This window comes from Helianthus annuus, chromosome 4 (genome assembly GCF_002127325.2).
Source record: "Helianthus annuus cultivar XRQ/B chromosome 4, HanXRQr2.0-SUNRISE, whole genome shotgun sequence".
NCBI lineage: Eukaryota > Viridiplantae > Streptophyta > Magnoliopsida > Asterales > Asteraceae > Helianthus > Helianthus annuus.
The window spans coordinates 151,161,448-151,233,536 of record NC_035436.2 but is presented as its reverse complement, the minus strand read 5'-3'; the positions used below and the strand labels follow the sequence as shown (position 1 = coordinate 151,233,536).

General features: G+C 39.2%; 1 protein-coding gene across 1 annotated transcript; it reads left to right on the top strand.

Annotated features, from left to right (window-relative positions):
* The first annotated feature begins 23,254 nt into the window (after positions 1-23,254).
* LOC110933649 lies at positions 23,255-63,535 on the top strand. The gene is made up of 2 exons (XM_022176861.1): positions 23,255-23,734; positions 63,452-63,535. Exons 1-2 carry the CDS (start codon positions 23,255-23,257, stop codon positions 63,533-63,535), a joined length of 564 nt encoding a protein of 187 aa, XP_022032553.1.
* The last annotated feature ends 8,554 nt before the right edge of the window (positions 63,536-72,089 follow it).

Below are 72,089 nucleotides of genomic sequence, written 5' to 3'. Positions count from 1 at the left end.
AGTATATGAACTCAGATTTCCAGTTTTGACATTTTTAGCCCTTGTGAAATTACTAAATTGCCCCTACGGTGCATAGTTTGGTTTTAAATGATAAATTTGATATATGGGTCATACCCTACTGATATAATATGTTATATTAGGTACATTTACTGTATGAACCAGACCCGAAACTCAGATTTCTAATTTTACCCTTTTATTATCTTTTAAATGACCAAAATGCCCTTCTAAGGCATAAATTGAGTTTAAAATTATCCCGGGCAATATAAAACATAACTTACTGATATAGTATCATATTCTAAGCATATTACTTCAGGAAACTTGCATTTGAATCTTTTGGCTACCCGTATCGCCCTTTTCGCGTTCGGTTCGGTTTACGTAACTAGTTTGCGTAAATTGACCGAGACGGGTCAAACGATATCATTTTTATTTCAAAATCCAGAATATATTTAGTATACCCATATTATACAAGTATTCAAACTTGTCGGGTCTAAATCACATTCTATCCGGTCTTTCGCTTAATCGTGCGTAAACCGTATCATTCCTAAAACTAACCGGTCAAAGCTTAGGCTTAAATAAAAGACCCGTTAGGAATCTAATAGGTTAATTATAAACCTTTGTTCCAGATTAGGAGGCCCGGTAAAAGCTACCAACACTTATCGTTTGTGACTTATACTTGCTCAGGTAAATACATTTTGGCTTATTTTCCCTATACGGGCTTGGGGTACGGTATTTAAAATACCGCTTGATCGGGCGCACAAGTCCTGCGCCCTATGGGTGTACAGTCTTGAATAGCTTGTGTGACTTCGTTTAAACAGTTTTGTCTTACTTAAAGGCTTTGGGGGGTTATTGACCGTGTCCCGGATATCCTTGGCATTATCTTACGAGATGGCCACGACCAGAGCACGGGGTGTAGGCGTACACCCGTCGTGTATAACTCTTTGATGTGGTGTGTCAATTAAATCTCTAGCCCGGACAGTAGATCCCGGGCCACTAGAGATATAAGTGCATGTAATTCGTTCACAAGTTTATATTATATAAATATCCCAAGTTAATAAAAATGTTTATGCCTTGTGCATTTAAATCAATTTTCAATCATTTTCAAAATGAGTCAGTCGATTTGTATTTACCAGTGTAAACTGACGTATTTTCCCAAAAGATTAAGTGCAGGTACTATACGGAAATAGGCTGGCTGTTTCCTAGAGAGCGTCCACAATAGTCTCGCAAACTCGGACGACAATTATCTGTTGAACTATTTATTTCTATTTTTATTTGATCCGCCTGTGGATCCATTTCAACTACTGTGATATTTATTATTACACTTTAATTAAAGTTGAAATGTTTCTATTCTGCTTCCGCTGTGCATTATTATATTGTGTTGATTGTCTATGACGATGCCAACTACGTCACTGTACCCCACACCGGGCCCACCGGTGACACGTGGAATTCGGGGTGTGACAGGTTGGTATCAGAGCCAATGCTGAGTGAATTAAACACTATCCTAATGTGTTTAATCTCAGTTACACAATTGCACATTCCTCGATTTTCGAGTCTAGACAAAGAACTTAGGAAATGTTCAACATTTCGTTTAATTTATTTATTATTGCATTGTCTTATATATATTGTTGTGCAACTTGTTTGATTTTTGACAGGATCACTATGCCGCCAAGAATGAGAGGTCGAGGAGGATTTGCTACTACCCACGACCATGAGGCAGGGCCCTCACATAGGCGAGCACCATCCGCCACACACAACACAGCCGCCAACGACCTTTGGAGGTCTTTCGCCGAGCCTGCTAGACACTCGGTATCCGCCAGCACTTCACCGTCTTTACCCCACTCGTTTGGGCCCCACTCGGAGAACGGGCCCCATGGTTCGCATGGATCGTACATACCATTGCACCAGTCACCGCAGCAGTATCCAGCGCCAGCCTACCAGGGTTTATATAACCCTAATGCTTATGTGGAGGAGCCAGTGGGCCACAACCCACTCGGGCCGGAGGACCATTTTCCGGGAGAGCACGAGATGGACGTAGACGAGGATACGGACCCGTCGCTACCACCATCAGGTACGCCTAACCATCCGATTGAGATATCGGATGGGTCGCCATTTAGGGGATCACCCTATAATGGTGGGGACAGCTTCCAGGAGAGGTTTAAGCAGCATGATTGGTACTTCACCCCTAGCCACAACTCTCCGATGCTTCAATCACTCCATGGTACTCCGATGCTCCAATCGCTCCATGGTTCGCCGGTGCACTCACAGCACCACTCGCAGCAGCAGCAGCTCCAGCAGCAGCCGCCTCTACCGCAGGACCTATCTGAGGCCCTGTGGCGTGACGTGATTACTCCGTCACCACCGCCGCCGCCAGTTTTACCTCCTCCACCTCAGAGGCCGAGGAGGAATGCGCGCATGTCTACGCGCGGAGGGATTCGCATAGGCACCCCTCCACGTGTTAGTAGCAGCCGCTACACGTCTCTACCCGGGGAGTCCGAGACAGGGGAGTCTCAGCATCCCGTATCGGAGGTTACTTCTGTTCCGATCCCGCCTCTGCCGCCGCAGAATTTTGGAGAGCCGATTCCGGCTTATGCTAGTGCCGCTCAGTTCAACCCGTTCGAGCATGTATTCCCTCAGGGTTATGATTACACGGGAGACCCTTATTGGCAAGCTGTGAACTACAGCTCACTCCCTCCTAGTGGTCCATTGGGAGACACTTGGACTGCTGGGCAGTCTACTTTTGGTTACCCTCCGGGTTACCAGCAGCCACCGCAGCCGCAGCCTTACCAGCCGCCGCAGCCGCAGCACTACCAGCCACCGCCACCGGCGCCTATGATGTCGCCGCCGCAGGTTCAGGAAATCCTGCATGGGATTGATAGCATGCGACGGGAGTTGCAAAGTGATCGCCGTCACAACCGCGGTATGTTCAAGAAGGTATTTGACCTGCTCAAGGGTAAGAGCAAGAGGGATCATTGAATCCTTCAATTATTGTCTCATGTACTCATGTCCCTGCGTGGACATTTATCCTTGTACTCTACCCCTGTGTGGGTATATCTATCTTATTCTACCCCTGCGTGGGTATGTTTTTCTGTTGACCCCTGCGTGGGTTTGCTTTATTTTATTTTGTTATTGTTGTTACTTGTTTAGCCCCTGCGCGGGCCTGTTATTCATGTTATCCATGTTATTTCAAGTCCCGTTTAGGGCAAATATGTACTGGTATGTTATTGGAAATTTAAATGGTTAATTTGAATTTATCATTTTATTTATATGCATGAATAATATTAAAATAATGGAAAATATCAATTTTTATTTGATTTGCCATTTTATAAGAATCTTAGTAAGGTATAACCTAGCCTGAATGCCTTATTAACAGGCCTGGCCCTGATGGTAAAACCTGGTTGAAAAGATTCAACTCTCTGTTAACATCTGAGAACATGTTAACATTCTGGCTAAGCGTGATCTGTAAAATCACACAAGCCACATTTTTTTTATTACCTACAGATTTTATCTGTATACAAGTCTATTAATGACTTGATACCTGCGGGTTATGACTATGTCATATAGTGGCAGTTGTGGTCTATGACTCCCTGCCTAGTGAAGAACTATCTACAGATTTTATCTGTACACAAGTCTGTTAATGACTTGATACCTACGGGTTATGACTATGTCATATAGTGGCAGTTGTGGTCTGTGACTCCCTGCCTAGTAAAGAAATATCTACAGATTTTATCTGTACACAAGTCTATTAATGGCTTGATACCTACGGGTTATAACTATGTTATATAATGACAGTTGTGGTTTATGACTCTCTGTCTAGTAAAGGATTATTTGTTTAATTATACAATTTATAATCCTATAAAAATCTAAATTTATAATTTAGTGATTGTCCTTGTGACTAGGCCTATGGTGCCAATATATATATTTTCATTCCTTGATTGCTAATAAGAGCCTGAATGAAATTTATTAAATTAACTGCTAAGGTTTTTGATACCATGGTTAATAAATCGTCTAGGACGATAATACTGTTAGGTTCTAAATTAGACCTTGTCCTTTATTGTAGCTTAAAGCTACGATGGCCAAATCGGAAGAAACCAACAGTCATTCTGGGGAACACTCAGATAATGCAAAGATTCACGTTACCGGTGCAGAATTGCAAGCACTAATAGATAATGCTGTCGCCAAGGCTATGGATCGGCAGTTCAAGGAATCTAGTGGTACTCGGAGTAGGACCCGGACAGAAACGCACGCAAAGCCCAAGACTCATTCTGAGGCTCATAGTAAGCCTCCATCTAAAAAGAGTGAGCCAAAGAAAGTTGAGGATGATAATCATTCCTCCAACCACAGCAGCGTCCCAAAGCAGGAGATTAAGCTGAAACATGACACGTACAGCAGGTCCTGTACATACAAGTATTTTGTATCCTGCAAGCCCAGAGACTTCACTGGGGAAAAGGGAGCCGTCGATTGTATGACGTGGATTGATGAAATGGATACTGTGGTGGATATCAGCGGGTGTGCTGATAGGGATGTTGTGAAGTACGCATCCCAGTCGTTCAAGGGAGACGCGTTAGCATGGTGGAAGTCACTACTTCAAGCTGCCGGTAAGGCCACCCTATATAGCATGAACTGGGATCAGTTTGTAGCACTGATCAAGGAGAACTTCTGTCCGCAGCACGAGGTCGAGCGAATTGAATCAGATTTTGTATCCTTAGTCATGAAGAACCTCGATTGTCAAGCGTATCTTACTACGTTCAACACGCTGTCTCGTTTAGTGCCTTACTTGGTGACCCCGGAGCCGCGTAGGATTGCTCGATTCATTGGGGGTCTGGCACCGGAGATTAAGGCGAGTGTTAAAGCTTCAAGACCTACTACATTTAGATCCGTAGCGGATCTATCCCTCTCCCTCACTCAAGACGTGGTTAGATTGAGAGCTATGAGGAGCTCTGAGGAGAACAAACGGAAACGTGAGGATGACACCTCACGAAGATCTGAAAAGCGACATAGAGGGAACAACGACCACAGGAAAGGGTCGGGGTCTAGGAAAAGTGATCATCAGTCGGGTGAGAAACCCAGATGCAAGATCTGCAGGAGACATCACTTTGGGAGATGTCGTTTGGAGACGAAATCCCAGTCTTCAGAGAAACGTTGTGGAATCTGCAAGTCCACAGATCATAAAGCTGTGGATTGCAAGAAAATGAAAGATGCAACTTGCTTTAGTTGCAACGAGAAGGGGCACATTCGGCCCAACTGTCCAAAGTTTGCAAAGAAGGCCGAGGAAGGGAAGAAGACTAATGCGAGAGTCTTCAAAATGGACGCAAAGGAAGCAGTCCTTGATGATAATGTCATTACCGGTACGTTTCTTGTAAACGATGTTTTTGCTAGAGTTTTGTTTGATTCGGGGGCTGATAAGTCGTTTGTAGATAATAAGTTTTGTAAACTATTGAACCTTCCTGTTAAAACCTTAAGCGTGAAATATGAGGTGGAATTAGCCGATGGAACCTTAGAAACCGCCTCAACTGTTCTAGATGGATGTGTTATATCCATTAGGAATCATTCTTTCCCGCTATCCTTGCTTCCCTTTAAGTTAGCTGGATTCGACATAGTAATAGGCATGGATTGGTTGTCGAGTAACCAAGCCCAGATTCTGTGCAATAGAAAGCAAGTAATAGTTAAGACTCCGTCTGGTGAGTCACTTACTATTCAAGGAGATACCCAGCATGGATTGCCGGAGCAAGTGTCCATGCTCAAAGCATCCAGATGCATGCAGAAGGGATGTGTCATTTATATGGCACAAGTTACCATTGATGAGCCGAAGCCGAAGATTGAAGATATTCCTGTTATTTCGGAATATCCTGAAGTTTTCCCTGAAGAGCTACCTGGTTTGCCACCGGATAGACAAGTAGAGTTTCGGATAGATATCATACCAGGTGCAGCACCTGTAGCAAGAGCACCATACAGATTGGCACCAACGGAGATGAAGGAGTTGAGGACGCAGTTGGATGAGCTTTTAGCTAAAGGCTTTATTAGACCTAGCTCGTCTCCTTGGGGAGCGCCAATCTTGTTCGTTAAAAAGAAGGATGGTTCGATGCGTCTGTGCATCGATTACCGTGAGCTTAATAAGGTCACTATCAAGAATCGGTATCCGTTACCCAGGATCGACGATCTGTTCGATCAGTTGCAAGGAGCAAGTTATTTCTCCAAGATTGACCTCAGGTCAGGTTATCATCAGTTGAAGGTCAAGGAGGAAGACGTACACAAGACCGCGTTTAGGACTCGTTATGGACATTACGAGTTCCTAGTGATGCCGTTTGGGCTCACTAACGCACCAGCCGCGTTCATGGATCTCATGAATCGCGTCTGCAAACCTTATTTAGACAAGTTCGTCATAGTCTTTATTGATGACATTCTTATCTACTCGAAGAGCCAAGCTGACCATGAGAAACACCTTCGTTGTATTCTCAAACTTCTGCATCAAGAGAAGCTTTATGCCAAATTCTCAAAGTGTGAATTTTGGCTTCGAGAAGTCCAGTTCCTTGGACATGTTGTAAGCGAGCGTGGTATCCAAGTAGATCCCGCTAAAGTAGAGGCAGTCATGAATTGGCAGGAGCCGAAGACTCCTACCGAGATTCGCAGTTTCCTCGGATTGGCAGGATATTATAGGAGATTCATCGAGAACTTCTCAAGGATTGCTGCGCCCCTAACTTCGTTGACCCGTAAGAAGATTAAGTTTGACTGGGGCCCTAAGCAGCAGGAATCCTTTGACATTCTGAAGCAGAAGCTGAGCAATGCGCCAGTATTGACGTTGCCCGATGGTATAGATGAATTTGTGGTGTACTGTGACGCATCACATACTGGCATGGGCTGTGTACTCATGCAGAAAGGCAAAGTCATTGCCTACGCTTCTCGACAGCTCAAGGTGCACGAGAAGAACTACACCACCCATGATTTGGAATTGGGTGCAGTTGTATTTGCTTTGAAGCTATGGAGACACTACTTGTATGGAACCAAGTGTATAATTTATTCGGATCACAAGAGTCTTCAGCATCTGTTCAATCAGAAGGAATTGAACATGCGTCAAAGGCGATGGATGGAAACCCTCAATGATTATGACTGTGAGATAAGATACCATCCAGGCAAGGCAAATGTGGTTGCCGACGCCTTAAGTAGAAAAGAAAGGGTTAAACCGATCAGAATCAATGCCAAGCGCATTGAAATAAGGAATAATTTGAATGAAAGGGTGTTAGCTGCACAGAAGGAAGCTGTGCTGGAAGCTAACTATCCTGCAGAAAAGTTGGGAGTAACTGAGGAGCAGTTATCCCACGACAAAGATGGGATGCTACGCCTAAACGGACGAATATGGGTTCCAGTTTATGGAGGGCTTCGGGATGTTATCCTCCAGGAAGCCCACAGCTCTAAATACTCAGTTCATCCTGGAGCTGATAAGATGTACCAGGATTTGAAATCAAACTACTGGTGGATTGGTTTGAAAAAGTCCGTGGCCGAGTATGTGGCCAAATGTTTGACTTGTGCGCAAGTCAAGGCTGAGCATCAGAAGCCGTCAGGTTTGCTTCAGCAACCTGAAATTCCCAAGTGGAAATGGGAAATGGTGACAATGGATTTTATCACCAAGTTGCCGAAGACGAAAAAGGGAAATGATACCATATGGGTCATAGTAGACAGACTGACTAAGTCAGCCCATTTTCTACCCATCAAAGAGACGTATAGCTCAGATATGTTAGCTCAATTATACGTCGATAAGATTGTAGCGCTGCATGGTATACCTGTATCTATTATCTCTGATAGAGATACTAGATATACGTCGCATTTTTGGAAGAGTTTCCAACAATCGTTGGGCACTCGTTTGAATTTTAGTACGGCTTATCATCCTCAGACTGATGGTCAGAGCGAGCGTACTATTCAAACCTTGGAAGACATGCTTCGTGCATGTGCGATCGACTTAGGTGGTAGTTGGGATAAGAACCTACCACTGATTGAATTCTCCTACAACAATAGCTACCATTCCAGCATAAAGGCTGCGCCTTTTGAGGCCCTATACGGTAGAAAGTGTAGATCGCCCATTTGTTGGGCAGAAGTTGGAGATGTCCAGTTGTCTGGACCAGATATCGTCTTTGAGACGACAGACAAGATCGTTCAGATCCGTGATCGTTTGAAAGCTGCCAGGGATAGGCAGAAAAGTTATGCGGATCCTAAACGCAAAGATTTTCACTTTGATGTGGGTGAAAAAGTGTTGCTTAAGGTATCACCTTGGAAAGGTGTAATGCGTTTTGGAAAGAAAGGCAAGCTGAGCCCGAGATACATAGGACCTTTCGAGATTATCGAACGTGTCGGGTCAGTCGCTTACAAGTTAAACTTGCCTGAAGAGCTTAGTGCTATTCATAATGTGTTCCATATCTGTAATTTGAAGAAGTGTTTCGCTGACGATTCACTGGTTATACCGCATACAGATATACACATAGACGAAAGTCTAAAGTTTGTTGAAAAACCTTTGTCGATTGAGGATCGACAGGTAAAGAAGCTTCGAAGGAAGCATGTGCCTATTGTAAAGGTCAAATGGGATGCCCGTAGAGGTCCCGAATACACGTGGGAAGTGGAATCCACGATGAAAGAAAAATATCCCCATTTGTTTGAATAAATCTCGGGGTCGAGATTTCTTTTAAGGGGGTGAGGATGTAACACCTCGAAAAATTTCGTCCAATAATGTCTTGACACGTGTCATAAGGTTCCGTTATGTGAAAACATACTTTAGAGGGACTAAAAGTGACAAACAGTGAAAACTATGGAACGTAAGGGTCCAAAGTGTCAACAATGGATAAATAGGCTCTATGATAACCCCACATAATGTTTATAACCTTTAACGGATGGTTCATGGATCATACGACGCGGAAATTGCACAAAAGTGAAGTATTGTAAACTATAGGGGCCAAAAGTGTCAACATGTTTAATTTATACCTCTGAGTGAACTTTTGGCAGACCCGAAGCTTTGTATAGCTAAAATATACTCACTAGAATATGTGGTAAAAATTTCATGAAGTTTCGTCAACGTATGAGAAAGTTATCGCCAAAACCGTACTTAAGGGACTAAAAGCGTCAACGTCGAATTTCAGGGCTTTTCGGTTGAGCGCAAAGTTATCCGAGGGCATTACCATGTTGGTAAAAGTCCTAAGGTTCTTAAAAACGAAGTTTGGGGGTTTACGGGTCGAGAAAAATAGCCGAAACATCACGTACAAGTTCAGGGGTCAAAGCTGTCAACAATTGAAAGTTGTTTGGCTGAACCAGGGGTCAGGCGACCCGCCTGGGAAGGCCCAAGCGGGCCGCGTGGGTTGCCCAGCGTGCAGAAATTCGAAAATGGGTTATTTGAGTCCGATTTTGGGTGCCTAACAGCTGGTTTCGCCTCCAAATGCACCAATGACATGTCTTGCATGGCTACTACTACAGTGGCCTCGAAATTTTGGCTTTAAATCAGGTCTTGATCACATTTCTTGATCAGTTTTCATAGTAACAAGTGCTCTCAACATTCAAGAACTTCAAGCAAGCTTTCTGGAGGAAATCTGAGCAACAAGGCCGACTTTTAGTGTTCAATAAACATCAATAGGACTCTTGTAAGCTTTCAATTCGTTCTTTAATCCGTTTTTGCTTTGATTATTAGTAAAAGTCAAACTGGGTGTTCATAACCTTTGACTTTCTGATTAAACGGATTTCTTTCAGTCATTTCTCGAATTGAAACTTGTTATAGATTGGTATTTATGTGGGAAACAAACCCTCTAAAGGGTACTAACTGATTCCCACTACATGCATGCTAAATGTCGAGTCAAACCTATTTCTAAAAAGTCAACAGAAGCGACTTTTGTGAAAAATGACATGATTAATGATATAGATGACATGCAACCTGATTGATCATTAAAAATAACTTGTAATACATATAAGAATGTGTTTTAATCATCATCAACTCGACGATCTATAGTATAGCCACGAATCGGAACCGAAAGTCTCGTAAAACGATTATTTCGTAGACTATCGATTCGGATTCGTACATGCATGTTCGAGATCTGTATTGGATAGTATTTTGACTATTTTTATTTTAGTTAAACTTTCTGGAATTTTCTTTGATTGAGTCTATGCTTAGCCTATTCGAATGCATGTTTCCGGTTTATGCATAAAGTTGACTATTTTGCCCTTTTTGATTTAAAACGGGATTTTTGGAAAAGAAAAAGAGTAGAGATCTTTATTTTAATTATATAAACTTGCACCGAAAGTTTCGGATCAGTTGGTGGTCCAGATTGTGAGTTATGGCCATTAGCGTAAAACTATATTATAAATTTACATAAACGGTCCTTTTCGCGTAGAACCCGTTTCTGGCCACGTTTTGGTACAAAACTTTTTACCAACTGATGTATTATAATATTCTGGGAATTTTGATGATTTTTAATTAATTTTTGGCTGAACGGATCCTAGATCGCCTAGTCATTTCGGCTTATGTCGGTTTTGACCGTTTTAGCCATAAAATGAGTTTTACACCTCCTTTTGACCCGAAACCTTTTTCTACTGATTTTATATGATGAATAAATTATTATAAGTATTCTGGAAATATAAAAATCTCAGATTTTATTTGAAAACCCGAAAACGCCCTTAAATCGCATATTTAGCGTTTTAAGCGCATAGTAAGCGTTATACTTGTTTTAAACATATAAAACCTATACCTACTGATGTGTTTAGCTTATTTTCATATAAAAACAGTAAGTATAAGTATATGAACTCAGATTTCCAGTTTTGACATTTTTAGCCCTTGTGAAATTACTAAATTGCCCCTACGGTGCATAGTTTGGTTTTAAATGATAAATTTGATATATGGGTCATACCCTACTGATATAATATGTTATATTAGGTACATTTACTGTATGAACCAGACCCGAAACTCAGATTTCTAATTTTACCCTTTTATTATCTTTTAAATGACCAAAATGCCCTTCTAAGGCATAAATTGAGTTTAAAATTATCCCGGGCAATATAAAACATAACTTACTGATATAGTATCATATTCTAAGCATATTACTTCAGGAAACTTGCATTTGAATCTTTTGGCTACCCGTATCGCCCTTTTCGCGTTCGGTTCGGTTTACGTAACTAGTTTGCGTAAATTGACCGAGACGGGTCAAACGATATCATTTTTATTTCAAAATCCAGAATATATTTAGTATACCCATATTATACAAGTATTCAAACTTGTCGGGTCTAAATCACATTCTATCCGGTCTTTCGCTTAATCGTGCGTAAACCGTATCATTCCTAAAACTAACCGGTCAAAGCTTAGGCTTAAATAAAAGACCCGTTAGGAATCTAATAGGTTAATTATAAACCTTTGTTCCAGATTAGGAGGCCCGGTAAAAGCTACCAACACTTATCGTTTGTGACTTATACTTGCTCAGGTAAATACATTTTGGCTTATTTTCCCTATACGGGCTTGGGGTACGGTATTTAAAATACCGCTTGATCGGGCGCACAAGTCCTGCGCCCTATGGGTGTACAGTCTTGAATAGCTTGTGTGACTTCGTTTAAACAGTTTTGTCTTACTTAAAGGCTTTGGGGGGTTATTGACCGTGTCCCGGATATCCTTGGCATTATCTTACGAGATGGCCACGACAAGAGCACGGGGTGTAGGCGTACACCCGTCGTGTATAACTCTTTGATGTGGTGTGTCAATTAAATCTCTAGCCCGGACAGTAGATCCCGGGCCACCAGAGATATAAGTGCATGTAATTCGTTCACAAGTTTATATTATATAAATATCCCAAGTTAATAAAAATGTTTATGCCTTGTGCATTTAAATCAATTTTCAATCATTTTCAAAATGAGTCAGTCGATTTGTATTTACCAGTGTAAACTGACGTATTTTCCCAAAAGATTAAGTGCAGGTACTATACGGAAATAGGCTGGCTGTTTCCTAGAGAGCGTCCACAATAGTCTCGCAAACTCGGACGACAATTATCTGTTGAACTATTTATTTCTATTTTTATTTGATCCGCCTGTGGATCCATTTCAACTACTGTGATATTTATTATTACACTTTAATTAAAGTTGAAATGTTTCTATTCTGCTTCCGCTGTGCATTATTATATTGTGTTGATTGTCTATGACGATGCCAACTACGTCACTGTACCCCACACCGGGCCCACCGGTGACACGTGGAATTCGGGGTGTGACATTTGTGTTCTAATTTGACCGATATTTCGAGATATTTGAAACTGTCGGCACCAGTTGATGAACAAAACGTAGTTTTAGGGTTTAAACTGATAAATCTAAGCAATAAATCATTTGGTTGTTGTCGTTTTAGTATGTAGATCATGTATTTGTGTGTTGATTGTAACAGATTTGTTGTTAGTTGTTGATTGTCGATACACAGGATGCATAATCTTAGATCTGGACTATTTAGAGGTCAAAACTGAAATAAGAACATAACCCTAGTGTCAGAATTTTCAGATTAACAAGTTAATGTGTTCAATTTCATCAGTTAACAAGTTTTGAGTGGTAGTACTTTATTTCGCCCCAAATTGAAGTGAAGGGTGATTTCGCTTCTATGTTCACGTTGATTTCGCTTCTATATCTCCAACAGTGATTTCGTTCCTAACATGTTTGAGTGATTTCGCTCCTGAGTACCGGAGTTAATTCCGCCCCAAAGTTGATGTGTGATTTCGCTCTTAAGTGTATTAATGAGATTTCGCTTGTAATGTTTAATGTATATCATCTGATTACGCTTCTGAGTGTATGGTTGATTTCGCTCCTAACATAATTAGAGTGATTTTGATGATAATCTCACTTGTGATTGTTATGGTGCTGAAATTTCTAAGTACTGATTATTGAATACTGTTTTGATGTGCAGGGATCTAGTGTGATTTTTGACCCTCTTCACAACAGCTGCTGTGACTTGGATATGGAGAAAAATACGGAATTGGCAAAGTTCAGCAGTATCTTGGAGTTCATGGGTCGTATTCCTATTTAAAAGGCCTTGACTGATCAACGTCCATTGTACAAGTCACATATTGAACGTTTCTGGAAACATGCTAAGTATGATAAGGCAAACAAAACAATTCAGTTAATTGTGAAGGTGCATGATGAAAATAAGGAAATTGTGATTACTGAAGCGCTCATTCGTGAAGTTGTGAATTTTCTGGATGAAGCAGATTCACCAACAAAGTTTCCAGAATGGATGGTAAAGGGTTGTATGCTCAGAATGGGTTACCAGGGTGCATTAAATGTTGGAAACTATTTGAAGTCAAAATTCCAGAAACCCTACAAGTTTCTTATTCATTGTATTTTGATGCCACTTAGCCATACTAAGGGAAGTTATGATACGATGCGCGATTATCAGATGAACATGGTTACTGCAATGGTGTTGAACAAGAAATATAATTTCTCGCACATTGTCTTTCATTATATGGCCGAGAATATTACTAAAAAGAGCAAGACTTGGATGTATCCAAGGTTTGTGCAGATGATGATCGATCATGCCTATCCAGAGATTGAACGTGACTTGAAGAAAGATTTGTTAGTTCAGTCACATATGAGCAATGATTCTCTAAAGTAGCTTGCCAGATACCACCCAGACCATCCTGAACCAAAGATAGGTGCTGCGTTCTTCGGATTTATCAAAGATGTGAATTATGTTGATCCTGATCCAGTTGATCATCAAAACTGGAGAAACGAAGAAGAAATGAAGGAAGCAGCCTATGCTGAAGAGCTGAAAACTCTCGTGGAGTTCAAAACCACCCGAAATGACTGGTTTGTCAAAGAACCAAGGAAAAGAAGCAGAAAGGTTACTCCTAAAGTTCAAGAGGGTGAGGGGTCATCATCACAACCAAAGCAGAAACAAAAGAAAGTGACAAAAACATTATTGGTTGATGAGCCTGAAGTTGAAGAACCGACTGTGAATGTTGAGGAAAATCCTTATGCTGGTATTGAAGAAGTGATGTTGGATCTTGGTGATTTAGCAGCTGAGTAAGCAGTTAATGTAGAAGCTCAGAAAGAGAAAGTGATTGATGATATTGAAGGTGATGATGTTGATAAAGACACTACAAGTTCTTCGAGTTCTTCAGATGATGAAATTGATGAAACTGAAAGGTTGAAAAGAATTCAAGCGGAGACAGAGAAAGAGAAGTTGTTGAGAAAGAGAAAGAGGCAAGAGAAGGAAGATACTCCATATGTGCCATCTCCGCAACATGTTTCTGATTCGCAATCACCTTCTAGTGATAGAAAGAAAGCAGGGGCAAGAGAGAAAGTTGTGTCTCCAAAGATCACTAGAAGATCTCAAAGCCGAAGATTGTGTTAATGAAGAAACCGGCAAAAGAACCAACACCATCATTTGAACCTACACCACCACAATCACCAATTTAATCACCTCCACGACAACCAACACCTCCACGACAACCAACACCTCCATGACAACCAACACCTCCACAACAACCTTCACCACCAAAACAACCAACACCACCCAGACAACCATCACCAATACATCTTTCACCACCACAACAACAAACCCTATTCACATCTCAAGAAATTTTTCAAACGCCACCAATCTCACAACCTATTGTTCAAACCACACCTGGTTCTGCGGGGTACAGAGGTTTTCCAGCCGTTCCTTCGAATCTGAATGTGAGTCTTGATGATGTAGGAGATTTTGATTTTGCAAACACCTCACAAGTAAAGAATGTTGAAAAGAAAGTTGATGAAGTGATTGCTGAAAACAAAAAGTTAGCTGCTGAGAACAAGAAAGTCTCTGATCGTGAGAAAATTCTTGAAATGCGTGTGAAGAGGCTGGAGACTGATAACAAAGAATTGTTGAAGAAGATTGACACTGATCAATCTGAGATTGATATCTTGAAAGTACGAGTTGCTGAACTTGAAGAAGAAAAAGCTCGAAGAGATGAACAGAATAAATATTTTGAGTTGAAAAACAAAGAGCTTGAAGCTGAAAAAGCATTTAAAGAGCATGAGTTCTATATGCTAAACAAAGTTGTTGAAAAGATGATTGGAAAATCAATTGAGCAACAGTTTGAAGAAATCCAAGTTGAAGAACTCAGGGCTAAACGTCAAGCTGAGATAGATGAACAGATGAAAGATAAAGGTAAAGGCGTTGAAGGAAGTTCTGCAGTGACAGAAAGATCAATTGTTCCTTCCTTGGTTGTTGAGAATCCTGAACCTATAACTGCTATTTCTGGCCTTTTTGAGGAAGAAACACATCTTGAAGAGTTAGCTGGTGATGACGATGATGAAGATGATGACGATGATGAAGAAGAGGGTGATGATGAGGAAGATGACGAGGATGAGAAAGTCTTTTCAGCAAGCAGTCATGGTTCTGATAACGATGATGACGATGCTCAAGGTGGTATGGGTATAAAAGTGACTGAAGCTTCCACTGAAAGAACTGTTGATGATTTGATGAATGATTCTGTGAATGAAGAGACAGGGGGAGCTGAAGGAGGGAGTCTGGTGATGCTCAGAATGTTAAACATGTTGAAAAGTTAATTTTGAGATTGGATACTTACAGGGAAGAAGGTGAACATTTTCATCCGTACACGTTGGAAACGATTAAAGAAATGACACGTATGGTGAATCCTGATTTCAAGTTTGACTTTGAAGAAGAATTGAATGCATTCGACATCAACCATCAACCAGAGTACGAGTATAAGTATGTAGAAGATGCTGACATATACGACAGGGTTGAGGTTGAGGATTGGACTGATAATGAGGATGTAAGCGAAGATACTTCCCAATTGCCCACACTGATGGAATTCTTTTCAGAGGAGAATAGAGATGAGTTGAGACGAAAAGTGGCAGAGATCTTAAAAGACAAAAACTTTGATGGTACTCCCAAAGATATGGAAAAGGAAGAACGGAAAAAGTGGTTTAAGGATAGTCACGAGAGAAAGTTCAAAAGACCGTTGAAGTACTATCAACGAGATCGAAGTGTGTCGCTCGGTGACATCATTAGCTGGGGTTTCTTACCTCATGTTAATGCTTACGCGATCAGGAGAGAATGTGGGGTGCGGTACTTTGAACGTTTATATGACGTGATGTCATTACCATGGTGGGATGTTGAGGAGCTATCAAAAGTAAGAACTTTAGGGTATCCAGTTCGTAAGAATGATATTCCGATGTGGGGGTATATAAAGTTTGAATCGTTGAAAGAGTTTCGACACTGGAAGCCGCATTACCCTAAGAGAGTGCGAAGGGTAGATCCGGAAATAGGGGTTGAAGAAATGATACTTAATGTGAAAAAGCCAAAGACAATGAAGACTATCCCAGTGCCACCAATGGAGCATGATTTCTATAAAGGTTTCTTGGGCTGGGTATATAGTTATATTTCGACTGAGGCTATCATTACTTATCGAGCAGGAAGTGAGTTAAGAGAGATGCATGTGTATGACCCGATGTGGTTAGTCAATTGCTCTGCAAAGGATATTGAATGTCTATTCATAAACAAGATACGCTATCAGGCAGAAGATAAAGAGCAGGCCATGCAGTTTCAACGTGTTGCTACTCTTTGCTTTCAGAAAGGTATAAACTCTGAAAGTAAATGGAAGTCATCTTGGTGGTCACTCGATGAGAAAATGAAAAGGAAAGCTGAACGTGAACGTAAAAAGCTTGAAGAAAACAGAGGTAAATGGATGAACATTCAAGCTGAAGAGGATAAGAAAAGGAAGAAAGAGAACAACAGAGTGAGGAATTTGCTTAGGAAGAAGCCTAAGCAGCATGAAGAAAAGTTCAAGTCACTCTGAAGACTCGAAGACAAGACTGAAGACTGCGGCTGTATCCAAGGGGGAGTTTGTTGGTGCACGAATGTCTAAAGCCTGCGTCTTAGTCTTGGTCTTGCTTGTATAGGGTCTAGGGGTCTGTAATGTTAATTATGTAAAGTGTAGGGGCTGTTATGTAAAAGTTGTGTTGTAATGTTCTGATTTCACCCCAAATGACATTGTGTCATTTGGAGAGAAATCACATCTTTCTGATTTCGCCCGAAATGACACGATGTCATTTGGAGCGAAATCAGGCCCCTATAAATAGTGTTTTGTGTTTTCTCATTTGTAACTTCATGTCCACTGTGTAGCCGAACTGCTGCTCAAATTTTCTGTGAAAGATTAGTGAGAAAACCAGTTTAAAGTGATCTGCTTCTGTTTCTACTCAATTTCTACTTTGATTCATGCTGTTTGTGTATTTCCGCTGCATAAACAGTAGTATCTAGCTCTAATTGACTCACTCGACTGTCAATAACGGTCCTACATGTATTCTATACAAAAACACGCAACGCTTGAAACTTGCTATATGCACACTCTATCCATTTTTTAAACATGAAACAATTTGATGCTTGTTAATCTCATATGCTATGTAAACTTTTCATGTCTATATGCTCATTAACTTCGTACGAGCCCCCTTTAACAATTATAGCGCTATAGAAGTAACGCACCGCCCGTTTAGTCTTGGGTATTGTTAAGTTAAACATATTAACTTCCCATTATTCTTTGGGATTGGCAAAATTAATTGCATTGTATTCTAGGGTTTGAACATATAGTGACACCGTTTCAGCATATTAGTAACTGGTATTATATTATTCATGTTGGATTTGAGTATTTAAACTTTTTATTCTACTTTATGCTATATATCAAACTTGTTGATGTGTGTAAAATGCAACATATAAATTACATCAAGTGAGGTATAAAACTAACCCTTTTTTCGTACTAATGTTGGAAAAAGTGTGCATTTGTCTTCGTTTTATATTTACAGGACCAAATGAGCTTAAACGAGCAAAAGGAACAAATCTACAGCAAAAACCAACGTAAATACAAAGAACAGGAATAAACGTGACATGCCCGACCCCTCGATAGCATCCCCAAGAGCAAAAACAAAAAACAGAAGACTGACCACGGCCGTGTCCACTAGACACGGGGGCGTGGTCAGGTGTCTACAAAAAGGACAAAGCTGTGGAAGCTTCTACGCCCACCACGGGGGCGTGCCCAGCTCAGCACGGGCGTGGTCAACGCGAAGATTCGCAGAATCTTGCAAAATCTGGGTAGTACATATACGCTTCTGGCCACGGGGCCCATGCCCAGCGAACACTGGCCGTGTGGAGCCCAATGCTGACAAAAGCAATTAATGAAGGAAGAGAAAGGATTGGCCACGGGGGCGTGTCCACTGGACATGGGGTCGTGGCCAGGCTTCTGTTCAGGATATAAATAGGGGTGCTTGGTTCACTTCGAAGGCATCCCTTGGCAAACCACTACTTTCCCACTTTGCCACCACTCCACTACCACTACACCACCAACACCCACCCACCACCATCATCCATCATCCACCTTTAGAGTGTGTAGTAGTCTCGGGATCCAAGATTGATAGTAAGAGTTCTTGTCAAACAAAGGCCATGTTTGGCTAAGTCTCTTACATCACTTAGTGAATACAAGTCTTTTATGTATTACTTTTGATTTTTAATCTTTCGGCACTTTTTACTTGGTTTTGTATTAATGACTTTAATAACTAGTTTCTTATGTTGAAGGTGAATTTTCTTTATCATTTGTCCGTGGTGTCTTGGCATTACTTTACTGTCTATATAAAGTAAAAGATTTACACCATTCATATCTCTACGGTCTATATAGAGGTATGTTGGCTACCTGGTCGGGGGTTAAGGGAATGGTTTAGTAAGGTTCTTGCCTTGTTCAGTGTATAGATACTGCAAGGACCTGGGTTAAGCTTACTAGGACCTCCTTCAATACCCACTGGTATTGGCTGGCGGGGGTGCGAATGGCTTGACCCCCTCATATGTAAACTACTATTAATGCATTAAACCGACTACTTGGGATTGTATCCCTGCTCACTCAAACCACTTAGCCGAGGGTAACGTCACCTTCAAAAGAGGGGCCTACCACTTTTCACATTAATAACTTAATTAATTATCTTTCAATATTCCGACCCTTTGAGATTGTATCCTTGGTGACTCAAACCACTGGATTGAGGGTAACATCACCTTCAAAAGAGGGCCCTACTACTATAACTAAGATAATCTCTTAAAAGGTCCAAAAGTGCAAAAATCATCAAAGGATACTTAAAAGGCGAGTCGGATCCAAGTGATTCATCTTGTCTATCTATTTTTATTTCTGCATTTTTAGTTTTATTTTTCATATTTAAAACCTTTTCTCAAAAATTTTAGTTTGATTAGACGTTAAGGATAAACCGGTACTAAAAGCTCTTGTGTCCTTGGACGACCTCGGTATCTTACCAAGGCTATACTACTCTCACGATGGGTGCACTTGCCCAAATGTGTGTTTAGTGTTAGTAGAATATCGTGTTTTATAAATTTAAAACTTGACTAATGCGTAAAATGGGCTTAAAATATCAATAATAATATATCATGCTTCGCACACTCCAAGTTTTTGGCACCGTTGCCGGGGACAGAAGGATTTTAAAAAAGTTAGGAATCAACGGCCTAATCATTTTTTCTAATTTTTCCATTTTTTCTATTTTTTAGGATTTTCTTAATTTTTCAGCGTCTGCAGACTTCAGCACGAAGCTGTGCCCACTGAACACGCCCCGTGCCCAATCTCTATTACTGAAAATCCTGTTTTAAGTCAGACAGTAGCTGAACACGGGGCCGTGCCCACTGAACACACCCCCGTGTCCAAACATCAGTTACGGAAAACAGAACCATAAGATCCCGACGGTTGGTAATTTCTAACACAAACATGAATGATATTGATTATTTTTACTTTCGCTCCTCTTATGGTGCGTGGTGTCAAATATGTGGTGGATCTCATAAAGATTTTGAATGTTACTTTCTAAATTACACTCCTTACTATATAGACCCATCGTTTCCCTGTAACCTTAATATGGACGAAAGTAAAAACGATCCCTATCTCTCCCCTAAGTGACCTCAACCATTTTTTTTGGATGACATGATTTTAGAAGAATTATGTCAGCTCGATGAAATAATTCTCCAATTAGTAAAAGAACTTAAGATGGATTTGAGATATCCATCACAAGACAACAATCAAGGAGAATCATTGGGGACGCATTCAGAATCTAACAATACCGTTGATTCCGAAAGGACCTCTAACTCTTGTGAGGACTTGAGCGATAGTCGTCCCTGTGTCGATTGTGCCGTGAAGGACTCTGCATCGGTTTTCGCCGATGCATTCATAGACCTGAGCGATTAGACATATACCTTCTTTAACGAGAGCCCGGATAAGGGGAATAAAGGTTGGTTTCGCCCACTGGTATTTAGCTTAGGTTTTGCCCTTTCCAATAACCTCTTGCGTTCTTGTCTCAAGCAAGGGCAATTAAGGTACCTCAGGCACTTCGGTGTTGTTCCGTCCAGTAAGGAACCGCCCGAACTGGACAAATTCCATAAAATAAGACGAAACTTCATAAAAACTTTCTAGCCACGGGGCCGTGTCCAGGTCAACATGCCTCGTGTCCGCCTAAAAATTGACCACGGGGTCGTGTCCAGGCCAATACGCCCCGCGTTCAGAATACGGACAAAATGTGTCAAAGTCATGTCTGACCACGGGGCCGTATCCAGCCGACACAAGGCCATGGTTAGCGTGCTGTCGTTTTCTATAAAGTTAGCATGATTCCTGCACATTTAGACCCATTCCAAAGACCAAAATCTGCTGGGATTTTCACATATACCCTACAAGGTATACTCCAAAGAAGTTTCCCAACAACCATATTGTCTTTACCACTTTTGTCTCTTGCTTTCTTCTCCAAAAACTCCTCAAAACCTCCATTAAAGCCTAAAACCTCCATGTTTCTAAGCTTTATTGTGATATTTGCTAGGTTTTTAACCAAGGAATCTTATCAACAATAAGTTTTATAACACTGTTTTAAGTTATTTCTACTCAGAAATGTCTCAAAGTTCAAAAAAATAATTTAAAACTATAAGATTCCTGAGTTCAAAAATGTGCAGAATGGTGGCCACGGGGCCGTGCTCAGTGAAAACGGGGCTGTGGCCGAAGTTACTGTTTTATTACTTTGAACTTTTCGACTTGTTTTCTAAGAATGTCGAGCCGCAACAGCGGAATATCCGCAACTCACACAAGGAACGATCGAAGGGGAAGAAGAACATCGGTGGAAGACTCCTTGGTCAACTATGTGTACGTCTTGCGAGAAGCCATTGATGAGATGACAGGTGTGGAAGAAGCCTTAATTAACCGTATTAACCATTTGTCGGCAGGGTTAGAGGGTTGCCTTCAAGAAGTCAACCTTTTGCACCAAAGGTTGAATATTCTTGCTTCTCCTCCCATGGTACCAATCATCGCACAAAGAGGGTGGAATGTTGTGCCGGAAGTCATTATTCTAGCCGGGTGGAATGTCATGTCTCCGGAACCACCTCCAGACGTAATACACGGGGTTCCGGTAGCCGTTGTGCCGCCTCCACAAGACAATGTGGAGAATGAGCCCGCCTTTTTTCTCCCTAGGGAGATAGATGAATGGCTCAATGCCATTTAAAAGACATCCCCTAGTTCCGAGTTCTACAAAGCCCTTAAAGTACCAGAAAGTCATTTCTGGGTTTTTGTCATTCCTACAACATTAAGGGTAGAACTCTGTTGATACACTTTATGTGGACGCGACTCGGTTCGGTTTGACTCGGTTCGGTTCAACTCGGTTAGGTTCGCTTCAAGCCCGATGTCATGAAATCCCTCCGTCGTGCGCCCCAGAGTTCATCACGCGAAGCATGAAGAGCCGTGAGCCGTCAAACTAAAGACCTGTATGTGAATATGATGAAAGACTTGCATACTGGACGAAAAACATGTTGAAGAAAAACATGTTTCGTCGATTTGGGAGTGTGACGAAAGACCTGTTGCCTTTTGTCGACTCAGGTTTTTCATCTAGGTCTTTCATCACTTAGCATGTTTCCTCGACCAGGCTCTTATATAAGCAGCAGACATGAAGACAGAAGAACAGAGAATACACACACACACGAGAGAACTGAGAAAGTTTGTGAGAGCTTTATTTTATGTAATCAATGTAAACAAACTTCCTGGTTCTAATATATTTGAGATTAAACGTTGAATCTTTGTGTCATTGTGTTCTTGATCTCGGTTTGCATTCCCGGTTGGATTCCGCACAACCGGGTTTGTTCGTATACAAGGATTAGGCGACTATATCCTCCGCTAGTTGGACCTACAAGTGGTATCAGAGCCAAGGCTCTCTTCCTTGTTTAAACCGAGTGTTTTTCTTGTATTTGAAGTTTATATTTTATGGGAAAAACAGTTTCAAAACCTCGAAAATCTTGATATTTTGCTTTTTAGTTTGATCGAAAACCTTGTTAAATTCATGTTCACATGTTAAGTTTTGGTTTTGAGTAAACTTTTGTGCAAAATTTCGTGTTCGGAAATTTTTAAGGTGACTGGAAAATTCATCTAGTTCTTCAGTTCTTCAAAAGTGTTCTTCAAAAGTTCATGTTTTGATCTTGATTTGTTAACTTGTTAAAGTGTTAAAGGTTAAAATATATTACTTTGAAAAAGTTGACACAAAGCACAATGATGGGTTGGTAAACACTGTTGTGATAAGGTAAGGTGTGTTTGACAAAGTTGTCTTCAAACCATCTTTGTGTCAGAGGATAAGATTTGGCTTTTGAAAATATCTTTTTATTTGTACAACTCAGTCAACGAAAAACCTTGTTTGTCTGTTTCTCTCACGAAAATCCACTCATCTTGGGCCAATTGTTTGGGCTTGTTTCTTTAGATAAGTTTGTTTCTTTAGTGGGGTTATCAGTTGGGTTGGTGATATACAAAATTCGTGGCTCCTGGTGAAAAATATTTTTTTTTTTGTTGGCTACCATGTATTTTTTGTGAGTTTTTCTTTGTAGGCTATTTTTTTTATTTCTTAAAGTCATGAAAAATACATTATGGTATCACAATTAAGTTTTTCACTGGTGGTTTGGGGCCTAGTGTTTCTCTTGTTATCTTTCTTTGGTTATTAAGTAATTTGTTTCTCATTGGGCTCAAGTGTTTCATCAGGCCCACAATCATTTGTGTTCTTCGTGGGCTTGAAAATATATTTCACAAAATACATTTACGTAGGCCTCGTCAGGTTACATATTTTTCGTGGTCTTGCATTTTTCGTGGAATCTTATTTTTCACAAAAGGTTAAAAGTTAGTTTATAAGTTGGTATCTACAATTCATCATGAGTACACACCTTTGGGGGTCAAGCATTTTAGGATCTCAATCATCAAATGATCCTTCTCATCAAAGTACACCGAAAATGACAACAGATATGTATGGTCGTTGGATACTGGATCCTAATGCTGATATGTATACGAGTAAAGGTTCAGGTTCAGTTCCTTCAAGGGCTCAGTCTCCCACACCCCCATCCTCATCAACTCCATCCCTAGTGAGTTTAATTGCGACAATTTCTTATAAGCAAAAGGGTTCAGTACCACCTTCAAAAATCAATATTTGGGATAAATCTACTGTCGATTGTGATCCGACAGTTCAATTGGAGAACAGTGGTCAAACAAAAACTGCATTTTATGCCAAAATTGTCAAGGATGCCAGCAATGGTGAATCCTCGGGAAATGATGACAGTTCTGAACATGATGGTAGCTCAGTTGAAGATGTTACAAGCTTAGTTGAAGATGGTACAAGTTCAAGTTCAAGCAAGGATGGATCGGAATATGAATTAACAAGGGAGGCTGTTGATTCTGAGGCAAATGAGTCAATATCTGAGAGTGAATCCAGTCAGGTATGTGTCGATGAACCAAGTTCGGATAGGTGTGATAGATGTGTTAGTTTAGGTGATATTTGTCGGACTTGTAAAGAAAATATGATGATTTTCAAAGCAAGTATGACGTGACATATATCCACAATCAAAAGTTGATAGTGGATCTTTTGAAATGCAAAGAGGCTAACATGTTTTATGAAAACCATGAAAAGGAGTTTAAAACAGTGATTGAAAATTTAAGAAAAGATAAAACCAAGCTAACAAAAATGGTTTCAAGAAAAAAAACTGACATAAACTGTTATATCCATCGTTTCGAGGTCATGCAAAAGAGTTAGCCTGTGTAAAGTGTGAAAGTGAGGCGATCCAACTTAAGCTAAATAGTTATTTAAACTCTAGTTATGTGTTGGATCACATCATCGATGTTCAGAAAGAGAAGAAGGATGTCACGTGCATTGGATATAAAAAAATGTCCACCACCTGTTAGACACAATTATGATGCAATGCCTGATGAGAAGAATAGAACTGATTTTGAGCAATCTGTTCCTTTAGACATTGAAGAATTTGCAACTGGACTTGGATACAAAAAGGAAGTATCATCAGATTCGGATGTGTCAGCAGATACAGATGTATCAACTACTGAACAAAATCAGGATCCTCCAGTCATTGTTGAGGATGCTGATTCTGCAGATGATGAATCCGATGATACTAACTCAGCACAGTCTGATGCGGTAATCAAAGAAGAGGACATACCTCTTGAGAATCATATTCTATGTGATCCTCCGGCAAAACCTACTAAGACTGTTCTGATTGAGTCCACGTCTGCGCAAGAGTCTGATAGTTGTGAAAACGTGAATTTGCTTTACACGTTGATTGGATCTGATAAAATATATTCAGACAAGGATTTCCCAATCAAGAATGTCAATCAATCCTTGATTGATAAAGTTTTTAAAGATTCTACCAGTAAGTTTTTGGGAAAGTCGAGCCTAGGAGTTGTAGTAACTCAGTGTGCTCCTATCCCAAAATCCGAAGTTAGAAAGAAATATGGGAATCAAAAATTGCAACCACAACACAATCAACGAAAGCAAGGTCACGTTCACCAAGGAATGGGAAAAGGCAAACAAAGCCAAAACAAGAAGAAGGTTCAGAAGGTGAACTTCGTGAAATCCCGAGGGATGGATAAAATTGAATCTTTTGAAAACAAACCCAACACAGATTTTGTTATGCAAAAGAAAATTTTGAAAAGAAACAGTCAGAACAACTACACACAACACACAAACTGTTGTGATATAGGACCAAGTACCTCAAGATCACGAAGTTCATCATCAAGCTCTTATAGTTATGATATTCCGAGGTTTGTTGAGCGGAGATCATGTTTTGAATGCGGAGAGTACAGGCACATTGTCAGAAATTGTCCATATCTCACCAAGGGAAAGGCAAAGGTTGATGCCCCCCGTGGTAACTGTCACCATAAAAGATCTGTTTCACCAAACAGGACCCTCGTCTTGTTAAACAACGGGAAATGAAACAGAAAAAGAAACAAAGAAAAGAAATTGAAAGTGTTTTAAAACCAGAGGTTATCCAAACACAGACTGTTAAGTTAGAAGTTAAAAATAAAAAACAAAAACAGATTTGGAAACCAAAACCAGTAAGTGTTTCAGGGGGAGCTACATCAAATCCGAATCATCGGGAAATGGATGTCACAATTCTCGATGATGACGGACGACCCAAGTCTGTGAAGTCTTAGGTCCCCATCTCCAACTAATCTTTGAATGAGTTTGCAGGATGTTCCAGGAGAAACTATTGATAGTCTTAGGATTGTTGATAGTGGAGCGTCCATACACAAGATCGGCGACATAAGGCTCCGAAACGTTGTTGTATCCAAGGAGAATATTGTTGCCTTTGATCGAGAGAAAAAAAAAGACAAAAATTCCGATGAAGGAATGATGGTGAAAGAATGTGGTTGGATGAAGTTGAAAAATTCGACAAGATGAAATATGTGCCAAAATTTGGTTGTTATGGTTTTTGATCGGGTCGACATGAAAGATTTCAATGAAAAGTACGCACGTGCAGCACGTCTGAAGCCTTTTTGAAGATTCATGGATTTTTCTTGCCCAAGAAGTTCAAAGTCCACAAGATGAAAATGTATGGTACTTTTCTCCATGGTGTGATTGAAGAAAATGTGTTTTTTGATCAAACCACACCGGGTGTGCGGATGCCTTGGCGTGGCTTGAACAACCACACACTACTTCTAAAGGATAAAAACGAAAGACCTTTGCTGGTGCAAAAACATGTGGAATACATCATGCATGGACCATCCAATGAGGATGTGTACAAGCTTTCCCACATGCTCCATTTGCCACTTACCAGCCGGACCCGAAGGTTTATCATCTTGTTGCTGTAAAGAGAATTCTCAGTTCATCGAAGTAGCTGCAAAATCGACCTTGAAATCCACACCGGGTGGATATCCAGTTTGGGAGAGCACTCAGATTCCTGGCGATGCACGCAGAAATTGCAGGATTACGGTTTTAAATTTCTAATCTCTCCTATCTTTGTCGATATTTAAGCTGTTTTGCGAATTACTAACATCTCGTACAGCACTCCTTGGCCAGACACATTGATCTCGAATATCACCTCACACGTGATTGTTTCAATGTGAAACTCGTCAATGTTGTTTTGGTGCACACCGATTACCGACATGCCAAATGATTTTTCCAAAATTCGATAAATCAATTCTGATTAAAATTAATTTTGGTAAACGACATTAAGGTAAAACATGAGTAAAACCGACATCGGAAAATCGTTTTTGTAAATATCTTTGTGTTTTTAATTTCTCATAGTTTTTTCATTTTAGGGGGAGTAAATCCAAAATTTAAAAAAAAAAAAATTCAAAAACATCGAAAAATCTCAAAAACACAAAAACAATAGAAAAACAAAAATGAGTTTCCTGGCAAGCAAAAGAGAAAATGATAGTACATTAGTGGTCTGTCAAACCTCTTTAAATCTTAAATGAAAAATGATAAGTAACTCTATACAAGATGTATCGGTAGGCTCACAATCATTTTAAAGTGTGCAGGGTGATATAAACTTAAATCGACTGAAGACTGTGTGGGAACTGTGACATCTGTGCTTGTGTAATCATTTTACAGACTCTGAACAATCCAATATTAATAAAACAATGTGTTTTGATCCCAATGTTGGTTATTTATGTTTGATTTTATGATCATGTTGGTTTTCGATTGATTTTAAACTCTACATCGCTTTCTGGGAAGTTATACGCGAACTGGTGCGTAAATGCAATCAGTTTAACGCAACAAACACTCCGGAATAGTAACATAAGCTTAACATACCTTATATAAACTTTACATAACTTAGAAATAAGTTTTGAAGGGTTTGGTATGGCAAAAACAAGTTTATTCGCTCACAGGGACTATTTACGTCAACTTGCAAAAGTCTGCCTTTTCGTAAGGCGACGTACAGTCCGGAACTTGGTCATAAGCAAAACATACCATATATAACCTAAACATGGCTTAGAAATAAGCGTTGATAGGTTCGGTGTGCGAAAACATGCTTATATGATCTTACAGGGGCTAAAAGTGTCAAAAACGGCGCAAGTTTGCATTTTCGCGCATATCTTACGTTTTGACCACATCTGGACATCCAAAATTTTTATACACACTAAAATATTTTTATTTTAATGATCGGCATGCAAAAATACCATTCATCGCTTAATTCAGATAGTTTTCGCGTCCGTTTGAGTTTCGTCGTAATTTAACAAATAACGTGACCGTACAACCAAACGAGCCAACATCCAAGAGTTATCCAAGCATATTTTGAGTCCTCTAAACTTTAATGACGTTGTAGAGCCTTGAAAATGGCTTAACGGGGGTCAAAAGGGGCTAAAATGAGCTTAAACCTAGTGCAGGGACCTGAACTGTAATTATTGGAAACTATTGCTGATCTGGGAGGGCCAGGCGGGCCGCGTAGCCTCCCCCTATTCTTACGCGGGTCGTGTAAGACTGCCCAGCGACAAAAAATGATTTTTAGCAAACTGTTTGATCTTTGGGGGTTGTTTATGCAAATTTCTTGGTGTGATGAGCAAGTTACACCTCCCCAAGGCTTTGTACCTGCTTGTGACAATTGTATGGCCATGATTCTTGCTTGGAGATCACACAAACATGTGTCATGATCTTGTGAGTTTGCAACAACTATAAATAGCCTACCAATTCATTTGTAGCAACTCGCACATGATCTAAATTCTCTAAGTTGTTTTATAACTTCATACCTGAGAATTATAAGATCAAGTTCAAGCAAGGACCTTTTGTAAGCCTTCCTTCATTCTTTTATTGCTTTCTAGCTTAAAAAGTCAAACAGTGTTTGACTTTCAGTTTGACCAGTCAATGGTCAACGCAAAGTTCGGTTGAACTTTGTAACGTGATTGTAATCACGATGGTTATAATCCTTAGCGATTATACCTACTGATTACCACGTTAACTAGGCATAGTGACGAGTCAAAGTTTCGATCAAAATGCGTTTTAGCATGCATTTTGCCACGGAACTACTTTTAGGTATCAAAACACTTTGTTTTGATACCAAATCAGTTTTCTAAGTAGGATAAACATGTTTTGACATGTTTAACTCGTCACTATTAGTTTAGTGCTTGTTAAGGGTCATAAGTTAAGCGGTCTAAACAATCGCTTACACTTTCGAACCCGACCCATTTGGTCGATCATTAGGATCCGACCAAGCTTGTTTAGTGATCATAGTTGCAAAGGGAATAACCTCTGAGGTTATACCTTATGATCACATAGGATTGGTTAGTCATTTGCTAGTTAGCTTGTATGCCCATAGGAAATGACCAAAATGCCCTTTAGAAGCATAAATCCGTATTTTACCTATGTGAACATATTTTTGACATATAATCTGATTTAGTAACATGTTTAGGCATAATTGGGCATGTAAGACTTGACATAGCACATAGTTAACCATCCGAACATAGTTTTACGCAAACGACGCATTATAGTAGCATATACTACCGTAATGGGTCGAAACGGGTCAAAAGCACTTAGGTAGACTTTCAAATCAGAATGTTGGGACTATTAAATCATACCATATGAGTTCAAATACTCATTTGATTTATAGAACCTCATTCTATCCTATCTCCTGATTTACGATCCGATTATTAACATAGTTACCTATATCAGGTGCCGGTTGATTCGTGATCCTTGAAGCCTTATTTGGTCTTATTCTCAAGACTATTAGGCAATCCCAAGTGAGTACATAGTTCCCCTCTTTTACCGTTTTCAAATACTTTGGGGTGATACACATGTACATACGTGTTACTTCCGTGCATTTCATGCTTTTATGACATAAACATGCTAGTTTCACCTAGTACATGTTTTCAATTATGTTTTCAATTATGTTTTGCTATATATGTTAAGCATGCTAGCACATTGATTTATTACACATTTGTTGCATATGTTTACTTAGCATATGTACACATTGTTTTACGTGACATTTCTGCTATGTATGTTTACTAAGCATGCTAGCACATTGTTTTACATGAACATTTCTACTAGGCATGTTTACTTAGCATTCCTAGTACATGGTTTTCACATGCTACATTGACTATGACATTTGGTGTGTTTAATCGTGACAATGATACATTCATTAACAATGATCACGCCGCTCGGTAGTATGTAATGGTACCATAGGAATTGATAACTCCCGTTTTCGACTTACTAGGTTTGTTTGGAAGTTGGGAATGACAGAATCCGATATACATAACTTAGATAAACCTTTAATTGGTTTAAGGGTTTGTCGCCACAGTCGCAAGGCTTGAATATATGCGATTAACATTACTGCATAAATGTTTGTAATCATAAAGCATTGTTTTCTGCAAAACATGACATTTGATTTAAACTTAGGTTTATTCAAAAACCTTGTTTTGTACATTTTTCCTATGGTTGAGTAATTACTTGTTATTCACCATACATGACATTTGTTTCACATTGACATCATCACATAGTTTAAGTAGGTACTTGCTACTTGCTATGCATTTCATTTGGTTATACATGATACATGTTACACATGACATTGAACATGGTTTATTCATAAACATTTTTTTACATTGAACAAGAAATTTTGGTTGGTTATTGATAAGTGACTTATGTAACGAGGCTATGTGTTATATGATAAACGCATGGTGGATACGCCGCTGGTACTTCCTATATATAAGTGCTTTTATCGTGTTATACATTGTTGTGTTACCTAAACCACTTGGGCAAGACATGAAACATTTTATACAAGAACATGACATTGTTTTACAAATTACGTATTTTATACAAATTCACTTTTTCTTGGTTATTCATTTAACCATGCATTATCCTTTCATTATCATTTGATTTTCATATCGATTTTCATAGGATTTCATAAAGGAAAACATTTTACAAGGTCCATGACTATATTTTTGTTAAACACTTCTTTTAAACTACAAGTCATGAACCCTGCATAATCAAAACCTATGTATCTCACAGGCATTTTTAATGCTGACATACCTATTTTTACATGTTTTTTCAGGTGCTAATGCATGATGATGTTTGTAGTTCACTTAGGCGGACTCGGGCCTTAGTGACTTAAAAGACTGTTAATTATGTTATTTTATTTTGAACTCAAAAGAAAATGTAAACTTTAATCATAATAATACATAACTTTAATTACCATGATTGTTGAAACAATAATTCTGTCGCATCACTCCCCGACGTTTCCGCCGCGGCTTGTTGTTTTACACGGTCGGGGTGTGACAGAAGAGTTGGTATCAGAGCCAATAGTTATAGGGAATTAGGTTATTAGTAATGCTTTGACCTAGACTATAACTTTCTAGGACCCTAACACAAGTTTACTTGTGTTTAGATCTTAAAACAATACACGTCACCTATCCTTAGGTGATAACCAAAACATGAACACAATTTCCAAAATGATTTTGAAATCAATCATCTATCCTTAAATGATTTCTTTTGGCCATGTGCCTTCCAAATTTTCAAAATCTCGTCAAAGTTTGGGTCTAAATAATGTGAACACGTGCAAACTGGAAGAGTGAATGCCTGTACCCTGATTTTTTGTCTAAGGCTAGAGTGTTCGTACAAATCCGAAGTATCGGACCAGTCACTCTTACCTGGGAACTCTTGGGGTGTGTGTTCACTTATAGGCGAGCATGTCTTCGGCAATACATTATTATGACTCATTTACTTTGATTTGTCACTGTGTGTTGTTTCTCTGCTTTATGGTAACAAACAAATGACCACCATCCTTGCATTTTGTCGATTTTTATGATATCTCATTTTTCATCACATCATCTCACTCGTTTTCTCTCATGTTTCCTCTTTTAGAATGCCTCCTTGACGTAACGTTCAGCAACCTGATGCCGAACTGGCAGCTATTATAGCACAGTAGATAGCTGTTATGCTACCTGATCTCATAACTCAAATAAACCAAGCCACCAATAACAATAATGCACCTGCTCCGTGCAATTTCAAAAGTTTTTACTCGTCTAAACCGCTCAAGTTCAGTGGTTCTGATGGAGCAACTGGGCTCCTACAGTGGTTTGAGAGTCTTGGGATCACATTTCCCCATGTTCAGTGTCTGAACAATCGTAGGGTCGAGTTTGCTTCAAGTGTATTCCAAAAGAGGGCTCTTACCTGGTGGAATGGAGTAATGAGAGATCAAGGTGCTAATGTTGCTTTCGTCAGACATGGGAGGAACTTAGAGCTCTCATGATGAGAGAATTTTGTCCTCGTCACGAGCAGAGGGCACTCGAAAATGAGTTCCATGACTTGAAGCAAGACAGTGGTGAACACTGGGCTTATACTGACAGATATGAGGAGTTAAGCTTGCTCTATCCTACGATGGTCACGCCTTTGGATAAGGCTATTGAGAAATACATAGACGGTTTGCCAGATCCTGTTCAGGATATTGTCACTGGCAGCAACCCTACTACCGTCCGACAGGCCATTGAGCTCGCTGCTACCCTTACTGAATCGCAGGTCAAAAAGGGTAAACTCCACAGAAAAGGTGACAAGAAGCAGAAACAGTCTGATAGCACCACTGAGAAAAAGGGCAAGAAGGCTGTTGAGTCTTCAAAGAAATCAAGGAAGCGTAAGGCTTCCAAGAACTTCACTGTCACTGCTCAGTCAAACTAGGCTGCTCCTAATCAGGCAGAACATAATCAGGCTGCACAACCTACTGCCAAAAGGCAGTATGCGGGAAATGCACCTTTGTGCAACAGATGTAATAGCCACCACCAGCCACAATTGCAATGTCGCATCTGCACAAATTGTGGCAAATCTGGTCATCTTGCGAAAACTGTCACACCTCGACCACGTAAAACAACAAGACGTGGCGGAAACGTCGGGGAGTGTTGTAACAGAATAATTGTTTCACAACCATGGAATAAATAATTTTGTTTTATTTAATAAATGAACTTATTGTTTAATACAATCAGATAAGTACAACTATTATCTTTCAAGTTTTAAAGTCGCTAAGGCACGAGTCCATCCTAAGTGTAGCATATATCATCAATCATCACAGAGCAGTACCTGAAACATGTGTAAAAAAAGGTACGTTAGCATAAGAATGCCTGTGAGATACATAGGTTTTATTGATTTTAGGATTTATGACTTATAAGTTTAAAGAAAAATGTTTTAAGAAAAGTAGTCATGATCCTTGAAAAAGGTTTTCTTTTATAAATCATACTAAAATTTATAAGAAATCAGATGATATAAAATAATAATACATAGGTAAATAAATAACTAAGTAAAATGAGTTTGTATAAAATATATTGTTTGAAAAGCAATATTTTGATAAAAAGGTTTATAGTACATATAAAAATATACTTTGGTTTTAAGAAAGTCGAATAAGTAATATATTAAAATATATTTTAGTTCCAAAATCGTTAACCCAAGTGTACTAAATTACGCCACGGTATGTAATGTGATGAAAAAACGTATATATAAGAAGTACCAGCGGCGTATCTACCATGTTTTCATCATATTACACCCGTCCCGTTATCTAAACACTAACCAAAACCCAATTGTAAAACAAATAGTATATTAAATATACTTTAGTTGTTAAAAATAATAATTTTCAGTAGTATATTAAAAGTATACTTTGGATTTATAAATAACATATTAAACTATGTTTTGGTTTGAAAATAACATATTAAAACTATGCTTTGGATTATGAAAATAACATATCAAACTATGTTTTAATGATTAACAAAATAAATGTTGGTTTTCGTACAATATCCCATATGAGAGCATATCAAACTATACTTTTGAGAGTATAACTTAATATACAAAAATAATGTGATTTAAGAATCCATTCAGACCTAATGCATCAAAATACACCTTTGAGACTATAGAAATACCACAAAGACAATCCCTATTTGGATGGAGCAACAAATTGGTTTCAGACATTCCATGACAACATGAATGGGGTGTCAAATCCTATAGCGCTATATCATACTACCAACCGGTCTGGTGAACAAAAATAAGTACTATTCCAACAATTTATTTTATAATCTTTGAAAAATCAGTGTTTAGGACATAAATAATCATTCAGTTTGTCAAAAGATAAATACTAACATGTATAATCAATTATACTTTGAAATCATGAAAATAACAGGTAGGTACACATGTTTCACCCCAAAACAGTTGAAAACAGTAAAAGAGGGGACTATGTACTCACTTGAGAGTGCTTAGAAGTCTTGAACAACTACCAAGCAAGCTAGAGGAGCACGAAATCAAACGGCACCTAATATTGATAACTACATAAATAAACTGGACCTAAATCGGGAGATTGGATAGTATGAGGTCTCGTGAACCAAATGAGCGTGGGAACTCATATGATATGGTCTAACAAGGCCTACGTACTAAAATGAAACCTATCCTAAGTGCTTTCGACCCATTATGATCCATTAAGGTAGCTTACGCTACTTTAACGCGTCGCGCGCGCAATGCGTGTTCGAGACGTCTAACTAGCCCTATGACAAGTATTATATGCCAAAATATGTTTAAATATGTTACATGATCAGTTATGTGACAAAAATTTAGGTTACATATGCTTAATTACCAATTATGTATGAAAAGGGCATTTTGGTAATTTACCTAAGGCATATAATATAAACTACCTATCATACAACTACTTAAACTAGGTGACCATAAGGTATAACCTCGGAAGGTTATTCCCTATGCAACTATGGTCACTAAACATGTTTGGTCGGATCCTAATGATTGACCAAACGGGTCGTGTTCGAAAGTCTAAGCGGGTGTTTAGTCCGCTTGACTTACGACTCTACACAAGCACTAAACTAAAAGTGACGAGCTAAACATGTCGAAACATGTTTAACAAAGTTAGAAAACAGGTTTGGTACTAAAACAAATGGTTTTAATACCCTAGAGTAGTTTGGTTACAAAATACGCGAGAAAACGCATTTTGGCCGAAACCACGACTTATCACTGAGCCTAGATAACGTGGAAATCAATAGGTATAGTCACTATGGACTATAACCATCGTGATTACGCTCACGTTATGAAGTTCAAACGAACTTCACATTGACCATAAACTGGTCAATGCAGAAAGTCAAACGCAGTTTCACTTTAACGCTAAAATGAATGAAAAACGCGAAAGAATACTTACAGAAGGTCCCCGCAAGATTTGATTCCGATTCTCTCTCAGGTAGGAAGCATAAACTTCCACTTAGAGAGCTTGAATCAGATCAAATGTGAGGTGGGGAAATGAAATGGTGGGGGTATTTATAGGAAATCTAGAACCGTTAGGATCGTTTATCGGGAAACGAGCTTCGATCCTAGCCCTCCATGTGTGCCCCTTGTTTTGTAATACCATTAGAGCCCCTAGAATGAGCCGATGGGTTCAAAAATACCATTTGCAAGAGGTAAAACCAGGTGCAACAGCTGTTAACAGGATGTAAATTGATTTTTGCATATCTGACATGCTCTCGCGCCCCGCGTAAGATTCTATGGGGGCTTACGCGGGCCGCCTGAGGTCCCTGATCTGCACATAAGTTTCAGAAATTGCAGTTTTGGTCCCTGCATGCTTTTAAGCTTCATTTTGACCCATTTAAGGCCCGTTAAGCCATTTTCAAGGCTCTACATTGATGCCCAAGTATAGGGGACATGAAACATGCTCAAAAATATGTCGGATGTCGGTTCGTTTGGTCGTATGATTGCGTTGTTCGGTTAATTACGACGGATGTCGTAACGAACGCAAAATCGATCCAAATTAAGTGAAGAATGGAATTTTATCATGCCAAACACTAAAATAAAATATTTTAATGCTTACATAAATTTTTGGATGTCCGGATATATTCAGAACGTAAGATATGCGCCAAAATGCAAACTTGTGCACTTTTTGACGCTTTTAGTCCCTATTGATCAATAAAGTTTATTTTAGCATACCGAACCCCTCAAAGCCTATTTCTAAGCTATGTAAAGGATATTTTGGGTATGTTTAACTTATGATCAAGTTCCGGAGTGTTCGTTACTATACAAATCGGTATACTTTTGCAGTTTGACACAATTAGTCCCTGCGATCAAACAAACTTGATTTCAACATACCAAACCATTCAAAATTTATTTCTAAGTTATGTGAAGGTTATTTAAGGTATGTTAAGCCTATTTCACTATTCCAGAGTGTTCGTTGCATTAAAATGGTTATATTTACGCATCAGTGCGCGTATAACCTTCCAGAAAGCGATTTAAGGCTTGAAATCGAACAAGAATTGATATGTGCAAACGATACACATATTTTTACAAATCCCAAGTATGAAATACAATATTTCATTGGTTTGGAATTTGTTTGATGGTTGAAGTGACACAGGTGTCACAAACACCTGTTGTTTTGTGTCCTTAGCATTTGAGCCTTTGCTTTCGATGACTAGAACAAAACTAGGAAAGCCCTTAACATTAGAAGTAGCTAGTGGTGAACCTGTTGTACTCGACCCGGTTCTTCGAAATTGCCAGCTGAATCTCAATAATCATCTTTTCCCTATTGACCTCACACCGATGCAACTCGGGAGCTTCGATGTAATAGTAGGAATGGATTGGTTATCGAAGTACCATGCTGAGGTGGTATGTTTTGAGAAGTTGGTTCCTATACCGCTATCGACTGGTGAGATGTTAGAAGTTCGTGGGGAGAAACCCGTCTGTGGTCTTAAACTCATGTCTTTTACACAAGCCCACAAATACCTACGAAAGAAATATGTTGCTTTCTTGGCACATGTCGTAGAGGAAAAAGGCAAAGGAAAGACTATCCAATATATCCCTGTTGTTCGGGATTATCCTGAGGTATTTCCTGAAGAATTACCTGGTTTACCCCCTGTACGCCAAGTTGAGTTCCGCATCGATCTTGTGCCTGGCGCAAATCCTATTGCTAAATCACCTTATCGTCTTGCACCGTCTGAGATGCAAGAGTTATCTAAGCAGCTTCAGGAGCTATCTGACAAAGGATTCATCCGTCCGAGCTTTTCCCCTTGGGGCGCTCCTGTCCTGTTTGTGAAAAAGAAAGATGGATCTTTCAGAATGTGTATCGATTACCGTGAGCTTAATAAGCTTACCATCAAGAATCGATATCCCCTACCTCGCATTGATGATCTCTTTGATCAGCTACAGGGTGCTACTTGCTTTTCAAAGATTGATATGTGTTCTGGGTATCATCAACTTCGAGTTCTCGAAGAAGATATTCCCAAGACAGCTTTTCGTACACGCTATGGTCATTATTAGTTCACTGTTATTTGGACAAGTTCATCATTGTTTTCATTGATGACATTCTGATCTATTCTAAGAGTCGAGCAGATCATGAGCAACATCTTCGTCATACAATGGAGCTTCTAAAGAAAGAACAACTTTTCGCCAAATTCTCCAAGTGCGAATTCTGGCATAAGGAAGTTCAATTTTTGGGGCACATCGTCAACGAACAAGGTATACATGTAGATCCACCAAAATCAGTGCGATTAAGGATTGGGATACTCCTACTACTCCTACCGAGGTTCGTTCATTTCATGGTCTAACGGGTTACAACCGACGTTTCATTGAAAATTTCTCCAAGATTGCGGTTCGTCTCACTGCTTTAACTCAGAAGAATAAACCTTTTGAGTGGGGATCCAAACAGGAAGAAGGTTTCCAGACCTTGAAGCAGAAACTCTACGATGCACCTATTCAATCTTTGCCCGAGGGTAATGACGATTTTGTTGTGTATTGTGATGCATCAAATTTAGGCCTTGGCTACGTTCTTATGCAAAGAAACAAAGTCATAGATTATGCTTCAAGACAGCTGAAAGTGCACGAGAAAAACTACACCACTCATGATCTTGAATTGGGTGCAGTAGTCTTTGCTCTCAAAATCTGGAGACACTACCTTTACGGTACAAAGTGTGTAGTGTTTACTGACCACAAGAGTCTCCAGCATATTTTCAATCAGAAAGAACTTAAAATGAGGCAATGACGTTGGGTTGAACTTCTAAACGACTACGATTGCGAAATTTACTACCATCCTGGTAAGGCGAATGTCGTGGCTGACGCATTATGTCGTAAGGAACATGTCAAGCTTCACTGTGTTAAGGTTCGATCTGACATTCAAACCCACATAATTCAGGCTCAACATACTTGTGTTACACAAGACTTGATGGGTAAAGAGTTACCGTTTCATACTAAGCCTGAGCTTGAACTGAAAGACTTTTGTCACACCCCCAAAATCCACCTGCGGAGTATCACCGCTTGGGAGCGTGACTGACCAGGATCAAGCCACCAATCATATAGAACAACGTATATAGTAAAAGTAAATGTCATTAAACCAAACCAATCCATATGAAAGGTGTTCAAAACATAAGTATAAATTCAACGTTTAGCGGAAGCGTATGAGTAAAAGCCCATCATAAATAAAGTATGTAATGTCATAATGTTTAAATCAAGCATTCACGATCCTTGTCCACAACGATCGCGCCTCCCAGTGCAAGCTCCATGTATACCTAACGACCTGCAAGGCATGTAACAGAGAGTCAACAACTAGTTGAGCGAGTTCACAGTAAGTAAGTTCGTAATAGTAAGTCTGTTTCGTAACATGTGGCTTTACTGGGCCGATAGTAAGTTCTATTGGTGGGGGCTTCCCATAGTTGTATATACACTAGACTATTTGTAACCATAAGTGTTCTTCTTACCGAGAACAGTAGTACGTACAAAGTTTACGTAGGTTTTACGTAAGTGTCCTTCACAACCGAGGACAGGGGTACGCGGGGGTTTACGTAGGTTTTACGTAAGTGCCTGACACAACCGAGGCAGTAGTGAGTATAAGTTCACGTAGGTTTTACGTGAGTGTCCTTCGCAACCTGAGGACAGTGATGAGTACAAGTATACGTAGGTTTTACGTATGTGTCCTGTGCATCCGAGGACGATGGTAGATAGTCTAGTAACAGTGTAAGTACAGGTATCTATTCAACCTCATTCATTCAATCCCATTCCCAAACCCCGGGAATCCCATGCCTTGTTAAGAGTGTGAACTCACCTTGGTTTGCTCGGTATGCTATACTATGCGCTCACGAGAAATCAGTCAAGTCCTATTGTGTTCATGCATACGAAATCAGTTTTATTCACAATGTCTCCGTATCATTAAAAGTCATAGAGTGTAATGTGTAATCAATCAGAAATCATCACATAGTATATAAAAGTTATACAAAACCATTCAGAACTCATAATTCCCATGCGCGACTCATATCAAAGCTTAAACATCCAATTCGGATTACACAAAACATCCCACACTATTAACAGTCATATTGTATTAGTGAATTATAACATTCTTCATCAAAAATTGTGTACACATGCTACCCTATAAACAAACTCAGACAAGAAATCAGCCACAAAGAATTCGGACCACACAACTACAAACTCGGACCATGCTTAACCCCCTTACAAGATTCTGACAAGTATCAAACATAGAAACTCGGACAAGCTTCAAGCCAAAACTCGGACAATATGCATGACTTAAGACCTCGGACCATGTTTCCCCCCTACAAAAACTCGGACAAGGGCTTTCCCTTGTCAAAAACTCGGACCTCTACATATCATAAGCTCGGACCCCCTTATTTTATTAAAAAGTCGGACATAGGGTCCTTGTTACAAAAGTCGGACCTAGTGTCCATGTTACAAAAGTCGGACATGCTTTCCATCATCAAAATTTCGGAAAAGGCTTCCCTTGTCAAAAATTCGGACTTATATATATATATCAACATAAGGTCGGACTTATACCATCATTAAAAGTTCGGACCCTTTGTGCTACATGAAAGTCGGACCTCTTAGGTTAAATGAAAGTCGGAATTTATGTTTTATATACAATAGTCGGACAACATGAATCACAAACAAAAGTCGGACTAGGGTAACTCAGAGTTATCAATCAAGCGTGAATTCCAAAACCAGTTTAAGAATCAATGGAACAGTTACACATACGATCAAGAAACCCTAGTTTCATATATTCACAGTGCAGTAATCAAATTAACCATCAACAGTTCTAACATATCATGCATCTTAATCATCAGGCAAATGAATACACAACAATCATAACCTTTTCACAATAATCAGAATCAATCATTAAACACAGAACTATTGTATGTAGAACTAGGGTTTTTGCATGAATCAAACAATCAATGATTAACAACATATTTTACGTAAAACACACCCATCACAATATAATTTACAGTTTCATCACCAAGTTCATGTATTTGTCAAATCTTTCGTAAATAACACATAACCATGCACAATCACAATATACTTTATCGAACCAAAACGTATACAGTTACAAAGCAAACCAATTGTGCAAGTAAACAACTAAACAAACAGTTAACGTGCAATAAGTGCGAAAGTGGAATCTCGGAAACTCGAGTTGTCACATTATCCCCAACTTGAAAGAAATTTCGTCCCGAAATTTAGCATGCGGTTACTGAGGAAGCTAGGTAAGTTGTATCGTTTACTGGTTTTCCTGAGGAATCTCGGAAACACAAGTTTTCCTGGGGTGTCACATCATCCCCCCGTTGATTTGGAATTTCTTCCCGAAATTCTGCAGTAGTAGCTTCAGCCTCAGTAGTGGTTGCACGGTTTTCGAATAACTGTGGATACTTGAGTTCCATTTGATCTTCTCGTTCCCAGGTGTACTCTGGGCCACGACGGGAGTTCCAACGAACTCGTACAAGAGGTATTCTGGTGTTCTTGAGGACCTTAACATCCCAGTCCGTGATTTCTACTGGTTCCTCGACGAACTGCAACCGCTCGTCGATAGTGAGCTCCTTCAAAGGAACTATGAGGGTCTCATCTGACAGACACTTCTTCAGATTCGACACGTGGAATACGTTGTGAACTGCACCGAGTTCAGCTGGTAGCTTTAGTCTGTAGGCTACTTTGCTTATTCTTTCAATGATCTCGAACGGTCCAACGTACCGTGGATTGAGCTTGCCCCGTTTACCAAAACGAACCACACCCTTCCAGGGTGAGACTTTGAGTAGCACTCGATCCCCAACTTGGAACTCGAGTGGCTTCCTGCGCTTATCAGCGTAGCTTTTCTGACGGTCGCGAGCTGCCGCCATGCGTTGTCGTATCTGTGCAATTCGTTCAGTAGCATCAACTACCATTTCTGGACCTGTGATCTGACTATCCCCCACCTCTGCCCAGCAGAGAGGTGACCGGCATTTACGTCCGTACAATGCCTCAAATGGAGCGGCTTGAATACTGGTGTGGTAACTGTTATTGTACGAAAACTCCACTAACGGAAGATGTTTTTCCCAGCTGTTGCCGAAATCGATAACACACGCCCGAAGCATGTCTTCTAAGGTTTGAATCGTGCGCTCAGACTGCCCATCCGTCTGAGGGTGATAAGTTGTGCTCATGTCTAATCGAGAGCCGAACGCTTTGTGCATTACTTGCCACAGTTCTGAAGTGAATCATGCATCCCGATCTGAAATAATAGAGGTTGGCACTCCGTTCCTTGAAACAACTTCTTTCAAGTATATGTCTGCTAAGGTAGACAACTTATACGTTTCTTTGATAGCCAAGAAATGAGCAGACTTTGTGAGTCGATCTACGATCACCCAAATAGTATCATTCCCACGCTGGGATCTAGGCAGGCTAGTAACAAAATCCATGGAAATTTCTTCCCATTTCCACTGTGGTATCTTGGGTTGCTGAAGTAGGCCTGAGGGTTTCTGGTACTCCGTCTTGACCCTTGCACAGGTCAAACACTTGCCGACGTATGTTGCTATGTGGGCCTTCATGCTAGGCCACCAATATGTAGTTCTAAGGTCGTGGTACATTTTATCCGAACCTGGATGTACCGAGTGGCGAGACTTGTGAGCTTCATCCATAACAAGTTCTCGTAAACCGCCATATAGTGGGACCCAAATGCGTCCTGTTACATAGTAGGCACCGTCTTCCTTCTGTTCTAATCATTGCCTTGAGCCACGTAAGGCTTCAGCCCTTACGTTTTCTGGTTTCAATGCTTCTACCTGAGCATCTCGTATCTGTGCAGGAAGACTAGACTGAATAGTGAGCTACGCCTAGGTAGAGTGTCTTTTCGACTGAGAGCGTCAGCCACAACATTGGCTTTGCCTGGATGGTACTTGATAGCGCATTCGTAATCATTCAGCAGCTCGACCCATCGTCGTTGATGCATGTTCAACTCCTTCTGCTTGAAGATATGCTCGAGACTCCTGTGATCGGTGTAAATAGTGCACTTGGTACCGTACAGGTAGTGTCGCCATATCTTAAGCGCGAAAACAACAGCTCCCAGCTCTAAATCGTGCGTCGTGTAGTTTCGTTCATGAACTTTAAGTTGCCGCGAAGCGTAGGCAATGACTTTATCCCTTTGCATCAATACACAACCAAGACCCTGAATCGACGCGTCGCAATAGACCACAAAATCATCCGTTCCCTCTGACAATGAGAGAATAGGTGCGCTGCATAGCCTATCCTTTAGGTATCGAAAAGCCGTTTCTTGTGTATTACCCCAACGATAGGTAACACCTTTCTGTGTCAACAAAGTGAGCGGCTGTGCGATCTTGGAGAAGTCTTTGATGAACCGTCTGCAATAACCCGCCAAACCCAAGAATTGGCGTATTTTCGTTGGTGTACGCGGTGCAGGCCAGTTTCTGATCGAATCTACCTTGGATGGATCGACATGAATCCCATCCTTGTTTACCACGTGGCCTAGAAAGTGGACTTCACGAAGCCAGAAGTCGCATTTTGAAAACTTTGCCTACAGTTGCTCCTTTCGAAGGAGTTCCAAGATAAGTCGTAGATGCTGCTCGTGTTCCTCCTGACTCTTGGAGTAGATCAGAATGTCGTCGATGAAAACAATCACAAAATTGTCTAGATAGGGTTTGCACACCCTGTTCATAAGATCCATGAAAACTGCAGGCGCGTTCGTTAGCCCGAATGGCATGACTAGAAACTCGTAGTGGCCGTAGCGAGTTCTGAATGCTGTCTTGGAGACGTCCTCATCCCGGACTCTCAGCTGATGATATCCTGACCTTAGATCAATCTTGGAGTAGTAGCTCGACCCTTGCAACTGGTCGAATAAGTCGTCAATACGAGGAAGAGGATAGCGGTTCTTCACTGTGACCTTGTTCAGTTCGCGGTAATCAATGCACATCCTGAAAGTGCCATCCTTCTTTTTCACAAATAATACTGGAGCTCCCCAAGGCGAAGAGCTAGGACGAATAAAGCCCTTATCCAAGAGCTCTTGCAGTTGCTTTGACAGTTCTTCCAGTTCAGTTGGAGCTAATCGGTACGGTGCGCGAGCTATAGGTGCTTCTCCTGGAGCTAGTTCAATCTGGAATTCGACCTGGCGATGAGGCGGTAGACCAGGTAAATCTTCAGGAAATACTTGAGGAAATTCGCGTACAACTGGGATATCCTCTATTCTCTTCTCTTTTGTTGATGCATTAGTAACAAGTGCCAAAATGGCAATATGACCCTTTCGCAAACATTTCTGAGCCTTCAGGAAAGAGATGATGCCAACCACAGCACCACTCTTGTCACCTTGAACTTCGAGAGGTTCTTTACCAGAATGGGGGGAATGATCTTCTCCTTACATAGGATCTCTGTTTGCTGCTTGGATAACCAATCCATAACAATGACGATGTCGGAACTACCCAGAACTATAGGAATGAGATCGATGGAGAAAGTCTGACCAGCGAGGATAAGATTACAACCCTGAACTATGTGTGTGGCCTCTAGACTTTTACCGTTAGCTAACTCTACGACATGTTTGGTGTTTAAGGGAGTTGGTGCAAGTTTTAACATTTGGCTAACTTTCAAAGACACATAACTTGTATCCGCACCCGAATCAAACAATACAGTAACATAAAAGTCATCAAGAAGAAACTTACCCATAACTACATTGGGATCATTTCTGGCATCACCCTGCCCCAGCACAAATGCACGACGCCTAGCGCCGTTGTTCCCATCATTGTTGTTTCCCCCATTGTTGTTCACGTTGCCTTGGTTATTGTTGTTGTTGTTGTTCTGGTTTTGGTTCAACTGAGGGCAGTGTCTTTTGAAGTGACCTTCAGCGCCACAATTAAAACATCCCTTGTTGCCCTGTTTCCGATTCTGCGGGGTTTGCTGCTGCTGCTGATTCTGACTCGCAGGCCACGGGCTCCTACAATCCTTGGCCTCATGGCCCATCTTGAGGCACCTCTGACAGCGACCCTTGTTGCATTGGCCACTGTGATGTCTGTTACAGTTGTTACACTTTGGGAGGTTCCCTCGATATCCACCTTGCCTGTGATTGCCCGAAGACTGCTGACTAGGGCTCTGATAGTTGTCAATATTTCGTTGCTGAACTTGGGACTGAACTGAAGCTGAACCTTTGCTGGAATCCCCCTCCCATTTTCTCTTGTTGTCACTGGGGGTAGCAGGAGTAGCAGAAGCGGTAACGGTAGCAGTAGCGCTGACGCGCTTAGGCAGCCTGTCTTGTTCCACTGCCTGATCCGTGAGGCGATGAGCAAGGCGTTGAATAGCCTGGATATTGTCAAGATTAGCCGATGTCACATGGCTCTGAATTTCTGGTGCCAACCCTTTGAGATACAACTCAATACGTCTAATAGGAGGGTCCACCATAGTTGGACACATAACTGCCAACTCGTTTGACCTTTTAGTATAAGCTTCGATTTCCGACCCAGTCATCTTCAAATGAAAGAACTCCACTTCTAACTTGTGGATGTCATCGCGTGTGCAGTATTCCCGTTTAATCAGCTCCTTGAAATCATTCCAGGGAGTGGCGTTAGCAGCTGCCAATCCCAAAAGTTGGACTTGCGCATCCCACCAAGTTAGCGCAATCCCTTCTAAAGTACCAGTGGCGTATTTCACCCTGCGAGCCTCAGGGCATTCACACATCTCAAATACCGACTCGAGCTTTTCGAACCAATGGAGGAGTCCCACTGCTCCCTCCGTGCCACTGAACGTGCTTGGACGACAGTCCATGAAATTCTTGAAAGTGCAAACAGGTTGCTGAGCGGGTTGACCTAGTGTAAGAATAGGGCAAGGTTAAACACAAGAGTTGGTTTAGGAATGTAGGATCTAAAGATCCTAGTATGAGTTACGACTGCAGGGTATACCTCCCGCGTTTGCTGCTACAAGTGCCGCAGCAACTTGTTCGTTGATAAGAGTCTTCAACTGGGCTTGAGTCAAGTTAATACGTCCGACCATTGATCTTCACATCAAAGGCAACATAAGTGAGAAAGGTTCGCGAATAGTGTGATGACAGAAGAGTGTAAGCACACAAGTGTTCTCAAGCAATAACAAATAGTGAGCAATGTAATCTAAGCATACCACGAGCAAAGTTCTATGTAATTCTAGCATGTAGGCAATAAACATAAACCTTATTACCTAGGATGTTGAGTCTTGCACGTGGAGCGAGGCGTCGTTGTGGATCGTTGAGCACTGTACTGGTTATAGTCTGGTTTTAATAAAAAAAAACGTTTTCCCCATATTAAAACCAAGTTCGCTATAACCAATGGCTCTGATACCAATCTGTCACACCCCCAAAATCCACCTGCGGAGTATCATCGCTTGGGAGCGTGACTGACCAGGATCAAGCCACCAATCATATAGAACAACGTATATAGTAAAAGTAAATGTCATTAAACCAAACCAATCCATACGAAAGGTGTTCAAAACATAAGTATAAATTCAACGTTTGGCGGAAGCGTATGAGTAAAAGCCCATCATAAATAAAGTATGTAATGTCATAATGTTTAAATCAAGCATTCACGATCCTTGTCCACAACGACCGCGCCTCCCAGTGCAAGTTCCATGTATATCTAACGACCTGCAAGGCATGTAACAAAGAGTCAACAACTAGTTGAGCGAGTTCACAGTAAGTAAGTTAGTAATAGTAAGTCTGTTTCGTAACATGTGGCTCTACTGGGCAGATAGTATGTTCTATTGGTGGGGGCTTCCCATAGTTGTATATACACAAGACTATTTGTAACCATAAGTGTTCTTACTGAGAACAGTAGTACGTACAAAGTTTACGTAGGTTTTACGTAAGTGTCCTTCACAACCGAGGACAGGGGTACGCGGGGGTTTACGTAGGTTTTACGTAAGTGCCTGACACAACCGAGGCAGTAGTGAGTATAAGTTCGCGTAGGTTTTACGTGAGTGTCCTTCGCAACCTGAGGACAGTGATGAGTACAAGTATACGTAGGTTTTACGTATGTGTCCTGCGCATCCGAGGATGATGGTAGATAGTCTAGTAACAGTGTAAGTACAGGTATCTATTCAACCTCATTCATTCAATCCCATTCCCAAACCCCGGGAATCCCATGCCTTGGTAAGAGTGTGAACTCACCTTGGTTTGCTCGGTATGTTATACTATGCGCTCACGAGAAATCAGTCAAGTCCTATTGTGTTCATGCATACGAAATCAGTTTTATTCACAATGTCTCCGTATCATTAAAAGTCATAGAGTGTAATGTGTAATCAATCAGAAATCATCACATAGTATATAAAAGTTATACAAAACCATTCAGAACTCATAATTCCCATGCGCGACTCATATCAAAGCTTAAACATCCAATTCGAATTACACAAAACATCCAACACTATTAACAGTCATATTGTATTAGTGAATTATAACATTCTTCATCAAAAATTGTGTACACATGCTACCCTATAAACAAACTCAGACATGAAATCAGCCACAAAGAATTCGGACCACACAACTACAAACTCGGACCATGCTTAACCCCCTTACAAGATTCGGACAAGTATCAAACATAGAAACTTGGACAAGCTTCAAGCCAAAACTCGGACAATATGCATGACTTAAGACCTCGGACCATGTTTCCCCCCTACAAAAACTCGGACAAGGGCTTTCCCTTGTCAAAAACTCGGACCTCTACATATCATAAGCTCAGACCCCCTTATTTCATTAAAAAGTCGGACATAGGGTCCTTGTTACAAAAGTCGGACCTAGTGTCCTTGTTACAAAAGTCGGACATGCTTTCCATCATCAAAATTTTGGACAAGGCTTCCCTTGTCAAAAATTCGGACTTATATATATATCAACATAAGGTCGGACTTATACCATCATTAAAAGTTCGGACCCTTTGTGCTACATGAAAGTCGGACCTCTTAGGTTAAATGAAAGTCGGAATTTATGTTTTATATACAATAGTCGGACAACATGAATCACAAACAAAAGTCGGACTAGGGTAACTCGGAGTTATCAATCAAGCGTGAATTCCAAAACCAGTTTAAGAATCAATGGAACAGTTACACATACGATCAAGAAACCCTAGTTTCATATATTCACAGTGCAGTAATCAAATTAACCATCAACAGTTCTAACATATCATGCATCTTAATCATCAGGCAAATGAATACACAACAATCATAACCTTTTCACAATAATCAGAATCAATCATTAAACACAGAACTATTGTATGTAGAACTAGGGTTTTTGCATGAATCAAACAATCAATGATTAACAACATATTTTACATAAAACACACCCATCACAATATAATTTATAGTTTCATCACCAAGTTCATGTATTTGTCAAATCTTTCGTAAATAACACATAACCATGCACAATCACAATATACTTTATCGAACCAAAACGTATACAGTTACAAAGCAAACCAATTGTGCAAGTAAACAACTAAACAAACAGTTAACATGCAATAAGTGCGAAAGTGGAATCCCGGAAACTCGAGTTATCACAACTTTGGGATATTCTATTTCATGGGCCGTTTGTGGGTCCCAAGTATAGACGATCTTCGCACCTTGCTTATGGATGAAGCTCATAAGTCTCGTTATTCTATTCATCCTGGTGCAGACAAGATGTATAAGGATATTCGAACCCAGTATTGGTGGTCGGGTATGAAGAAAGACATTGCCTTATATGTTTCAAAATGCCTTACTTGTCTTAAGGTAAAGGCAGAACACCAACATCCCTCTGGATTATTGGAGCAACCAGAGATTCCGGTTTGGAAATGGGAAAACATTTCTATGGATCTCATTACCAAGTTACCGCGCACTAAAAGAGGTCACGATGCCATTTGGGTAATTGTTGATCATCTAACAAAGTCAGCGCATTTCTTGCCAATCCGTGAGGATCTATCTGCTGACAAGCTTGCCAAGTTATACGTTGATGAGATTGTATCTCAACATGGTGTTCCTTTGAACATTATATCTGATAGAGATGCTCGATTCTAGTCTCGCTTTTGGAGAACCATGCAATCTGCCATGGGGACCCAACTTAATTTGAGCACAGCGTACCATCCGCAAACAGATGGTCAATCTGAGAGAACAATCCAGACACTAGAGGATACGCTTATAGCATGTGTGATTGATTTTGGTGGTAGTTCGGATTCGCATCTACCGTTGATCGAATTCTCCTACAAAAATAGTTATCACTCTAGCATCAATATGGCTCCTTTCGAAGCTTTATACGGTCAAAAATGTCGTTCGCCGGTCTACTGGAATGAGATAGGTGAAGCTCAGCTTACTGGACCTGAACTCATTCTAGAGACTACAGATAAGGTCAAGAAGATTCATGATAACCTTTAGACAGCTAGAAGCCGTCAAAAGAGTTATGCGGATCGACGACGCCAGCCCTTAGAATTTCAAGTCGGTGATCACGTCCTACTCAAGATGTCCCCTTGGAAAGGTGTGATTAGATTTGGAAAGAAAGGAAAACTTGCACCATGCTATGTTGGACCATTCAAGATCGTTGAAAGAATCGGAAAAGTAGCCTACAGACTTGAGCTACCTCCTGAACTTGGAAATGTTCATCCGACTTTCCACGTGTCCAATCTCAAAAACTGTTTAGCCGATGAGAACCTCCACATACCACTTGATGAAATTCGTGTTGATAACACGATGCACTTCGTTGAGAAATCTGTGGAAATCATGGACCGTGAAGTTAAGAAGCTCAAACACAAGCGCATACCTATTGTCAAAGTTTGCTGGGAATCTAAACGTGGCCCAGAGTTTACTTGGGAACGTGAAGATCAGATGAAAGCGAAATATCCGCATCTATTCTCACAAGTTTCCTCTAAATAAATTTCGGGACGAAATTTCCTAAAGTATGGGAGACTGTGACATCTGTGCTTGTGTAATCATTTTACAGACTCTGAACAATCCAATATTAATAAAACAATGTGTTTTGATCCCAATGTTGGTTATTTATGTTTAATTTTATGCTCATGTTGGTTTTTGATTGATTTTAAACTCTACATCGCTTTCTGGGAAGTTATACGCGAACTGGTGCGTAAACGCAATCAGTTTAATGCAAAAAACACGCTGGAATAGTAACATAAGCTTAACATACCTTAAATAACCTTTACATAACTTAGAAATAAGTTTTGAAGGCTTTGGTATGGCAAAAACAAGTTTATTCGCTCACAGGGACTATTTGCGTCAACTTGCAAAAGTCTGCCTTTTCGTAAGGCGACGTACTGTTCGGAACATGATCATAAGCTAAACATACCATATATAACCTAAACATGGCTTAGAAATAAGCTTTGATAGGTTCGGTGTGCGAAAACATGCTTATATGATCTTACAGGGGCTAAAAGTGTCAAAAACGCCGTAAGTTTGCATTTTTGCGCATATCTTACATTCTGACCACATCTGGACATCCAAAATTTTTGTACACACTAAAATATTTTTATTTTAGTGATCGGCATGCAAAAATACCATTCGTCTCTTAATTTGGTTCGTTTTCGCATCCGTTTGAGTTTCGTCGTAATTTAACGAATAACACGACCGTACGACCAAACGAGCCGACATCTGAGAGTTCTCCAAGCATATTTTGAGTCCTCTAAACTTTAATGACCTAGTAGAGCCTTGAAAATGGCTTAACGGGGGTCAAAAGGGGCTGAAATGAGCTTAAACCAAGTGCAGGGACCTGAACTGTAATTATTGGAAACTATTGCTGATTTGGGAGGTTGTCAGACTGCCCAGCGACAGAAAATGATTTTCAGCAAACTGTTTGATCTTTGGGGGTTGTTTATGCAAATTTCTTGGTGTGATGAGCAAGTTAACACCTCCCCAAGGCTTTGTATCTGCTTGTGACAATTGTATGGCCATGATTCTTGCTTGGAGATCACACAAACATGTGTCATGATCTTGTGAGTTTGTAACAACTATAAATAGCCTACCAATTCATTTGTAGCAACTCACACTTGATCTAAATTCTCTAAGTTGTTGTTTTATAACTTCATACCTGAGAATTATAAGATCAAGTTCAAGCAAGGACCTTTTGTAAGCCTTATTTCATTCTTTTATTGCTTTCTAGCTTAAAAAGTCAAACAGTGTTTGACTTTCAGTTTGACCAGTCAATGGTCAACACAAAGTTCGGTTGAACTTTGTAACGTGATTGTAATCACGATGGTTATAATCCTTAGCGATTATACCTTCTGATTACCAGGTTAACTAGGAATAATAGTGACGAGTCAAAGTTTCGGTCAAAATGCGTTTTAGCACGCATTTTGCCACGGAACTACTTTTAGGTATCAAAACACTTTGTTTTGATACCAAATCAGTTTTCTAAGTAGGATAAACATGTTTTGACATGTTTAACTCGTCACTATTAGTTTAGTGCTTGTTTAGGGTCGTAAGTTAAGCGGTCTAAACAACCGCTTACACTTTCGAACCCGACCCGTTTGGTCGATCATTAGGATCCGACCAATCTTGTTTAGTGATCATAGTTGCATAGGGAATAACCTCTGAGGTTATACCTAATGATCACATAGGATTGGTTAGTCATTTGCTAGTTAGCTTGTATGCCCATAGGAAATGACCAAAATGCCCTTTTGAAGCATAAATCCGTATTTTACCTATGTGAACATATTTTTGACATATAATATGATTTAGTAACATGTTTAGGCATAATTGGGCATGTAAGACTTGACATACCACACAGTTAACCATCCGAACATAGTTTTACTCAAACGACGCATTATAGTTGCTTATACTACCGTAATGGGTCGAAACGGGTCAAAAGCACTTAGGTAGACTTTCAAATCAGAATGTTGGGACTGATAAATCATACCATATGAGTTCAAATACTCATTTGATTTATAGAACCTCATTCTATCCTATCTCCCAATTTAGGATCCGATTATTAACATAGTTACCTATATTAGGTGCCGGTTGATTCGCGATCCTTGAAGCCTTATTTGGTCTTATTCTCAAGACTATTAGGCAATCCCAAGTGAGTACATAGTTCCCCTCTTTTACCGTTTTCAAATACTTTGGGGTGATACACATGTACATACATGTTACTTCCGTGCATTTCATGCTTTTATAACATAAACAAGCTAGTTTCACCTAGTACATATCTAGTAAATGTTTTCAATTATGTTTTGATATGTATGTTAAGCATGCAAGCACATTAATTTATTACACATTTGTTGCATATGTTTACTTAGCATATGTACACATTGTTTTACGTGACATTTCTGCTATGTATGTTTACTAAGCATGCTAGCACATTGTTTTACATGAAAATTTCTACTAAGCATGTTTACTTAGCATTCCTAGTACATGGTTTTCACATGCTACATTGACTATTACATTTGGTGTGTTTAATCAGGACAATAATACACTCATTAACATTGATCATGCCGCTCGGTAGTATGTAATGGTACCATAGGAATTGACAACTCCCGTTTTCGACTTCGTAGGTTTGTTTGGAAGTTGGGAATGACAGAATTCGATATACATAACTTAGATAAACCTTTAATTTGTTTAAGGGTTTGTCGCCACAGTTGCAAGGATTGAATGTGTGCGATTAACATTACTGCATAAATGTTTGTAATCATAAAGCATTGTTTTCTGCAAAACATGACATTTGATTTAAACTTAGGTTTATTCAAAAACCTTGTTTTGTACATTTTTCCTATGGTTGAGTAATTACTTGTTATTCACCATACATGACATTCGTTTCACATTGACATCATCACATAGTTTAAGTAGGTACTTGCTACTTGCTATCCATTCCATTTGGTTATACATGATACATGTTACACATGACATTAAACATGGTTTATTGATAAATTTTTTTTTTACATTGAACAAGACATTTTGGTTGGTTATTGATAAGTGACTTATGTAACGGGGCTATGTGTTATATGATAAAAGCATGGTGGATACGCCGCTGGTACTTCCTATATATAAGTGCTTTTATCGTGTTATACATTGTTGCGTTACCTAAACCACTTGGGCAAGACATGAAACATTTTATACAAGAACATGACATTGTTTTACAAATTACATATTTTATACAAATTCACTTTTTCTTGGTTATTCATTTAACCATGCGTTGTCCTTTCTTTATCATTTGATTTTCATATCGATTTTCATATGATTTCATAAAGGAAAACATTTTACAAGGTCTATGACTATATTTTTGTTAAACACTTCTTTTAAACTACAAGTCATGAACCCTGCATAATCAAAACCTATCTATCTCACAGGCATTTTTATGCTGACGTACCTATTTTTACATGTGTTTTCATGTGCTAATGCATGATGATGTTTGTGCTTCACTTAAGCGGACTCGGGCCTTAGTGACTTAAAAGACTGTTAATTATGTTGTTTTATTTTGAACTATAAAGACAATGTAAACTTTAATCGTATTAATACATAACTTTAATTACCATGGTTGTTGAAACAATAATTCTGTCGCATCACTCCCCGACGTTTCCGCCGCGGCTTGTTGTTTTACGCGGTCGGGGTGTGACAGAAGAGTTGGTATCATAGCCAATGGTTATAGGGAATTAGGTTATTATTAATGCTTTGACCTAGACTATAACTTTCTAGGACCCTAACACAAGTTTACTTGTGTTTTGATCTTAAAACAATACACGTCACCTAACCTTAGGTGATTACTAAAACATGAACATAATTTCCAAAATGATTTTGAAATCAATCATCTATCCTTAGATGATTTCTTTTGGCCATGTGCCTTCCAAATTTTCAAAATCTCGTCAAAGTTTGGGTCTAAATAACGTGAACACGTGCAAACTGGAAGAGTGAATGCCTGTACCCTGAGTTTTCTGTCTAAGGCTAGAGTGTTCGTACAAATCCACAGTATCGGACCAGTCACTCTTACCTGGGAACTCTTGGGGTGAGTGTTCACTTATAGGCAAGCATGTCTTCAGCGATACATTATTATGACTCATTTACTTTGATTTGTCACTGTGTGTTGTTTGTTTGCTCTATGGTAACAAACAAATGACCACCATTTTGTCGATTTTTATGATATCTCATTTTTCATCACATCATCTCACTTGTTTTCTCTCATGTTTCCTCTTTTAGAATGCCTCCTCAACGTAACGTTCAGCAACCTGATGCCGAACTGGCAGCTATTGTAGCACAGCAGATGGTTGTTATGCTACCTGATCTCATAACTCAAATAAACCACGCCACCAATAACAATAATGCACCTACTCCGTGCAATTTCAAAAGTTTTAACTCGGCTAAACCGCTCAAGTTCAGTGGTTTTGAAGGAGTAACTGGGCTCCTACAGTGGTTTGAGAGTCTTGAGAGCACATTTTGCCATGTTCAATGTCCGAACAATCGTAGGGTCGAGTTTGCTTCAAGTGTATTCCAAAAGAGGGCTCTTACCTTGTGGAATGGAGTAATGAGAGATCGAGGTGCTGATGTTGCTTTGTGTCAGACATAGGAGGAACTTAGAGCTCTCATGATGAGAGAATTTTGTCCTCGTCACGAGCAGAGGGCACTCGAAAATGAGTTCCATGACTTGAAGCAAGACAGTGGTGAAAACCGGGCTTATACTGACAGATATGAGGAGTTAAGCTTGCTCTGTCCTACTATGGTCAGGCCTTTGGATAAGGCTATTTAGAAATACATAGATGGTTTGCCAGATCCTGTTCAGGTTATTGTCACTGGCAGCAACCCTACTACCGTCGGACAGGCCATTGGGCTCGCTGCTACCTTTACTGAATGCAGGTCAAAAAGGGTAAACTCCACAGAAAAGGTGACAAGACGCAGAAATAGTCTGATAGCACCACTGAGAAAAAGGGCAAGAAGGGTGCCGAGTCTTCAAAGAAATCGAGGAAGCGTAAGGCTTCCAAGAACTTCGCTGTCACTGCTCAGACAAACCTGGCTGCTCCTAATCAGGCAGCATAGAATCAGGCTGCACAACCTGGTGCCAAAAGGCAGTATGCGGGAAATGCACCTTTGTGCAACAGATGTAATAGCCACCACCAGCCACAATTGTAATGCCGCATCTGCACAAATTGTGGCAAATCTGGTTATCTTGCGACCACTTGCCGTTTTGCTCCTAACCAAAATCAGGCAGCTCAAATCCAAGCTATGCAAAACCCTGCCCAGAATCCTGCATGACCTCATTTTCTGCCGGGTTTGTGTTACAATTGTGGGGATCTGACCCACTACAGGAACAACTGCCTGAGGTTGGCAAATGCGAATTAAGCACCGGCTCGTAGTAGAGCTTTTAACCTGAATGCCAATGAGGCACGTGCGGATAACGAAGTGGTGAACGGTACGTTCCTTGTTAACAACTGTCCTGCTTCTGTTCTATTTGATTCGGGTGCCGATAAGAGTTTTGTGTCCTTAGCATTTGAGCCTTTGCTTTCGATGACTAGAACAAAACTAGGAAAGCCCTTGACAGTAGAAGTAGCTAGTGGTAAACCTGTTATACTCGACTCGGTTCTTCGAAATGGCCAGTTGAATCTCAATAATCATCTTTTCCCTATTGACCTCACACCGATGCAACTCGGGTGCTTCGATGTAATAGTAGGAATGGATTGGTTATCGAAGTACCATGCTGAGGTGGTATGTTTTGAGAAGTTGGTTCGTGTACCGCTATCGACTGGTGAGATCTTAGAAGTTCGTGGGGTGAAACCCGTTAGTGGTCTTAAACTCATGTCTTTTACCCAAGCCCACAAAAACCTACGAAAGAAATATGTTGCTTTCTTGGCACATGTCGTAGAGGAAAAAGGCAAAGGTAAGACTATCCAAGATATCCCTGTTGTTCGGGATTATCCTGAGGTATTTCCTGAAGAATTACCTGGTTTACCCCCTGTATGCCAAGTTGAGTTCCGCATCGATCTTGTGCCTGGCGCAAATCCTATTGCTAAATCACCTTATCGTCTTGCACCGTCTGAGATGCAAGAGTTATCTAAGCAGCTTCAGGAGCTATCTGACAAAGGATTCATCCGTCCAAGCTTTTCCTCTTGGGGCGCTCTTGTCCAGTTTGTGAAAAAGAAAGATGGATATTTCAGAATGTGTATCGATTACCATGAGCTTAATAAGCTTACCTTCAAGAATCGATATCCCCTACCTCGCAGTGATGATCTCTTTGATCAGCTACAGGGTGCTACTTGCTTTTCAAAGATTGATCTGCCTTCTGGGTATCATCAACTTCGAGTTCTCGAAGAAGATATTCCCAAAACAGCTTTTTGTACACGCTATGGTCATTATGAGTTCACTTTTATGCCATTCGGTTTAACTAATGCTCCAGCGGTTTTCATGGACTTGATGTATAGGGTTTGTAAGCCTTATTTGGAAAAGTTCATCATTGTTTTCATTGATGACATTCTGATCTATTCTAAGACTCGAGCTGATCATGAGCAACATCTTCGTCTTTCAATGGATCTTCTAAAGAAAGAACAACTTTTCGCCAAATTCTCCAAGTGCGAATTCTAGCTTAAGGAAGTTCAATTTTTGGGGCACATCGTCAACGAACAAGGTATATATGTAGATCCCGCCAAAATCAGAGCGATTAAGGATTGGGATACTCTTACTACTCCTACCGAGGTTTGTTCATTTCTTGGTCTAGCGGGTTACTACTGCCGTTTCATTGAAAATTTCTCCAAGATTGTGGTTCCTCTCACTGTTTAAGTCAGAAGAATAAACCTTTTGAGTGGGGATCCAAACAGGAAGAAGCTTTCCAGACCTTGAAACAGAAACTCTGCGATGCACCTATTCTATCTTTGCCCGGGGGTAACGACGAATTTGTTGTGTATTGCGATGCATGCAATTTAGGCCTTGGCTACGTTCTTATGCAAAGAAACAAAGTCATAGCTTATGCTTCAAGACAGCTGAAAGTGCACAAGAAAAACTACACTACTCATGATCTTGAATTGGGTGTAGTAGTCTTTGCTTTCAAAATCTGTAGACACTACCTTTACGGTACAAAGTGTGTAGTGTTTACTGACCGCAAGAGTCTCCAGCATATTTTCAATCAAAAAGAACTTAACATGAGGCAACGACGTTGGGTTGAACTTCTAAACGACTACGATTGCAAAATTCGCTACCATCCTAGTAAGGCGAATGTCGTGGCTGACGCATTAAGTCATAAGGAACATGTCAAGCTTCACTGTGTTCAGGTTCGATCTGACATTCAAACCTGCATAATTTAGGCTCAACATACTTGTGTTACACAAGACTTGATGGGTAAAGAGTTACCGTGTCATACTAAGCCTGAGCTTGAACTGAAAGACTTTGGGATATTCTATTTCATGGGCCGTTTGTGGGTCCCAAGTATAGAAGATCTTCGCACCTTGCTTATGGATGAAGCTCATGAGTCTCGTTATTCTATTCATCCTGGTGCAGACAAGATGTATAAGGATCTTCGAACCCAGTATTGGTGGCCGGGTATGAAGAAAGACATTGCCTTATATGTTTCAAAATGCCTTACTTGACTTAAGGTTAAGGCAGAACACCAACATCCCTCTGGATTATTGGAGCAACCAGAGATTCCGGTTTGGAAATGGGAAAACATTTCCATGGATCTCATTACCATGTTACCGTGCACTAAAAGAGGTCACGCTGCCATTTGGGTAATTGTTGATCGTCTAACAAAGTCAGCGCATTTCTTGCCAATCTGTGAGGATCTATCTGCTAACAAGCTTTCCAAGTTATACGTTGATGAGATTGTATCTCGACATGGTGTTCCTTTGAACATTATATCTGACAGAGATGCTCGATTCTCGTCTCGCTTTTGGAGAACCATGCAATCTGCCATGGGGACCCAACTTAATTTGAGCACAGCGTACCATTCGCAAACGGATGGTCAATCTGAGAGAAAATCCAGACACTGGAGGATATGCTTAGAGCATGTGTGATTGATTTTGGTGGTAGTTGGGATTCGCATCTACCGTTGATCCAATTCTCCTACAACAATAGTTATCACTCTAGCATCAATATGGCTCCTTTCGAAGCTTTATACGGTCGAAAATGTCGTTCGCCGGTATGCTGGAGTGAGATAGGTGAAGCTCATCTTACTGGACCTGAACTTATTCTAGAGACTACAAATAAGGTCAAGATGATTCGTGATAACCTTCAGACAGCTAGAAGCCGTCAAAAGAGTTACGCGGATCGACGACGCAAGCCCTTAGAATTTCTAGTCGGTGACCACGTCCTACTCAAGATGTCCCCTTGGAAAGCTGTGATTAGGTTTGGAAAGAAAGGAAAACTTGCACCACGCTATGTTGGACCATTCAAGATCGTTGAAAGAATCAGAAAAGTAGCCTACAGACTTGTGCTACCTCCTGAACGTGGAAATGTTCATCTGACTTTCCATGTGTCCAATCTCAAAAAGAGTTTAGCCGATGATAACCTCCACATACCACTTGATGAAATTCGTGTTGATAACACGATGCACTTCATTGAGAAACCTGTGGAAATCATCGACCGTGAAGTTAAGAAGCTCAAACACAAGCGCATACCTATTGTTAAAGTTCGCTGGGAATCTAAATGTGGCCTAGAGTTTACTTGGGAACGTGAAGATTAGATGAAAGCGAAATATCTGCATCTATTCTCACAAGTTTCCTCTAAATAAATTTCGGGACGAAATTTCCTAAAGTAGGGGAGACTGTGACATCTGTGCTTGTGTAACCATTTTACAGACTCTGAACAATCCAATATTAATAAAACAATGTGTTTTGATCCCAATGTTGGTTATTTATGTTTGATTTTATGCTCATGTTGGTTTTTGATTGATTTTAAACTCTACATCGCTTTCTGGGAAGTTATACGCGAACTGGTTCGTAAACGCAATCAGTTTAACGCAACAAACACTTCGGAATAGTAACATAAGCTTAACATACCTTAAATAACCTTTACATAACTTAGAAATAAGTTTTGAAGGGTTTGGTATGGCAAAAACAAGTTTATTCGCTCACAGGGACTATTTGCGTCAACTTGCAAAAGTCTGCCTTTTCGTAAGGCGACATACATTCTGGAACTTGATCATAAGCTAAACATACCATATATAACCTAAACATGGTGTAGAAATAATCTTTTATAGGTTCGGTGTGCGAAAACATGCTTATATGATCCTATAGGGGCTGGAAGTGTCAAAAACGGCGTAAGTTAGCATTTTCGCGCATATCTTACGTTCTGACCATATCTGGACATCCAAAATTTTTGTACACACTAAAATAATTTTATTTTAGTGATTGGCATGCAAAGTACCATTCATCGCTTAATTTGTTTCGTTTTCGCGTCCGTTTGAGTTTCGTCGTAATTTAACGAATAACGTGACCGTACGACCAAACGATCCGACATCCGAGAGTTCTCCAAGTATATTTTGAGTCCTCTAGACTTTAATGACCTTGTAGAGCCTTGAAAATGGCTTAACGGGGGTCAAAAGGGGCTGAAATGAGGTTAAACCAAGTGCAGGGACCTGAACTGTAATTATTGGAAACTATTGTTGATCTTTGGGGGCTTTTTATGCAAATTTCTTGGTGTGATGAGCAAGTTAACACCTCCCCAAGGCTTCGTACCTGCTTGTGACAATTGTATGGCCATGATTCTTGCTTGGAGATCACACAAACATGTGTCATGATCTTGTGAGTTTGCAACAACTATAAATAGCCTACCAATTCATTTGTAGCAACTCACACTTGATCTAAATTCTCTAAGTTGTTGTTTTAAAACTTCATACCTGAGAATTATAAGATCAAGTTCAAGCAAGGACCTTTTGTAAGCCTTCCTTAATTCTTTTATTGCTTTCTAGCTTAAAAAGTCAAACAGTGCTTGACTTTCAGTTTGACCAGTCAATAGTCAACGCAAAGTTTGGTTGAACTTTGTAACGTGATTGTAATCACGATGGTTATAATCCTTAGCGATTATACCTAGTAATTACCACGTTAACTAGGCATAGTGACGAGTCAAAGTTTCGGGCAAAATGCATTTTAGCACGCATTTTGCCACGGAACTAATTTTAGGTATCAAAACACTTTGTTTTAATACCAAATCAGTTTTCTAAGTAGGATAAACATGTTTTGACATGTTTAACTCGTCACTATTAGTTTAGTGCTTGTTTAGGGTCGTAAGTTAAGCGGTCTAAACAACCGCTTACACTTTCGAACCCGACCCGTTTGGTCGATCATTAGGATCCGACCATGCTTGTTTAGTGATCATAGTTGCATAGGGAATAACCTCTGAGGTTATACCTTATGATCACATAGGATTGTTTAGTCATTTGCTAGTTAGCTTGTATGCCATAGGAAATGACCAAAATGCCCTTTTGAAGCATAAATCCGTATTTTACCTATGTGAACATATTTTTGACATATAATCTGATTTAGTAACATGTTTAGGCATAATTGGGCATGTAAGACTTGACATAGCACATAGATAGCCATCCGAACATAGTTTTACGCAAACGACACATTATCGTAGCTTATACTACCGTAATGGGTCGAAACGGGTCAAAAGCACTTAGGTAGACTTTCAAATAAGAATATTGGGACTATTAAATCATACCATATGAGTTTAAATACTCATTTGATTTTTAGAACCTCATTCTAACCTATCTCCCGATTTAGGATCCGATTATTAACATAGTTACCTATATTAGGTGCCGGTTGATTCGTGATCCTTGAAGCCTTATTTGGTCTTATTCTCAAGACTATTAGGAAATCCCAAGTGAGTACATAGTTCCCCTCTTTTACCGTTTTCAAATACTTTGGGGTGATACACATGTACATACGTGTTACTTCCGTGCATTTCATGCTTTTATGACATAAACATGCTAGTTTCACCTAGTACATATCTAGTACATGTTTTCAATTATGTTTTGCTATGCATGTTAAGCATGCAAGCACATTGATTTATTACACATTTGTTGCATATGTTTACTTAGCATATGTACACATTGTTTTAAGTGACATTTCTGCTATGTATGTTTACTGAGCATGCTAGCACATTGTTTTACATGAACATTTCTACTAGGCATGTTTACTTAGCATTCCTAGTATATGGTTTTCACATGCTACATTGACTATGACATTTGGTGTGTTTAATCGGGACAATAATACATTCATTAACATTGATCACGCCGCTCGGTAGTATGTAATGGTACCATAGGAATTGACAACTCCTGTTTCCGACTTCCTAGGTTTGTTTGGAAGTTGGGAATGACAGAATCCGATATATATAACTTAGATAAACCTTTAATTTGTTTAAGGGTTTGTCGCCACAGTCGCAAGGCTTCAATGTATGCGATTAACATTAATGCATAAATGTTTGTAATCATAAAGCATTCTTTTCTACAAAACATGACATTTGATTTAAACATAGGTTTATTCAAAAACCTTGTTTTGTACATTTTTCCTATGGTTGAGTAATTACTTGTTATTCACCATACATGATATTTGTTTCACATTGACATCATCACATAGTTTAAGTAGGTACTTGCTACTTGCTATGCATTTTATACATGATACATGTTACACATGACATTAAACATGGTTTATTCATAAACATTTTTTTTTACATTGAACAAGACATTTTGGTTGGTTATTGATAAGTGACTTATGTAACGAGGCTATGTGTTATATGACAAAAGCATGGTGGATACGCCGCTGGTACTTCATATATATAAGTGCTTTTATCGTGTTATACATTGTTGCGTTACCTAAACAACTTGGGCAAAACATGAAACATTTTATACAAGAACATGACATTGTTTTACAAATTACATATTTTATACAAATTCACTTTTTCTTGGTTATTCATATAACCATGGATTGTCCTTTCATTATCATTTGATTTTCATATCGATTTTCATATGATTTCATAAAGGAAAACATTTTACAAGGTCCATGACTATATTTTTGTTAAACACTTCTTTTAAACTACAAGTCATGAACCCTGCATAACCAAAACCTATGTTTCTCACAGGCATTTTTATGCTGACGTACCTATTTTTACATGTGTTTTCAGGTGCTAATGCATGATGATGTTTGTGCTTCACTTAGGCGGACTCGGGCCCTAGTGACTTAAAAGACTGTTAATTATGTTATTTTATTTTGAACTCAAAAGACAATGTAAACGTTAATCGTAATAATACATAACTTTAATTACCATGGTTGTTGAAACAATAATTCTGTCGCATCACTCCCCGACGTTTTCGCCGCGGTTTGTTGTTTTACGCGGTCGGGGTGTGACAGGAACCACTCTTTGGCATATGGTCTTGGTACTGAAATTTCGTTTGATAGATGGCCGAGGTTCTGAGATACGTGGTCTTTATGCTGTTTATCATCTGGGTATCATGGTTGTTTCTTTTACCGAAAAATAACAGAGACGAAGTCTAGATCTTCCATGATACTATACATACGTGTACATATTGCATTCGACCTCAATAAGTGATCAACAATCACATGCCCCAAAAATAAGTGATAATATATCACATTTATCTGGGAGTCAAGTTCGTCTCTTTGCTGTACGTTTGTACTGACCTGTTCACAGACTTGCTCTTGTGCCCTCATGCATATGAAAATCAAGTTCCTCATCAATAAGTGATTCTATCACATAGGGCTTGTTTTCAATCAAAATAAGTGAGTATCTCACATTTTCATATACGGTCAAACAGATGATAAATGGTATACTCACCAGTAAGATGAACTCTTGTGCATACCTTGATACAGGAATGTGTCGTGTGTGGATGAACACCGGTCGGTAAGTATAAATCATACACTAATCGTATCCCCTCGCCATGATTACCTCTGATAAGTTGAGCTTATATGAACAACAATACCGATAATTGTTATAGGATGCTTACCGATAATGTTAACTGACTGAACAATAAGAGCGTTTTGGCGTGACCATACAGTGATATGATTCTCTTACCCTCGAAACTCGCAAAAAGAATGTCTGTAAATATTTATTTACTCCTTTCAGTTTCTACATCTATGTATATATTTATTTACTGCTTTCCGTCTTTACATTTCAAATATTCAAAAATACCAAAAAGATTTTAGGTGTGTTTTAATATAAACTTTATAAAAGCCAAAAAGATTTATTTCTATTTTTTTTTTATTACCCGATGTTGGATCTCAAGTCTTTTCCACCTGAAACCGGAGCGAAATCCAAAACAACTAAATCTTCATAAACGGTCGAAATTTGCAAGTTTTTGAAAGTTAAAAACCAAAATTGAACAATTCGTTAAACTTTCAAACAGTCGGACAGTAGTTGAAAACTGGTCACATGTGTGTCATTTGTTTATGATAACTATATTCCAAGCAGTTGTTCTCATTACACGTTTAGCTTTCTTGTATGTGCATATGCAACATCCAATTCAGCTAAAGGCGAAGAGAACCTGTTCGATGACAAGCTTCGGAATGAAGACACGACATGGTGGCACTCAAATGAAGATGATCGAGTTGCCGCTGACCTATCATCAACACCACAAGGATCTAAAGTTTTGAAGATCAAAAGATTCACGAGCATAACTCATGAGAGAGTTTATTTTAAGAGGGAGTTTGTTAACACACTTCCTAAATGAAAGGGGGAGTTTGTTGATACAATTTCTACTTACGACGTGTGAAGACTGTGAAGATCCTCCGACATGGAAGACATGGAAGATGAACCTTACGAGTAGCGTCCAAGGGGGAGTTTGTTGATACACTTTATGTGGACGTGACTCGGTTCAGTTCGGTTCAACTCGGTTAGGTTCAGTTCAAGCCCGATGTCACAACATTCCTCCGTCGTGCGCCCCAGAGTTCGTCACGCGAAGCACGAAGAGCCGTGAGCCGTTTCCTGCTGACACATCATCATGACATCACCATGATGATGTCATGTGAAGACTTTTCAATGCATGGTCTACATGTAAACGTGAATTCATGATATATATATATATATATATATATATATATATATATATATATATATTTGTGTACTAGACATACACATGGAAACATCAAACTAAAGACCTGTATGTGAATATGACGAAAGACTTGCATGCTGGAAGAAAAGCATGTTGAAGAAAAACATGTTTCGTCCATTTGGGAGTGTGACGAAAGACCTGTTGTCTTTCGTTGACTTAGTTTTTTCGTCTGGGTCTTTCATCACTCAGCATGTTTCGTCGACCAGGTGCTTATATAAGCAGCAGACATGAAGACAAAAGAACAGAGAACACAAACACACGAGAGAACTAAGAAAGTTTGTGAGAGCTTTATTTTATGTAATCAGTGTAAACAAACTTCCTGGTTTGAATATATTTGAGATTTAAACATTGAATCTTTGTGTCATTGTGTTCTTGATCTCGGTTTGCATTCCCGGTTGGATTCCGCACAACCGGGTTTGTTCGTATACAAGGATTAGGTGACTAGATCCTCCGCTAGTTGGACCTACAAACTCCTTAGTGATTTCCTGCATTTTATGACCTATCTATCTTAGGATCTTTGTAGTTTTTAATTTTTAGCAACTTTATTTTTAATTTTTAGGAACTATGTATTTCACTCTTTAATGAATGATGGTTTTTAATTATTGAATGGTGTTTGGACGATGTTGTAATGGTTGAATACACTAAAAAAGGTGGAGGTTACCAAGGAACGTTAAAACCACACCCCATGCACAAAAACAGAGCCTCCCAACAATTTTCCAGCACTACAGCAAGTTCAGCACGGGGCCGTGCTCCGCCCAACACGCCACGTGCCCAAGGCTCTTGATGTGCTGAATGCGGTCTATAAAAACTACTAACCTAATCTAGACACCCTAGTTTTAAATTTATAAACTAAGACTCTCTAAATGCTAGACCACTGACAGGCAAGTGTACCTATCGTACGTAGTAAAGCCTAATGAAGTCCGAGTATCGAACCCACGGGACACTAGCGACGCTCAACTAGACTCTAACTCAAGTAATTACATAATAGGTTTTAATTTGTGTTTTTAGGATTTTTCTAATTCTACTAAAGCGAGTAAACAAGAGAACAGAGCACGCAAGAAAAATAGTGAAGTGATGGGAAGCAGACAATGATGAGAAAGAACTACTCAGGCTTCGACTCCCTATGACCAACCCATGACCTCTAGTCCTGACCAATGGCTAAAGCTCCGAATCTACCGAGAAAACCTCCCGCTAAGGATGATCAACCAAAATAGAAGATGGAACAGAGTGATGAAGTTCTAAATTTGAAATGACTCGACCTACCGATATCGAATCCCACGACTGTCAGATTAAAAACAACTATGGTGCTAAAATCCTCCGGTCATGAAGCTAAACCTGCAAAATAATTGAAAACTTAGGAAACCCTAAACGCGAATAAGTAGTCGGATCCGAGCTATCAGTCACCCAAACTACCAAACAACGCCTAGCTAATAACCTAGCAATCCTGACTTGTCGCTAGAGTTGCCAGAAAAGGATGCACACTATACTCAGTTGATTTTAATTAATTTAGTTAAACTTGAATTATCTCTAATCTCAAGCTCTAGACTGAAAACCTAATAGATTAACGAACCTAGAATGTTATAAATAGTTCCAGACCAGACTAACAAGATCACCTAACCAAATAACCAATCACAACCAAGACAAGCATACAAATTCATAAACACTCACAAAACACGAATATGTAAATCATCCCAATTTAATCATTAGTCAAAACCAAACAGTCAAAACATTAAGGCATAGTTCATCTAGGACTAGGTAGTATAAGAAATTATCCAAGAAACATAACCACTAAAAAGAAGCAAGTCTCATACGAATAATAAATCATGTTCATGAGTCCGAATAACATAAAGTAAATCAAACCAAATTAATTATTTTCAAACCCAGAATTGAATCTTGATCGTGACTAGAAAACTCGAACAAATCGCTTTCTTTTTCCTCTTGTTGCTGTCCCCTAATAATATATGGAGCTTTTTTCCTTATATCACCGCCTCCACTCACGTCCAGCAACTCAATATATGGATCAACTTCAACAAATATCTAGATTTCTTTTGTTTTTTTTTTTTTTTGTTTTTTTCTGTTTTTGTTTTTGTTTTTGTTTTTATTTTTGTTTTTTTTTTCTTTTCATTCCCCTTGATCTCCCATTCATAAAAATAATACCCTTCAAATCTTGTGTCCTACTTTGTTTGGATGATCATCTCTAACCAAATAAGCAGCCCACCTCCATACACCTTTCTTAATTTATGTTAGCACCTCAAAACTCCCCAAGTCTACGTAGGCTTTTCTTTTAGTTTTTTTTATATATTAACAGCCATCCTTGTATCACATGTGGCTCATTTATCATATTTGCTAACAATAAATATTTTGTATAATCTACGGCACTTTTTAGCTTATAAAATAGATATAGTGAGTTTGACCCACTTACCAAAAATAGCTGCAATTTTCATTCGGTCATTGACGCCTCACTCTGCTGAATTAACTAGTTATTTAATTGTTACTCTTTTTTGCTTCATTTACATCAGTACCTAGCCTAACACAAAATAATATAATATAACTGTATAAATACTAAAAATGACTCAAACACTATTATAATAAATTACAAAATACACGGGAAATGACGATGTTTTTCAACACATCAGCTCTATAGAAATTTGTCCAGTTCAGGTAACTGCAGTTCAGGTAACTGGACACAGTGCCGTGCTCACTGAACACGCCCCGTGCCCAGCCTTCTGTTAAATTTTGGTACTGGCGATCTGACCACGGGGCCATGCCCTGACCAACACGGGGCCGTGGCCAGACGCCTAGTAACACAAAATTTTGTTTTTCAACACCTTTTTACACATTCAATAAACCTAAAAACTTATTTTTTGGACACATTGAGGAAAATGTGTAATTTAAGTTTGGGGAGATGCTAAAACCTTGAATTTTACAAGTCTTAATAACAAGCCTTACACAAAACTCTATTGGAACCGCTAATCACCCCAATTTTTTTCAAAAATTTTTATTTTTTTACTTGTCTTGGTTTAATTTGGGAATAACAAGTTCAAAAATATTATATTTTTACAAATTTACAACCGATAGCGTCGTGATAAAAAGAAACAACATAAGAAAATTATGCAACGGCATGACAAATCTAAATAAAATTTGATTATATACATTTGATCACGTTATAAACCCATTCCCATAACAAGTGAGTTTTGAGCCTTTATTGAGCATACAAATATATATCTTTAAACTAAATGCTCATTTTTCGTTTCTTGTGTGAATAGCCGCTTGGTTCTTACGACTTTAGAACTTGCCACGACGATACATTCCTGGTCCTTACCAACTTAAACCCAAGTAAGTAAATGACGGATGCATTAGGACTAACCCATTTTCCTTTCAACATCATTATTTTTCATATCTTTTTTATCACCTACCCAAAATCCCCCTAGTTAACCCCTTTGACCCTAAACCTTTTCATTTTTAAACCCACAAAACAAACACCCTTTTACACACCAAAACCTTTTTTCTTTTTAACCCCTTTGTTTTAGTAGAAAGCTCGGTTTTCTTGTTTGAAAACGCTTAGTTGAATAAAAGTCACAATAAACATGAAAGTCTAACAATAAACAAACAAGTTCCTCAAAGAAACTTTGTTTGAAAACGCTTAGTTGAATAAAAGTCACAAAAACAAAAAGTTTTATGACGACCGACGCTTTTAGCCCATTTTACTAACCACTAACCAAAAAGCACCTACCCTTAGCCCAAGCCTAACCCTTTCCCAAGTCCTCTTGATATCTACGAAGGTTTTTAGTTACAAAGGAGGAGGATTGATCGCTTGGCAAGCATATGGTAGAAGTAAATGCCGGTCTCGAGTGTTTCACAAAAATACATCTCTGGCCGAGTGTTGAGTGATCTCCCGTGAGGTATGTGAACTTGTATATAAATGAAATTTTAAAGAGGCATGTTATGCCCAAATAAGTAATTTCTCTTACGAAACGTTCTAAATAAATCATAACAAATAGGATCGTTAATAGTATAAAAATAAAACCCAATAAAGATCTTGGATTCCCGACACTCAAGACAAGCCCAAAACTTTTTCTTCTACCCATTCCATTTGGGTGTGTAAGCCACATAATAAAGAGTTTTTCTTGAGGACAAGCAAAGATTCAAGTGTGGGGGTATTTGATGTGTGTAAAATGCAACATATAAATTACATCAAATGAGGCATAAAACTAACCATTTTTTAGTACTAATGTTGGAAAAAAGTGTGCTTTTGTCTTCCTTTTGAATTTACAGATCCAAATGAGCTTAAACAAGCAAAAGGAACAAATATACAGCAAAAACCAACATAAATACAAAGAAAAAGGAATAAACGTGACATGCCCAACCCCTCGACAGCATCCCCAAGAGCAAAAACAAGAAACAGAAGACTGACCACGGCCTGTGCCCACTGGACACGGGGGCGTGGTCAGGTGTTTGCAGAAAGGACAAAGCTGTGGAAGCTTCTACGCCCACCAAGGGGGCGTGCCCAGCTCCGCATGGGGCGTAGTCAATGCTAAGATTCAGAGAATCTTGCAAAATCTTGGTAGTACAGATATGCTTCTGCCCACGGGGCCGTGCCCAGCGAACACGGGCCGTGTGCAGCCCAATGCTGACAAAAGCAATTAATGAAGGAAGAGAAAGGGATGGCCACGGGGGCGTGTCCGCTGGACATGGGGCCGTGGCCGAGCTTCTATTCAGGCTATAAATAGGGGTGCTTGGTTCACTTCAAAGGCATCCCTTGGCAAACCACTACTCTCCCACTTTGCCACCACTCCACCACCACTACACCACACCCACCACCATCATCCATCATCCACCTTTAGAGTGTGTAGTAGTCTCGGGATCCAAGTTTGATAGTAAGAGTTCTTGTCAATCAAAGGCCATGTTTGGCTAAGTCTCTTACATCACTTGGTAAAGACAAGTCTTTTATGTATTACTTTTGATTTTTAATCTTTCGGCACTCTTTACTTGGTTTTGTATTAATGACTTTAATAACTAGTTTCTTATGTTGAAGGTGAATTTTCTTTATTATTTGTCCGTGGTGTCTTGGCATTACTTTACTGTCTATATAAAGTAAAAGATTTACACCATTCATATCTCTACGGTCTATATAGAGGTATGTTGGCTACCTGGTCGGGGGTTAAGGGAATAGTTTAGTAAGGTTCTTTCCTTGTTCGGTGTATAGATACTGCAAGGACCTGGGTCAAGCTTACTAGGACCCCCTTCAATACCTACTGGTGTTGGATGGCGGGGGTGCGAATGGCTTGACCCCCTCATATGTAAACTACTATTAATACATTAAACCGGCTACTTGAGATTGTATCCCTACTGACTCAAACCATTTAGCCGAGGGTAACGTCACCTTCAAAAGAGGGGCCTACCACTTTTCGCATTAATAACTTAATTAATTATCTTTCAATATTCCGACCTTTTGGGATTGTATCCTTGCTGACTCAAACCACTTTGTTGAGGGTAACGTCACCTTCAAAAGAGGGGCCTACTAGTATAACTAAAATAATCTCTTAAAAAGTCCGAAAGTGGAAAAATCATCAAAGGATACTTAAAAGACGAGTCGGATCCAAGTGATTCATCTGGTCTATCTGTTTTTATTTTATTTTTATCTTTTTGCATTTTTAGTTTTATTTTTTATGTTTAAAACCTTTTTCCCAAAAATTTTAGTTTGATTAGACGTTGAGGATAAACCATTACTAAAAGCTCTTGTGTCCTTGGAGTGCACTTGCCCAAGTGTGTGTTTAGTGTTAGTAGAATATCGTGTTTTATAAATTTAAAACTTGACAAATGCGTAAAATGGGCTTAAAATATCAATAAAAATATATCACGCTTCGCACACACCATTTGTATACTCGCCAACATTTTTGTTGATTTTTATTTAATACATGTTGGAGGTTGATAGACGAAGTGACGAAGAATTAAGTTAGGATGGATGTAGAAACCCACCTTAATAATAAACAATAGTTGAATCTTGGTTTATGTTTATTGCAATTTGTCTTATTTGGAACAACGTATTTGAATTTAGTTATTTATGAATTTTGATTTAAACTATATTGTCACTGTGACAACTTCCAATACTCATTTTTAGCTACATTTTTATTCATTTTGAACATCCGAACTGCTTATTTCGTGACATACACATAGAGTACTCAAGGAATACTTACCTAGGATGCATATGATCCATTTTTATTAAGTACATTTGAAACAGTTTAAACAATGCATCGAAACTACTAGAAAAGCACCTAATAAACTAGTATTCTCACGAAAAAGCAGAATCCGCAGAAATCATCTAAACGACATCTTTAGGACTTAGACGAAAGTCCAACATCTTATATATATTAAACCCTAACTAGGAATACAAGGGTTTGATTTAAATCCTTTCCGAAGTCCGATAACACTAAAAATTGCCCGAAAAGCACTAAAAGCGACGATTTCAACACTTTTCCGCAGAAATTCTGCAGAAATCAGCTTTCTAATATTTTTACGACATGTAAAAATATTATTTGACATATAATTCATGTGAGGATACATTCGGGTATCATCCGAGCCAATAACTACATCAATTCACACAAGTTACGCAACTTAGCGTTCAAATAATTTCTACCCGAAACAATTCGAAACGAATGTCCGAACGATATCAAATCTTTTTTTTAATGGTCATCTAGTGTTAATTGGGTCATTATGGTCTAGTAATGATCATTTAACACCCTTTAAACACCTAAACACTTATATTTATAAACTTCCTAAAACACTTAACTAAGAACTCTAACATTTTTACTAAGTAATTCAAGAAGGAAAAGCAAAGGGAACCCCCCCCCCCCAATTCACGGTTGCAACACCCTCTTGTGGGACCCGCTTTTTCAACTTATTACCACAAATATCCTAGATGGTTACTAAAGTCTTGCAAGTTGATGCAAGTGGTGAAATGTGATCATTGTAGCAACTAGTTACCTTCATTTTCTAACCCTTTCATTCATGCATTTCACCTCCTATCTTCACAACACCAAAAGCTCCCAACAACACCCCATTTTCGGTCAAGAACACCCCTCCCCCATCTTCATTTTCAAGCCACTTTCATGATGATCAAGATGCATTTTCATGGAACTTAGGAGGATCTAAGGCAACCACAAGTAGAAGCAAGCATTTCCATCCATCTAAGGGCTTTCAACCATCAAATCTTCATATTCTTTGCTTTTCATTTTCACCTAGATCATCCCTAGCCAAGAGCTAGAAGTGAGCCTTCTAAATCCTTTATTTTCATACTTGTTTATGTATTTATTGTTAAAGAACAACTTATAACTAAAAGAAAAATACAAAATAAGATGAAAATATAAAGAAGCAAAATAATAATCATAATATAAAAGTGTGTTTATGTTGTGATTTATTGATGATTACTTGCATATTTGATCTAGTTTTGATGATTAGCATACAAATAACTTGTTAGATGATGTTTAAAAACATAATCTAACAAGTGTTCATGAAAGTGTTTAAGGGTTTTGTTAAACATAAAAGATTAGATGGATGATCATGATCTTTGTTTTTTTTTAAAGTATGTAAAGTTTTTAACTAAAAATAATGCTTTTACAAGATTATGAAAAGTAACATACAGGTTGAGATTTTTATAAAACTTGATGAAACTAGAAGTAAACTTGGATTTTAATCTAGTAAACATATGAAATGATCATACCAAAAACCCTACATGATTAAGAGTTCATCTTGATAAGTTATGTTATAAATCTCATATGTTTTTATTAAGAAAAATATGAGAAAATTAGTGGTGATTTTTATAAGAAAAAGATGTGTTTTTATTAAACATGGCAAAGTCCATATTTCTAATAAAATATGGCCAAGTTTTCTTAAAAATCATAAGTTATAAAAACTATTATTTTTGACAAAATCTTTATTAGATTAAAAAGATTTTAAAGAATAGTTTTTATAAAAGCAAAGTTTGTTATAAATATATATTTTTGAGAAAATATATATTTAGTTAACTTAACAACTTAAGTGCTATGTGTTATATGTTTGTATTAGTTATATGCATTATAACTAGGAACTTGAATACAATGATACAAATGAACACAATAAACATTTCGACTAAAGTCTTACAAGACTACATATAAACACGCCTTATAAACACCTTATGGACATTCCGAGTCTTCGAACACAACTTACGGTCAAAACGGACGACGGACGAATCTATGAACATATCACCATTTCGAGGAGTTACTACGACGTTTAGGCGATCTTTCGACACGAATGCATACAAATCACCGACAACAATATCCGGATGTTTTGAAACTTATAAAAACTATTGTGTATTCTTTTAACTAAAAAGCCTATACTTAGTAATTTTTATAAAAATGAAAGAATATATTTTTAACAAATAGGCTTATTTTATAACAAATGGGCTATTTTACAAATGGGCTTATTTTTAACAAATGGGCTTATTTTATAACAAATGGGCTATTTTTACAAATGGGCTTATTAATAACAAATGGGCTTATCATCCTAATTGGGCTTAACATAAACACATGGGCTAAGCCCAATATCAAGACTCATGGGCTAAGCCCAAAACCAAACATTGGGCCAAGGCCCAATAACATTAAGCCCAATAACATTTGGGCCCAACACCTATTGAGGCCCAACACTATTTAGGCCCAACATTTTTTTGAGCCCAGATAACATAAATTCTTGGGCTAAGCCCAATGACACAATTAGTAAAAATACAAGATTACACACACACATATATATATATATATATATATATATATATATATATATATATATATTTGGTGAAGTATATATATAACAGTTTAACAATTCATACATCTAATACACCATTCAACGAACAATAAAGACATACACGTCTTACACATATTTAAGACACGAGACTTGTACTCAAGTCATTTACAAAGACCGAAGTGTCTAACAAATATAAGAACATTTGTAGGTCGCAACCTTGTTCAAGATGACCACGCGTAAGATCACAAACACTTTTCATTCACGGACGCAATACTGTGAGTTCATGTCCCCTATTCATTTAAATGTTTTACAACTTTACAACTATCGGGGAAAATACATGTTCAACGTATGTTAAAGTTAGGGAATGAAACACCTTAGATCATGTGCGAATTAGGGTTATACATTTAAGCACCATTAATCCAGTTTGGTCCTAGGTACATGTGGTTAGATCTAATGGGTTTTGGCGAGCCCCACTCTTGGTCATGGACCCATACAGAAGAGTGCTTTTGTGTCCTAGTCGATAGGAGTCGACATAAAATCGTCTAGGTTTGGATTGCTTCTTTTTTCGTCACACATATTAATGTCCTTGCAAAACATTAATGATCAACGATTTCATTGACACTTTACATACTACAACTTACATTTTAAATGCATCTTTTACAACTAAACTGCATGAACTCGCCAACTTTTGTTGATGTTTTCCAAACTTAACATGTATTTCAGGGAATTAATGAACCATGTCGGGATTCTCAGTCAAGATAACAAGTACCAGAACTCCATGCCATCTTTTGGAGGGTTTAACTGTTGTATTCCGCCTCTTTGCGGCAATATTATGGTTTAAACCTTAGTAGTTTATTTTCATTTTGATGTA

Coding starts and splice junctions, on each gene's coding strand:
- LOC110933649 (XM_022176861.1), top strand. CDS start 23,255: ATGACAACAGATATGTATGGTCGTTGGATACTGGATCCTAATGCTGAT. Junction 23,735..63,451: donor CTGAGAGTGAATCCAGTCAG/GTATGTGTCGAT, acceptor TTGTGTTTTTAG/GATTTTTCTAATTCTACTAA.